Source organism: Dromiciops gliroides, chromosome 2 (assembly GCF_019393635.1).
Source record: "Dromiciops gliroides isolate mDroGli1 chromosome 2, mDroGli1.pri, whole genome shotgun sequence".
Classification (NCBI taxonomy): domain Eukaryota; kingdom Metazoa; phylum Chordata; class Mammalia; order Microbiotheria; family Microbiotheriidae; genus Dromiciops; species Dromiciops gliroides.
In genome coordinates this window covers 454,776,973-454,849,061 of record NC_057862.1, presented here as the reverse complement: position 1 = coordinate 454,849,061, position 72,089 = coordinate 454,776,973, and the positions used below count along the sequence as shown (strand labels likewise).

At 38.4% G+C, this 72,089-nt stretch overlaps 1 protein-coding gene across 1 annotated transcript; it reads left to right on the top strand.

The window, feature by feature from the left end:
- The first annotated feature begins 34,873 nt into the window (after nucleotides 1-34,873).
- PFDN4 (prefoldin subunit 4) lies at nucleotides 34,874-52,195 on the top strand. Its single transcript, XM_043986043.1, has 4 exons — nucleotides 34,874-35,125; nucleotides 50,961-51,068; nucleotides 51,386-51,526; nucleotides 51,915-52,195. The coding sequence occupies exons 1-4, from the start codon at nucleotides 35,102-35,104 to the stop codon at nucleotides 52,044-52,046; spliced, it is 405 nt and encodes a 134-aa protein (XP_043841978.1). The 5' UTR covers nucleotides 34,874-35,101; the 3' UTR covers nucleotides 52,047-52,195.
- Nucleotides 52,196-72,089: the final 19,894 nt, after the last annotated feature.

Below are 72,089 nucleotides of genomic sequence, written 5' to 3'. Positions count from 1 at the left end.
CGGAGTATACTCTTAACAGTAGGATGTCTGGATCAAAGAGTAGGGAAATTTTAGTCACTCTAAGATTAATTACAAATTGCTTTCCAGAACAGTTAGACCAATTCACAGCTTCACCAACATGCTACTTCTAATTTCAGAATAACATTTTTTTCCCCTGCACCAAAGACCTAATTCTGTTTAACAGCCAAAGTGAAGCCCACTTGAAAGAAAATGTTCAGCCTGATTCAAATATTCCAGGTAAAGATGATCTTACAATCCAAACATCTCCTACTATGCTATGTAATACTTTTCCTACAGTCTAAAACTCTGGGAAATTCCATCCTAGAATGAGCCCAACAACCCTGAGCTCAAAGAACATTCTGTTTGCCTACTCCTTGTAAACAACCTGCTCTGTCTTTTCATATTATGGTTGATGATTTTTTATTAAGTTTTATTGAGCTTTGATAGTATTTTGCCAGAGTTGTTCTATGAATCAACAGGAATACATCTTGATATGATATTGGCAACTAAAGGATTCCTAGTGGAAAGCACCTGACTGTTTTTGGTGTGTAATTGGAAGGAGTGAGAATATATGTATACATATATTGATATATGAAATAGGTAATAGTAAAATGAATTTCGATAATCTATACTAGAGTAACGGAGCTTTTTTACCCAACAATCCTTTTACTCTGAAGAAAAAAAAAAGAGACCAGATTCACAGAATATTTTAAATTGTCTTTCAGTGGTTGTTAATTCCAGATAGCAGGCATTATCTACATTTTATTACCTGATATTTCCACTGACTGAGTCAAGCCACGCAACCTACTAGACTCTGATTCTTGTGCAATATTAGGTAATGATGTTTTATAGCATGCAGGAGATAATTAGTCAGAATCCAATCTTAGTGTCGATTAGTAGGATATGTTATTTGGGATCTTGAGTGCTTGTGTGACCACATACTGGCTCCTCAAATATCAAGAGTTAAAGATTGCCTCTGATATTGAAAGAGTGATTTTTCTCTAACTTCCCAGCGATTTCTCTAATGTAATCTTCGTGCCTTAATTACAAATGTGGGTTTTTTTTTTAAATGGGAAAATTCTTAGGTTCTCAATATGCGTGGTCTTAACTCAAATCTGGAACATATACAATAGGTTCTTATTTAAAATTCAATCCAATTTAACAAACACATTACATTTCTATAACATGCAAGGTAACATGCAGAAACCAAAAAAGTTCTTGCTTTTAATAAGCTTACAATCGATTGGAAGATGCAACATGTAATGAGCAAGCAAATACAATTATTTACAAAGTAGTACAAAGTCATTATAAGAGAGAGCAAATGCTAGTAACTGGAGGAAGGTGGGGAACATCTGCAAAGACCTTGAATAGGAGGTGGCAACAATTATGTTTCTGTAGCTACAGCTTTTAAGTTTTACAAAACAAATCATAGGCTCACAGATTTAGAGTTAGAAGATATTGGAGACCATCTAGGTCAAATTCCTCATTTTACAAATGAGGAAATCAAGGGCCAGCATGCTTCTTACCCAGAGGGAATAGGAGGCAGAATTTGAAACCAACTCCTCTCAATTCAGTCAGCGATCTGCCCCCAGTGCCCAGACTTTCCTAGGAACAACCCTGTGAAGGGTGAAGTATATTATCTTTATTTGGCTGATTAGGGAAACTGAGACTCAAAGGTTTTAAGTCCCTTGCCTAGGGTCACATAACTTACTAGCAAGTTTTAGGACTATAATTTAAACACAATCTACTTTTCTCTATCATGCATTCTCCATGATTTTTTTTTCTACCCAGAGCTTCAATTTTATCATTGTATAGAGCTCCTTTACACATGGTAACTTGTTTTTTGGATGCAGATTGACAGCTGTTGTGAAATAAATAGTCCTGAGTTCCTTGGAGTCATTGAGTAGCTAAGTGACTTGATGAGGGTTCCGTTGTATACGTCAGAGGCAGGATTGATCTTCCTTACTTGGAGGTCAGCTCTCTATTCACTACCTCTATGTCCATGATCCCATGCTAAAGAATTAAGAGGGAAAGGTTAAAGAACTGTGCTATAATTTTTTCTTTCTTTCTTCCTTCCTTCCTTCCTTCCTTTCTTTCCTTCTTTCTTTCTTTCTCTCTTTCTTTCTTTTTTTGTTTTGGTTTGGGTTTTTTTTTTTTGGTGAGACAGTTGGAGTTAAGTGACTTGCCCAGGGTCACATGGCTAGTAAGTGTCAAGTGTCTGAGGCTGAATTTGAACTCAGGTCCTCCTGAATCCAGGGCTGGTGCTCTATAGCTGCACCTATTTCTAAAATACTAAATGTCTACCATGTGTTGACATTACTTTTCACTTATCTTCTTAAAACAGCATAGGTAGGAAAGTATTGCATTTATTGTCGGATCTGGAGTCAGAAAGATGAGTTCAAATGAGACCTCAAAAACTTACTAGCTGTATGACCCTAGAAAAGTCACTTGACACCATTTGCCTCAATTTCCTCATCCATAAAATGAGCTGGAGAAGGAAATGGCAAACCACTCCAGTATCTTTGCCAAGAAAACCTCAAATGGAGTTATGAAGAATCAGACACAACCGAAATGACTGAATAACAACAAATCATTACAGGAGCTCCAAAATCTACTAATCTAAATGTGGACTTGCTATCTTTCAGATTTGTTTGCAAAGCAATGTCAGGATTTGACTTTTGGTATTTTTTGAAGAGTTGACATATGTAAGGTACCTTTTAGCTGCTTAATAAGTCAACACAGGGGCAGCTAGGTGATGCAGTGGATAAAGCATGGGTCCTGGATTCAGGAGGACCTAAGTTCAAATCTGGCCTCAGACACTTGACACTTACTAGCTGTGTGACCTTGGACAAGTCACTTACTCATTGCCCCACCAAAAAAGAAATAAATAAGTCAACACACATTTATTGAGGTCCTGCTATGTGCAAGGCACTATAATTGGTCACAGACACTACTCTTCCTTATTAATTCTCCCTTAGTTCCCCAGTAGCTTGTCCTCATGTTCAAATAGTATAAAATTGCTTTTAAAAAGAAAACAAAATAGTATCAGTTAGCATAGGCACCCTATTTATTTTTCCATTTTATTTCATATTTGCTTTTCAAGTCCCTGAGCCTATTTTTGTTTCCCATATAAGTAAGAAAATTTCTGAGAGGAAGATTGACAAATTGTGACCCACAAGCAATTTAATATAACACATCACTTAGTAGAGACCCTCAGGGTCAGGATCTGAAATAAATTAGGTCTGATTTGTTGTTGTGTCTGCTTTCACATGTAGCTTCTATCTGCTATTAATGAAAAGGAAATATAACTTTAGCATTCAGTCCTTTGAAGGAAAGGGGTTAGAGAGAGGCAAGAAAGAACACTGAATTTAGAATCTGGAAGTTCAAGTTCTAATTCAGAAAAAAAATCCCTTGGCTTTTTCCACTGGCAACTGAGTGGCACAATGGAAACAATGCTGGACCTAGCATCAGGAAGACCTGAGTTCAAATATGCCCTCACTCACTTGCTCATTGTATGATCCTGGGCAAATTACTTCGCCTCTGTTTGCTTCAATTTCCTCAACTGTAAAATAGGAATAATATTCAGAGAAATCCCTTTTTGATCAAACCTGAGTTGCTTCAACCACTGATATGTCAGCAATTCCATAATACAGTGTCTTGAATGTTGTAGGTGCTTAATAAATGTTTGTAGAATTAACTTGAATGATATGGGACTGATTTTCCCCTTCCCTCTTTGAAATGAGGCAGAGTTGGTTTGGAGATTCAGGATTCCCAAACTAGCTTCTTTTCTAAATCAGAATTTAATATCATGATAAGGACTTAAGAATCTAGAAGTGCTCTTGGTGAACTTAGAGCTAAGGTCACTAACCTAGTCCTCAGGGCACATTCTGATTTAAGTTTTGGTCTGACTGACCTAGAAGGGATTTATAAACAGAAAGGGTGTTTCTGAATATACCACTGATAAGATAAACCTTTCAATAGTATTAAGGAGGATAGAAAGGAGGGCAAGTATACTAATTGAAGAGATAGCAAGTTCTATCAAATTTAAAGTACCCCAGAGCTCTGTTATAGAAAAGCTCATATTTCTATATAATTCATAGGCCCTTGGAGGGTCTTAGAGATCTTATAGTACCATCTCATGCTGCCAGGCACTGATGCTCTGAATTCAAATCTAGTGCTCTTTTTTTTTTTTTGGTGGGGCAATGAGGGTTAAGTGACTTGCCCAGGGTCACACAGCTAGTCAAGTGTCTGAGGTTGGATTTGAACTCAGATCCTCCTGAATCCCTGGCCAGTGCTTTATCCACTGTGCCACCTAGCAGCCCCTAGTGCTCTTTATACTATGCTAAATTGATTTACTATTGATGCACTCATTCAACAAACATTTGTTAAGCATATGCTGTGTACAAAACATTGTTCTAGGTCATCTACTATTGGTAAGGCATGACATAGTGAGTGATACAAATGTGAATAAGATAAAATATGTTTTCTGCCATCTAGAAGCTAATGATCTTGTAGAGGAGATAAACCAATTATATAATAATAAAAAAAAATAGAAGTCAGACTTTAATAACTACCACAAGAGACATACAAACAAAATACGAAAAGAGAAGGGGAGAGGTCCTTTTTGTTTGGGGGAATCAGAGAAAATTTCATGAAGAAGATTGCCTTAAAATGGACCTTAAAAGGATGGGTAGGATTTCAGTAATAAGAGGTGGAGATTATGTCTCAGGGAGAAGAAAGGCAAAAGGACATATAATATAGTCATTTTGCCTCTCTCCTGACCCACCTGTCCCACAATCCTCCATCTCCTTTTGAAGGTTCTTATCAGTGTAAGAATGCATTCCATACTCTAGCTTGAGGCTTCTAAAAGTGATTCCAGAGACCTTACCTAATCCTTGATTACTGGAGGGATTTCTAAGAATGAGAATTGACACCAGAAAGGACAGGTTTGGCTTTTATTTAGTAGAAGAGAAATTATAAATTTTCTACCCACACTGGGGCCAGGTGACCACAGACACTTAGTTTTACCTGTCACACTACCCTATTTCTGGTATTTTTCTCTCTTACTTCTCTCATTTATAAGGAAATAGAGTAATAGTAATAGAGGTGAAGGTCTTGTCTGAAGTCCCACATATAAGTATGTAAGGGAATCAGGATTCAAATCCAGATGGCCTAGCACTCTTTACACATGTCATTGGACTGTGAGCTCCTTAAGGGGTGAGGGCTATTTTTGCCTTTTTTTTAAATCCCCAGTGCTTGATAGAGTTCTTTTTTTTTTTAATTAAAAAAATTTCAATCTGTCACGGGGCCCAGAGTACCCCAGAAGTTCTCTGGGGGTACATGAAGGAATCTTCTCCTTGAGAAACTAAACCAGAGGACAGATACCAGATACACCAAGAGAGATAAGCGGAACCAGATCAGACTGAGCTAGCTTTGGGACCTCAACCCTTCATTCTGATCTCCCTTACCCCTGGGGAGATAACTTTGGGTGTGGCGTGTGGCTGCAGCCTTTTTGTCTGGAAGAGAGAGATGGCTTGAGAGATCTGCAGCCACCCCTAGCCCAACTCCTCTAGCCAACACCAGTGGGGGATGATCCTCCCTCACTAAAGGAACTTTCAACATGCAGATGGTCACTCCCATCAGTCCCCTATAAAAGTACCTACCAGCCTCCTGCTCGAGGAGATTGGTACCTCAGAGCCACATGCTTTGTGCCTTTCTCCCCAAGAGAAGTCCACGGATTTCTCTTGGTTTCCTTTCCCTTCCCTTCCCTTGCCCCTAAATAAACTACCATCTTATTCCTAACTACTTTTGTGTACTAGAGGGTGTAATTCTTTAAAGAGGAATTCCTAAGAACCCCAACCCCTAACCCAAACCCAGTACTCAATTTTCCCCCATAACAAATCTTAATAGAATTTTCTTTTTTCCAGTTACATGTAAATATAGTTTTCAACATTTGTTTTTATGATTTTGAGTTCCAAATTTTTCTCCTTTCCTTCCTTCCCTCCTGCCTCCCCAAGACAGAAAGCAATCTGATGTAGCTTATATATATATATATATATATATGTATATATATATATGTATGTATGTATGTATGTATATAATCACATTAAACATATTTCTGCATTAGTCATATTGTGAAAGAGGAATCAGAACAAAAGGGAAAAAACCTCAATAAAGAAAAACAAAACAAACAAACAACAACAACAACAAAAAGTGTAGAAATAGTATGGTCTAATCTGCATTCAGATTCCACAGTTCTTTTTCTGGACGTGGAGATCATTTTTCATCATGAGTCCTTTGCAATTGTCTTGGATCACTGTATTGCTGAGAGGAGCTAAGTCTATCATAGTTGTTGATGGAGTTCTTAACCTGTGTGTGTGTGTGTGTGTGTGTGTGTGTGTGTGTGTGTGTGTGTGTGTGAGAGAGAGAGAGAGAGAGAGATAGAGAGAGAGAGAGAGAGAGAGAGAGAGAGAGAGAGAGAGAGAGAGAGAGATGAACCCTTTGACCAGCCTAGTGATGCCTATGGCCTCAATAATGCTTTTCAAGTTCATAAAATAAAATCCATAGGATTACAAAGGAAACAAGTTATATAGAAACAGTTATTTACTTATCGGCCTATCTATCCATCCATCATCTATCTATTGTTTCATCATCTATCTATCCATACCTCCCTCCCACCTGTCCTCTATCCATCCTACCACTTATCTAGCCATCCATCTATCTATCTTTAAAAACAATTTCAGGAGCATCTAGGTGGCGCAGTGGATAAAGCACTGTCCCTGGATTCAGGAGGACCTGCGTTCAAATCCGACCTCAGACACTTGACACTTACTAGCTGTGTGACCCTGGGCAAGTCATTTAACCCTTATTGAAGCAAACAAACAAACAAAAGACCTCAGAGAAAAAAAAATTCATGAGTTCCAGGATAAGAACCTCTTCACTAGATTGTTCATTGGCATCATTCATTTCTTCCCCTTCCAAACATGTTTACCAAACTACATTCCACTAAGTACAAGAGTCTTTAGTTGCAACAATAATGAAATGGCTTACGTTTCCTTGGGCAAATCATTTCATATCTATGGGTCTCAGTTCACTCATTTGTAAAAGCAGGTTACACCAGATGATCTCTGAGGACACTTCCAGATTTAACATTATATGTGTTTCTTGGTAAGAAACAATCTGTCTTTACAGAGCTTGCCCCTAATAGGGAACTGTAATGATACAGAAATAGGTTTAATAAAAAATAATTCATGACATGTGATTTAGAGAAGTGCATCAATCAATTGACAAGCATTTAAAAAACAAATTATGTATTTATACTGTGCTAGGCACTGGGGATCCAAAAGAAAAATAAATGACAGCTCTAGATGAGTGTTCTTTCTATCCATGGAGACATTTTCCAATAGAATTAGATGCAAAAAAAAAAAAAACATAGAAAAAACCCCCACAAAGTTTTGTTTGTTTTGTTGCACTAGCCTTGTATAGAATATGGATGTGAACTGAACTCTGATGGAAACTGGGGATTCTAAAAGGCAAAGGGGAGGAAGAACTGCTTTCAGTTACTGGGTCAGTTTATACAAAGGCAAGAAGATGGGAAATGGGATAGCTTGTGTGAGGCACAACCAGAAGGCCAATTTGAACAGACTGTAGATTGCATGAAGGGGAATAATAGAACAACCAGTGAAAATGCAGAGCTGGTAGATAGTGTGTCTTGTGTGAGGAAAGTGATTGTGGGTATAGGTGTCAGACACCAACTTTACTACTTTATTTCCTCTTGCTGTTTACATTGTTTTAATTAAGTATCTTTGTTAACAGATTTGGGGTTTCTTGCATGGTCTAATAATAGAAAGCATTGAACTGAATAGGGTCTCAAGTTTGATGAGTAACTTTGTTTCTTGAAACAGTAGCACAGAAATGTAGCAAGAGGCTCTACACCCAGATTTCTAAAATTTCAGGGTTTTTTGTAACAAGTGTAAATTCCCCTTCAGACTTTGCTCTTTTTTAGATTTTTGAGTGGCCTGTTTGCTGTGGAATAAAAAAAAAAAAACTCTTTCAAATTTTGAGTAATCATATTTCCAATGAAAAGAATAGGAATTAATTGAGGCCTTAGCATAAACAATGGTCTTGACTCCTAAGCAGAAATTGTCTATGTACCTTTTCTCCGTCTATGCATTTACATGATCAAATGGGAAGAACTTGGGAGTTTAAAACTGGGAGAATCTTTTAAATCAGAGTTGTTGTGTGACTTTTGAACAGATGATCAATGCCTGGTTTATGACCTAGCCTGCAGAGGTGAAAATTTGGGAAGTGTTTTGGATAGTTGCCACAAGTTTGAGTGAAGTTTCTGATTGAATGGATCCAGCCTCATGCCAGGAATCTTGTCAGAAAGAAACGGCAAGTAAAAGGGCATTAACTTGTCGTTGCCCTGCCCTTTATTCCAGAGTGCTTGGGATTCTCTTGCTCAGGAGAAGGCGGGCCTTAGAATCAAGAGTCAAAGGAACAAGAACTAACAAAGCTTTTGCTGCTCTCAGGGCAAGGGTACCCACTCTTTCTCAAGGCATTGTCTAAAAAAAAAAAAAACCCACCAACATCAATACCCTCGTATAGTATTTCAGCTGAGCCAGAAGCTGGAGGCAGTGGAGACTATCCAGCAGCAACTGCTAGATGTACAGAACATTTTCTAATGGACCAGCTTTAAGCAGTGAGTAGTGGAAGAGGGTCTAGCAGAAATGACAAGACTAAGGTCACCAGGGACAATGCAGAGTTGTGTGAATTCCTACAGCATGGGAGAAGTGTAAGTGGCTCTCTCTTGGCATACAACCTGGATACATGTGCCCTTTACTGCTTATGACCTCAATCTGTGTTCACTTTTTCCACTAATGCCACATGTACTTGTAGGAGAGTGTGCTCCAGGTTTTTCAGGAAAATGATTTCCCAGGACTCTTTTTACTATGCATTTCAGTAGATGCCTTGGTATTTAGGAAAATGCATCCTCTACTTGGCAAATGAAAGGTAAAGACATTGATAAAAGTTTGTGAAATATAATTTTAGGACTTTAGATCCACAGAGTACCTTCCCCAGGGCTGTAGGTATAAGTTGGGGGATGGAGTGTCCCAGAGGAGTGCTTTACATATAAATTATGGAAGCTAGACAATCTTTAAATATGTTATAACTCTTACATTCATTTTGCTGTCACTTTCGGCTTAGCTAACTTGGATGGAAAGAATAAGCATTTATTAAGTGCCTACTGTGAGCCAGGCCCTGTGCTAATGTTTTACAAATATTATCTCATTTGATCCTCTCAACAACCCTGTGAGGTAAGTGCTATTATTATCCCCATTCCACAGTTGAGGACACTGAAGCACATAGAGATTAAATGACTTGCTTGGGGTCACACAGCTAATAAGTGTCTGAATCTGGATCTGAACTTAGGTCCTCCTGACTCTAGGCATTACCTTATTCATTGTGCCACTTAGCTACCTCTGCTAGACCAGTTTGTCAAAGGTAACCTTGGTAAGGAAGTGTATTTTTGTTATATGTCATATAGAATTGATTATTTTAATAGTCTACTCTTATATAATGCAAATGCCCCCCTCCCCCTCCCCCTTCCCCAAAGAGCCCCCTATCACCCTGGAGGGTATATCTCATTAAACTAGGAAAACTCTAAGAAAACTAAGAAACACTCTTAGTTTCATAAATAAATTATCCCTAATCTTTCACAAAACTCCAACCATCATCTAGTTCTGTTGAATCAATTTGTTACATGGTCATACATTAAAACTTGAATAGAAGCCAATGAGATCTAACTTATGAGTGTGTTTGTTTCATATGTAAACTGTTTGAATTGGTTCATTGGCTCTGGACTCTGAGAAATGAATAGTATTATCCTGAATATACTATGACTCGGACCAAAGAATTTTAGAGCTAAAAGGACATAGAACACAGCTCAGTCCAACTTCTCATGACCCCGTTTGGGGTTTTCTCAGTAAAGATACTGAAGTGGTTTACCATTTCCTTCTTCAGTTAATTTTACAGATGAGGAAACTGAGACAAATAGGGTTGGGTGACTTGCCCAGGGTTACACAGGTAGTAAATGTCTGAGGCCAGATTTGAACTCACTGAATTTGAGTCTTCCTGGTTTCAAGTCCAGTCTCCATCTAATGCTCCACCTAGCTCTATTTATGTCACAATAATTTTTAGACACCCCCCCTGCTCCAACTCCAGAATTAAAGTCTCCTTTGCAATGAAGAAAAACTATTCAAGCAAAAATACTTAACAGTGACTGCAAGTGATAGTGTCTAAAACTTTCCACCTGGTAGTCCCCTGCCTCTCTCCTGAGAGGTATATCTCACCTTCTGTTCTCTGAAATCATTATTTATATTTCAGTTACTCAGTTTGGGTTATTTTTAGTTATTTTTCTATTTCAGTGTCATTATTATAGTACATATTGTTACTAGCACTCCCTCTGCTGGTCCCCAGCTCCCCCGGAATTGCAAAATGAGGATTTTTTATGAATGCTTGCAATTCTTCAATTTCTCTGTGTGACTCAGCCTTTTTACAACCCACCTTTATTGTAAGGTCTTTCTAATGTCCAACTTAACATTTCTTGCTTTTCAATTGAAGCTAATCTCCTTCTATCCTATATTCAATGAGAATTCATTCATTTATATATCCTTTATTTATTTACTCTATTCATTCAATCAACAAGAAATTACTAGGTGTACTAAGAACCAGGCACTATGCTAAGTGCTGGGGGTATAAAACTGAAAATGAAAAAAAAAAAGCCTCCTTGGGAAAGCTTACATTCTCTTGGGGAAAAAAAAATTGTACACATATAAGTAAATGCAAAATATATACAAAGCACACAGAAAGTAATTTCATCCTGGCAGTGAGAACAGTAGCAATGGGGAAGATCAATAGGAGGTGGCATTTAAGCTGCTCTTTGAGAGAAACTAGAGATTCTGTGAGGTGGAGGTGAAGGAAGGGTACAATCTAGCCATGGGAGGTGGGCACAGAGAGATGCCAATGGACCCTTATGTAGGCAACAGAAAGGTCAGTTGGGTTCCTCTGTATTGCAAAGAATGTGATATGCATTAAGTCTGCAAAGGTAGGTTAGGCTAGAGTCAAATGCAAAAGGCTTTACATGTCAAATAGAGGAATTGATACTTTGGCCTATGGAAAATAGTGAGCCATTGGAATGCCTTTTCTTTTTTTCTTTTTAAAATAAAAGTATTTTTATTATTTTCCAGTCACATGTAGAGATAGTTTTCAACATTTGTTTTTATAAGATTTCAAATTTCAATTTTTTCTCCCTCCCTCACCTCCCTCACCTCCCTCTCCCCCTCCCCAGGACAGCAGATAATCTGATATAGGTTATATATGCACAATAACATTAAACATATTTCTGCATTAGTCATGTTATAAGAGAAGAATCAGAGCAAAAAGGAAAAACCTCAAAAAAGAAAAACAACAGCACCAAAAACGAAATAATATGGTTCAATCAGCATCCATATTCCACAGTTCTTTTTCTTCCCCCTGGATTTGGAGAGCCTTTTCCATCATGAGTCCTTTAGAACCTTCTTGTACCATTGTATTGGTGAGAAAAATCCAGTCCATCACAGTCCATCAACACATAATGTTGATGATACTATGTACAATGTTATTCTGGTTTTGCTCATCTCACTCATCATCAGTTCATGCAAGTCCTTCCAGGTTTCTCTGAACTCCTCCTGCTCATCGTTTCTTACAGCACAATAGAATTCCATTACATTCATATACCACAACTTGTTTAGCCATTCCCCAATTGATGGACAGCCCATCAATTTCCAATTCCTTGCCACCACAAAAAGAGCAGCTATAAATAGTTTTGTACATGGGGGTCCTTTTTCCTTTTTTAGGATCTCTTTGGGAAAAAGACCCAAAAGTGTTATTGCTGGGTCAAAGGGTATGCACAGCTTTATGGCCCTTTGGGCATAATTCCAGATTGCTCTCTAGAATGGTTGGATCAGTTCACAGCTCTACCAACAATGCATTAGTGTTCCATTTTTCCACAACTTCTCCAATATTTATTATTTTCCTTTTTTTGTCATATTAGCCAATCTGATATGTGTGAGGTTGTACCTCAGAGTTGTTTTAATTTGCATTTCTCTAATCAATAGTGATTTAGAGCATTTTTTCATATGGCAATAGATAGCTTTGATTTCTTCATCAGAAAACTGCCTGTTCATATACTTTGACCATTTCTCAATTGGGGAATGAATGACTTGGATTCTTATAAATTTGATTTAGTGGAATGTCTTTTCCTTTTCTTTCTTTTTTCTTCTCTTCTCTTCTCCTTTCTTTCCTTCTTTTTTTGCAATTGGTGTTAAGTGACTAATTCAGAGTCATGCAGCTGGTAAGTGTCGGAGGCTGAATTTGAACTCAGGTGTTCCTGACTCCAGAGCCTGTGCTCTATCCATTGTGCACCTAGCTGCCCCACTGGAATTTCTCAAGGAGAGTAATGACATTGTTATATCTGGGATTTTTTCAGCTGTGTGAACAGGTATTGAAGAGGAAAGAGTAGAGACGGGGAAAACAATGAGACTATGATAGTTACCTACATGAGAGGTGGTGAGAGCTTGAAGTAAAATGGTATTTTCATGAATTAAAAGAAGGGTTCAGAGAGCAGAAATGGTATGGAGGTAGAAATGACAACACTTAGTAACTGAGTACATGTGCTATAAGGGAACTTGGGAAAGAGAAAATGACTCTGAGGTAAAATGGAGAGAGTAGAAGGGGTGGTGATTTATAGAAATTGGGAAGTTAGGGAGAGGGAAGCATTTTGGAGGAAAGACAGTGAGTTGTTTTGGACATGTTGAGTTTGGGATGCCTATGGGATGAACAAGTGGGAAATCTGCAATATGCATTTGGTGATTTAGGACTGGAGCCCTGGAGAGAGATTAAGGACACACACACACACACACACACACACACTCATACATATGTGGGTCATCTCCATAGGGATGATACCCATGGGTGCCGATGGGATAACTAAGAAAGATCTCAGAGAGGGAGAAGAGAAGAGCACGGGGATATAGCCACATAATAATCATAATAATGAGACAATGGACATCTACGGAGTGTTATCTTATTGAGTCTAAATTTCTCCTTATTTTAATATTGTGAATTTACCTCAGCAAAAAAAGATATACACATCTTGAGGGTGGGAAAGAAGAGGGGAAGAGGGACTGTATTATTTTTGGTAACCAGAATTAATGTTTTGAAGTGTATATTTTATCAGCCTCCTAAAATAATCAGAGGAGGAATTTATATCTAGGATTCATTAACCTTACAATGTTAAAAAAATCTCAACTTTTATCAGAAACCCCATCTCTTTAGTAAAATGTTCCTTTGGAAGTAAGAAGTCTCCTGGCATAGTCAATTCAGAAGCAGTTAGCAGATGCAGATGTTTTTGTTTTTGGATTAGAGGGCCTTCCTAACATCACTGAAAGCTTTGGCAGTGGGTACGATAGGTCAATGGTGATGGTGAATCAGTTTTGTATAAGAATTTAGATAAATGAAATCTAGGATTTGAGGAACTGAAGTGATAAAGAATGGAGACAGATTATCCTTTCTGTTCATATATTTTTTTTTTTAAGAAATGGCAGCTATGATACAAGGGCTGTGCTAAGAGCCAGTGACACAAAGAAAAACCCAAACCAGTCCCTATTCTCAAGGCCCTCATTGTCTGATGGGGGTTACAACAAGTAATCAACAATTTCCGAACAAGATACAGGATGAATTGTGGAAAATTTCAAAGGGAAGGCACTGAGATTAAAGAAGACTAGAAAAGACTTCTTGAAGAAGGTAAAACTTAGCTGAGACTTGAAGGAAACCAGGGAAGTCAGGAGGTAGAGATAAGGTGGGAGAGAGTGAAAGTGCTTGGAGGCAGGAGATGGATTATCCTTTGAGGAACAGCAAGGAAACCAGTATTATTGGACTGAAGAATCGTACGTGGAGAGGAGTAAGGTGTAAGGAAGCTAGAAAGGTATGAAGGGACCAGCTTCTAAAGGCTTTTAAAAGCCAGAGGATTGAATATTTAATCCTGGAGGCAATAGGGAGTGATTAGAGTTGACTGAAGGGAGACTGTGTGGAGGGTAGGGGGGGCATTACCTAGTAAGACCTGCATTCTAGGAAGATCAATTTGACAACTGAGTGGAAGATGGACTGGAGTGCGGGGGATACAGGAGGCAGAGAGATCAACTAGCAAGGACAAGCAGAGGACAAGGGCACATTCTGGTTTCTTTCTTTCCTCCTTTCCTCCCTTCATCTCTCCCCTCAACTCTCCTACTCTCCTCTCTCTCCTGTCTCTCTTCTCTCTGTCTGTCTCTCTGTCTCTCCTCCTCCCTCTCTCCTTACCTCTCCTCTTTCTTCCTCCCTTCCCTCCACCCCCATCTTTCTGTGAGAGTTGAGTTCAATTAATCCATGCTATTTCATTTTGAACAATTTGTCCTGGTGTGTCATACCTTTCCCTTTTACTTACATAACACATGTAACCAGCTCATCTTGCCAACATACAAATATCATCCTCTTGTCTGAGCTTGTGAAAGAAGTGAATTGATTTCAAAACCCTCAATTCACAAATACATCCCTTCATTTAATTTTCTTGCAAGAAGAGAGACTGACTCAGGCTATTTCTTGCATAAAAGTATGTCTAACATTACTAAGTTATTTAAACCTGTAATCAGCTTTTCTGAAGTCTCCTGGATGGAAATATAAGGAACATTTTAATATAAATTACTTGTCAATTAAACTAAATGAATGGTCCAAATTTGAATATAAGCTCCTTTAGGGCAGGAACTGTATTTTTATTTTTATTTATTTATTTTTTAGGTGGCCATGATTGTGTCTTATTATGCAATGATAAGGTTGCTGTACTAAAAGAATAAATTATACGTTGACATTGCCAATCTAATTACTTATCACAATATTCCCAACACTCAGGTTAACAATGGAACATTTATAATCTTTTCATTACAGAATAGTAGTAAGATGAACATTTACATTGATTTTCATGATAGAGAACGATACCTTGGAACCCCAATTGCACACAATGTTATTCCACCAAAAAGAATTCCATTCTTCTCACTAGTAGACCTGTATTACCAAAAAATGGAGCCCATTATTATTATATTTTGAATTTCATCAATTAATAAAATGTGTGGAAATATGTTTTCTATCTCATTATTTAAGTACCCATGTAATATCCTTGATTTTACTTCTTAGTCTGAAAAGCCTAAAATATTTACTATCTCTCCCTTTACAATAACAACAAAAAATCCTATCATTGGTCTAAGATAGCACATTTCTATTACCCATTCATCTTTCAATCTTTTCTAGTCCAAACACATTCTTTCTTCAGAGAAAGCAGAAACAAAACAATAGTTGAGTAGTTCTTTTTCCTCTGTGGGCAGGAACTCTCTTGCTTTTTTCTACCCCCATGTCTTGCTTAGTGTTCTACATATAGCTTATACATGCTTAATTAATGCTTATTGAATTAAAGAGAAATGGAATGAAAACTTATAGGTTTAGTGAGAAGAGATTAGTTTTGGAGTCAAAGAACCTGGTTTGATTATTAGCTATTTGATGCTAGGTGGGTTATTTTTTCTCCTGTGCCCCAATATGCTATTGACTTCATGTTTATCATTTGAAAAGTACTTCTTAAAACTTTAAAATGTTACAGAAACATAAACTGTTATTACTATAATAGTACTTAGAATCAGCTACTCTATGGTCCACAAGAAGGTAACATTCTAAGAGCTATCACTGGGGTTCATTTTGCCCTTTGGTAGAGTACTGGGATATCTTAGGTAAGCTCAGAGCTCTAAATTTTTGTCTTTCCCTACCTCTTGTTACAGGGTAGACTGACTAGCTGTTTGATAGGAGACAGAACATCTAATGCTGCTCTATATTTTGGCCCCATTTGTAACTAAATATAAAGCCTGGTAATATGGGTGGTATAATGTTCCACATAGCCCTCAAGAAGATTACACCAGTTTCTTTCACTTTCCTTGCCAAATAGAACATCTGTATATACCTTTCTATAGCCTCAACGGCTGAGGCAAGGGAGAAATAACCTCACCCAATATTAATATTATATTTTTCTATTTTATTACTCTCTGGTATTTTCCTTGCCAACTATAATTGTGTAGAAGAGTTTAATTAGAACCAGAAAGGGAAATTTACCCAGTCATTCACAGAGTTCTTATTTACATTCTCCTTCATAATTCAGATGTTGTCCAACATCTGTGTAAACGAGCCATGACAAGCACAAGTATTATCCTTTGCTCTTTGATTAGCCATTAAGAGGGTGTAGGAAAGTATCAGGCAATATGAAAAAAATCCAGGGAGATCCCTTCCCCGAGGGCTCTCTGAATCACTGCAAGCAAAGGCATGGAAATTTATATGGGGAAAAAAGTGAGTGATGATGGCCCATCCATGCACATTGTAGCTTTGGTACTCCATGGAAAATGGCTTGCTTATGAGGGCTTTGGATATAGGCTGCATTCTGGGGTTGGACAACACATAGAAGAAGATATGAACCAATGTGGACTAGTAGGTGGTACAATACCCAGAGGGCTGAACCTGAAGTCAATAAGACTTCAGCTCAAATTCTGCAGATACTTATCAGTTGGGAAAATCACCAAACCCCTGTCTGCATCAGTTTCCTCATCTATAAAATGGAGCTAATGATAGCTCCTATCTTTCAGGGTTGGTGTGAGGATAAAATGGCAAAATACTTGAAAAATGCTTTGCATACCTTTAAGCACCATAGAAATATTAGCTAACTATTGTTTTATGAAAGAGACATATAGTCCTGGGGACCATATGGTGCAGTAGAAAGAACAATGGAATTGAAGTTAAAAGACTTGAGTTCAAATCCCTCTGTGACTTTGAGCTAATCTTTCTTCTCCGGACTTCACTTTCCTTACGCGTCTAGTGAGAGTGTTGGATTGGATAATCTCAAAGGTACATCTCTCCCAGCCTCAAACTGTGACATGAGATTACAGTTTGGAGAAGCAAGTGTTAAAGGATGGAGGTGGTTTGGAAATGAATTGACATTTTCTTTTTAAAATGAGTTGAGTTGTTTTGCTTTTCATGTTTCTTTGCCTGGTAAACTTGCTGCCTAGAAACTCTGATTTGTTTTGCTTTAAAGTACAATGTTATCTGAGTTTATGTGTGAAGGTAGGCTTTGAAACTCTAGGATGGTGACATTTCTTAAGCACTAACTTTTTAGAAACTTTTAGACTTTGGAAATAAGGGTTAATAAGATAATATGATATGTTTAATATGAAATAACTAAAACCTAAATTAAAAATTTTAATTAATCAGTTACTGTCCTTTGGAGTTTAAACCATGTGCTCCAAAATAAATTATTAGGCTTCTATTAAAGAACCAGAGAACCTTGGGATTAAAAAGTACATTTAGAAGTTACCTATTCCATCCCCCCCACCCCCCACCCCTGTCCTCAAGGAGGACTGCTATTCATCTCAGAAAAATGAGCATCTCTTTTTAAAGCTCTCCAGAGAAAGTCATTCTAACACCTTTTTCTTATATCTGTTCCTGTGAGCCTGAGAACAAAACTAAAGTGAAAGAATTTGGGTTAAGTATGATAAGAGGAATCTATAACCAGTAAATTAGAGTTTTAAAACTCAGTTTTAATCTATTATCAATGACACAGGCAGTTTTGACTTACCTACCCTTGATTTGGGGTAGTTAGGCACAGTAGATAGAGCACTGGCCCTGAAGTTGGGAGGACCTGAGTTGAAATCTCACCTTACTTACTAGTTGTGTGACCCTGGGCAAGTCACAACCCCAATTGCCATAAACATCCAGGGCCATCTCCAGTTGTCCTGATATACATCTTGCCAGTGGACCCAGATCACTCTGGAGGAGTGAGGTTGGTGACCTTGCGCAGCCCTCCCTCACTTAAATCCAATTCATTGTAAGTCATAACATCACTCCGATGTCATGACCCTTTTAGGGAATGAATGACAAAAAACAACAACAACACTTGATTGATGAATGATGGATATGTATAGCTCTGGAACCCCCACCTCCATCTTTCCCGAGGATAATTGCCTTGTCTTCCTTGCATCAGAACTTGTTAAGAGTGATTATTTCAGAGAAGAGGCTTCTCTTATGATGCTAGAAGGAGTAAGCATAGGAAACATGGCCACTTTATTTATTTTTACTTTTATTTTATTTTCAAAGCCAAGTGGAACACTACTTTATGAACAACAATAATAACTGAAGTGTATAGTGCTTTTGTTGTTGTTTAGTTGTTTCAGTAGTGTCCAATTCATTGTAACCCACTTTGGGGGTTTCTTGGCCAAGATACTGGGGTGTTTTGCCATTTCCTTCTCCAGCTCATTTTATAGATGAGAAAATTGGGCCAAACAGGGTTAAGTGACTTGCTCAGGGTCACATAGCTAGTGTCTGAGGCCAGATTTGAAATCAAGAATTTGAGATTTCCTAATTCCAAACCCAGTGCTCTGTGCCCTATGGCGCCACCTAGTGTTTTAGAGTTTGGCAAATGCTTTATATATATGTATATATCATGTAACTGGAACCTGTGAGGCTGGTTCTGCAGCCATTATTATTCCAAATATACAGATGATATAACTAAGGCTTGGAGAGGTTGTGACATGCTCACAATAACATAACTTAAAAATATCAAAGGTGGGATTTGAAATTAGGTCTTCCTAATTCTAAGTCCAACACGTTTTCCTTCAACACATTGCCTCCCATGCACAATTATTGATGGGTCTAATGTTGGCATTTCACAAATGGATGTGGAAGTAGTTAAATGTATGAACTCAAGGAAGAGTGGATCATTGTAAACTTGGAAGGTTCATAGGGTTCTATGCTTGAACCTCTGCTATTTGATTTTTTTTTTTCATGATTTAGCTAAAGGCATCACTGGTATGTATCAAATTTGTAGACAACACAAACCCAGGAGGGATAGCTAACACACTGGATGGCAGAATCAAAAGTAGAAATGATTTGGATAGCACAGAACATTGAAATCAATCAAATAAGATGATTTTTAAAAGACACACTTTAATAAGGATAAAAATCAAATCTTATACTTAGATTCCAAAACTCAACCTTGCAAGTTTAGCTCCTTTGAAGAAAGATCTTGGGATTTCAATGGGCTTCAAACTCAATATGAATCAATAGTGTGAAATCAGGAGCAGGATATAGCAAATGGGATATCAGGCTGCATTAAGAAAGTCATAGTATCGGGGACTCCGGAAGTGATAGTCTCCTTGTATTCTGTCCTGATCCCTTCTGGGTGTACCAATTCAAGAAAGACATTGAGAAACTGAAGAAGAAATAGAGAAGAGCTACCACAATGGTGAAGGGCCTTAAGTTCATGATGTTGAGGACTATTTGAAGGAATTGGGTTTGTTTAACCAGAAGAAGAGAAAGGCTTAGTGGAGACATGCTGGCTGTCTTCAAGTATTTAAGAAACTGTTACCTAAAAGAGGAATCGGGCTGTTTTGCTTGGTCTTTGAGGGTAGAATTAGGAGCAGGGGGTGGAAGTTGCAAAAAAAACAAATTTAGGCATGTCAGGAAAATATTTTTTTTGATAAAAAACATGTTAAAGTTTTGAGTTCCAAATTCTATCCTTCCTCCCTTCCCTCCCAATCAGATATAAGTTATACATGTATAATTATGTAAAACATTTCCATATTAGTAATTTTGCATAGGAAAACTTGAATAAAAGACAAAATGAAAGAAAGTGAAAATTGCATGCTTCAGTATGTGTTCAATCAACATCAGTTCTTTCTTTGGAGGTGGATAGTATGCTTCATCATTTCATCATGTTCTTTGGGATTATCTTGGGTCACTGTATTGCTGAGAATAATTGTCATTCACAGTTCTTCACTGAACAATATTGCTGTCACTGTGCACACCATTCTCCTGGTTCTGCTCACTTCACTATACATCCATTCACATAAGTCTTTCCAGCCTTTCTGAAATTGTCCTGTTTGTCATTTCTTATAGCACAATAATATTCCATCACCATCATATACCACAGCCTGTTTAGCAATTGATGGGCATCCATTTGATTTTCAATTCCTAGTCACCATAAAAAGAGCTGCTTTAAATATTTTTGTAGAAATAGGTCATTTACTTTTTGGGGGAAATGTCTTTGGGACATAAACCTAGCAGAGGTATTGATGAATCAAAGGGTATGCACAGTTTTATAGCTCTTTGGACATAGTTCCCAATTGCTTTCCAGAATGGTTGGATCCATTCACAACTCCACCAATAGTGGATTAGTGTCTTGAGTTTCCCCTCCAACATCCAATATTAGGAAAGTTTTTGTAACAAGAAGAGGAGCCCCAAAGTGCAATGGGCTACTTTAGTAAGTAGTGGGTTCTTACTCATTGGAGGCCTCAAGGAAAGAGAGGATTACCACTTGTTGGTATGTTGTAGAGAGAGGTTTTTTTTTCCAGCTATTAGGTTAGGCTAGATTTCTGTCTGCCTAAATAATTTTTAACTATGATAACCTGTGAAATCATTAAAGCATGATTTTATCTGAATGCTTCCTCTTTATATTGGAAATAACTTTATCTGGAGCCTGAATCTAACTTTATTGGATCTGAGACTTTTTTTCACCAATAGACATGGACATAACTTATTTTGGAATGTAGTTCTCAACAAAAAGTTTTAAATTTGTAATTTTAATTAGTCCCTTCTTGTCCATGGTAGTTTTCCTCACTGAACCTTTCTCCTCTATTCCCCAATCCAATTATTCACAAAGCACTGATGATTATTCTTTATAAAAATATGTAAGATGCACATAGATTTCTGCTTCTGAGTGAGCTCATTCAGTTTCCCCTATTAGGAACATCCTCCCTCATCCTTTCCATTTTATTTATCTAAGTTCTACTCATTATTTCAAGTTGTACTGTCTCTATGACTGTGACTACCTCCCTTAGCCCACAGACATCTCTCTTTCTTCTGAACCCCTTTAGAACTCATACTCTCTTTCATTTATGTGGAACTTGTATGCTATTCTGCATTGTTATTTGTTGTTTATGCCTATGTCTTGTATAGGAGATTACCCCTTGGCATTGTCAGGACACAACCCATTGAACACATTAGGTATTCAATAAATGTTTATTTTTTATTATGTCAGTGAATCTTGTAGTGCCTCTAGTCTAAAGTCACCTTCTTTGCTCTAGCTCTGATGGCAAGTTTTAACAAATCTGTTGGTCATTTGCTCTTCCTAAATTTGCTAGCATCTGACTAATAATATTAGGTCCCTATCACAGTGGGGATGAAATGAGGAGGCTTGATGGAAGAGATACCATAAGTTTGTGGAATCATAGATATAAGGCATGAGGAGCTCTTAGACAATCTAAGTTTTACCTCTGCCCTCAGTTTTACAAATGAGGAAACTGAAGCCTAGGAAACATAAGCAACTTGCATAGAAGTGAGCATCTGAGGCAAGATTTGAACCCCAGTCCTATGACTGCAGAGTCAATGTTCTTTCCCTTGTACTGTACTGTCTGTTTATTCCTAAGGATGACCAGATGGAATAGCAAGGATGCTATGCTGAGATTATACCAAAGAATTTATCACTGTCATCCAGTGCAGAAGGCTAGGGAGAGTAAAGAAATGGAGGTCAGAGCAATAGTCTAAGAGGGAAGTAGGATTAGCCTGGTGCTAGGTAGGTAAAAGTAGGAGGGGAAAAACAGCTCAAGGTATCCCCAATGATAATTTGTCTCTCCTGATATCACCGCTTCCTGAAGGAGTTTTCTTTTGTGGTGACCCTGTTCATAACAACTACAACTTATTCCCTGTTGTGCTGCATTTTCTCTAATGTAGCCCCCCCCCACCAAAAAAAAAAAAGGATCTGATCGAATAGGACAATAGGAAGAAAAAAAGTAGTAGCACCACCATTTATTTGAATCTTTATTCAAGGATCTATTTTTCTGTCATTTGGTTTATTTTGGAACTAGCTTGATTTTGTGCATGTCCTTTGTCCATGGAGCCATATTAGGGTCTTTGTCCACTTTATTCTATGTCAGTAATTCTCAAAAATAAAGCTATAAATCGGTTGAGCATGTGTATTAAAAGGAAGGGAGAAAACCCAATTCTGAAATGCTTTACAGTCTTCATTGTCACTAAAATAACCATCTGTACAAGTGAAAACAACCGGAAGATAGTTAGACAACAATTTCCATGTAAGATCTGAGGGTTTTCATTGACTGTAAACTCAATAAATCAATGGTTGTGACAAGCCCCAAAGCTAATATAATCTTAGATTGTATTCATGAAAGCATGGTGTTCTGAGTGACAAGAGTGATAATCCTTCTGTCCTCTGCCCTGATCAGAGCACATCTCAAGCTTCATGTTCTGTTCTGGTACCTGTATCTTGGTCTGGACAATGACAAACTGTCTGAGTTCAGAGGATGGCAGGCAAGATGGTGAGAGGATTATAAACCATGCAAGAACATGATCATTTGAAAGATGTCGAACACATTTAGCCTGGAGAAAGCACAAGGAGGACATGATAGTTCTCTTTAAGTATTTGAAAGACTGTCCTCTGGAGGAGGCATTTGGCTTGTTCTGATTTTCCCCAGAGAAAAGGTTTAGGAACAATTGAGGGAAGTTGCAAAGATGTAGGTTTAGACCAGATAAAAGGAAAATCTTCCTAGCAATTAAAGCTACTTAAATGTCGATGGCTGTACCCCTCATTGGGTAGTCAGCTCCACATTGCTACAGAGGTTGAATGTCTACTTGCTATGCATGTTGTAAAGAGTATTTCTGTTCAGGTAGACATTGCACTAGATGAGTTTCCAGGCCTATCTCTTCCAACTCTGAGAGACCATAACTATGACTATGACTTCCATAAGCTATGATTTCTTTTTTGTTGTTGTTTTACCTTTTTTGTTTTTTGATGAGGCAATTGGGGTTGTGATTTGCCCAGGGTCACACAGCTACTAGGTGTTAAGTGTCTGAGGCTAAATTTGAACTCTGGTCCTCCTGACTCCAGGGCCAGTGCTCTATCTACTGTGCCATCTAGCTGCCCCTAAGCTATGATTTCTTTACAAGGTAGCTCAGTGGTCTAGTGGATAGAATGCTGGACTTGGAGTCAGGAAGAATTACATTTGGATCTTGACTCAGATACTTTAAGCTGTGTGACTCTAAGCAAATCTCTCTGTTTCTTCACCTCTAAAATAGGGTCAATAATAGTGCCTACCTTTCAGGTTTTTTAGAAAAATCAAATGAGAATATATATGCAAATACAGTTATCCCTTCCATATCACTGTGGTTGGGGCACACAGATTCCCTGCCACCTGGAAAATCCATGTAAAATTTTTGGCCCTCCCTTTGTACAAAAGAAGAAGTCTGAAATTTTTCTTTTTTTATGGGGTTTTTAGAATTCCTTATTGTAAAATTTGGGTTGATAATATATAATACTGCCCATATATTTTATGCATTTCTGAGTTTCTAAGCTTTTACTTTATCATTTGCTGGCCTTTGTGTGTCATCTGTGGCTTCCCCCCCCCATTCCCATTTAATTCCTTTAAAATTTTTTTTAAATTAAATTAAATTTATTTATTTTGTTGAGGGGCAATGAGGGTTAAGTGACTTGCCCAGGGTCACACAGCTAGTAAGTGTCAAGTCTCTGAGGTAGGATTTGAACTCAGGTCCTTCTGAATCCAGGGCCAGTTCTTTATCCACTGCTCCACCTAGCTGCCCCCACCCCCCATTTAATTTCTTATGACAATCTGCAATATATTGAAACCGCAATGGGGAAAGTTGTGATGTAGAAGGGACAATGGTATGTGTTCATATATACACACATATGTGTACTACTTTTCAAACCTTACATTGCCATGTAAATATTAGCTATTATTATTTTATTCCAGCTCATGAAGCAATTACATTATTTTGTGACAAACAATAAGAAAGATCTTTGCTATTCGTTCAGGTGGACTTTTGCCTTAATATCATGAAACTTACAACTACCTACAAATATTGTCATTTTATTTTTTCCTCATTTTTCTTAGACTGCATTTATATTTTTAAGAAAAACCATTCTGCTTAGAGACTGATTTCTTCATAAGTTGCATATATATGACCCAAATGCTGAATCCAAAGAACAGTCAGTTCAAGTTTTAGCTCTAACATCTCATTGACCATGTGACTAATATGTGAGAACCAAGGTGCAAACCCCCTGTTGAGAAAGCATGAGATGATGCTAGGTCATCCTAGCATCCCAGAAGTTCATGGACTGCCTGTAAGTCATGTCAATCAAAGGAGTTGAATGCTACCAGCCAATTAGCTTGGAGCTGTGTGTGGGAACCACCAGGCTTCCAGTTCCACAGAGGGTTTCTGGGGGAACTGGCTGGGAGTCTGACTCTTACTTGGGAAGACTGAACTGCTAGGTGAAGGCAGGTTTTCTCTCTCTCTCTCTCTCTCTCTCTCTCTCTCTCTCTCTCTCTCTCTCTCTCTCTCCCTTGTAGATCTGGGTTAGGGCTTTTCCATTCTTTCAGAAACATGTGCTTGCGCTCTCTCTTTATCAACTTCTAATGTACTTTAACAAATGCTTAAAAGCCTAAACTGTTCCTGAATTTGTAAGTAAACCTTAGCTAGTTCTCCCCCAACATGGTGGGGGGGGGGGCAGGTAAGGACACACACATTAGATTTTCCTCATCACAAATGGTAAATAACTCAGACCTCCCTTAAAGCGGTATTGTGAGGAAAGCCCTTTTCAATCTGTAAAATACTCTGGAAACATGAGCTATGTTCATTATTACTGTGTTATATTGGCTGTGGCTTCTATTAAAAGCAATTCTTTTATAATAATTTCAAAAATGCTTTGAGGATGTTGTGCTTTGGAAATTAGAGAAAGCTCAGAGTAAGTTAAGGTCTAATTTTAAAAAGAACTTCCAGTTCAATTAAATTCTCAACAGACACTTTATTAAGTGTCTTTGAAAGGCCAAACACTCTGCCATGTACCATATATGCAAATATGTGCATACATATATACATATATGAATATGTATGCACATACACACATTAAGATAGGAACTGCATCCATGAATCCATTTATTTATGGAACTCTTGGATGAGGAAATTTCTTCTCTCAATGATGATCAGCACCTTTTTTTCAACTTATATTCTTAGAGCTGCCTGCACCACTGGGAGATGAAGTGACTTGTCCCAAGTCGCACACCCTTTGCGTGTCAGAGGTAGCACCTGGACCCAAATCTTTAATCTAGGTGGCAAAGTGGCTAGGAAACTGGACCAGGAGTCAGATAGATCTGAGTTCAAATAGCCTCTGGTACTTCTGGGAATGAATTCTGCTTTTTCCTACCTTAGTTTCCTCACCTGTAAAAAAGATATAATAAAGAATAACACTACCTTTCAAGGATGTTGTATCAAATGAAATGAGACATGTAAAGTACTTTTGTAATCATTAAAATACTATGTAAGTAAGAACTGCTATTATTACACTTGGCTTCGAGTCCAGCTCTCTAACCACTTTTTAATTTTAGGCTGGTCCCATGGTTTTATCAGTTAGGGAACTCCTGGTGAGGAACTTCCACAAAAGTAGATTGGTGCCTTCTCTACAACCTATAGTCTTAGAGAGTTGCCTGGGGCCTTGAAAGGTTAAGTACCTCGTACTAGTTTTATAAAGATGAAAAAAATCATGCAGCCCTTCCCCTCAAGGAACTTTCAGTACAATTGGAAAATATAGCAAATGCAAAGAGAAGTCTAATCCAAGGTTGAATGTGACAGAGGTAAAGGAGAGATTTGGACTAATTGCTCTAGGAAAATTTGACAAGAGGGAGATCACTTTCACCTGGGAGGATCAGGAGAGGTGTCAGGGGCTACCTGAGCTGGACCTTGAAGGAAGGGAAGTCTTTCCAAAGTTAGAGGTGAAGAAGTATGTAGCAGACATAGTAGTCTATATAGAAGCCTGAGGACATGGAGTGGGGGGGGGGAGGGGAAAGGGGAAGTAGACAGATGTGGGATGGGATTGGAGAAATAGCTAATAACTCATTTTGGCTGAGATTTTGCCAATGTTTATTTAGAGGAATGGAATGGAATTGTAGAAGTTAGGGTTAAACAAGGCTGGAAAGACAGCTTACAGCCTAATTGTTAAGAACCTTGAATATGCAATTAGGGAATTTATATTTTATCCTAAGGATAATGAAAAGCTGCTGAAGATTGCTGAGAAGGGGCGTGGCTTGGTCAGAACTGTGTCTCAGGACACCAAGATCCATTCTGTGGTTACACTTTGGAAGGTTTTCTGCTTGTTGCTTTATTAAAACTGAAGCAAGGGGCAGCTAGATGGTGCAGTGGATAAAGCACCGGCCCTGGATTCAGGAGTACCTGAGTTTAAATCTGGCCTCAGACACTTGGCACTTACCAGCTGTGTGACCCTAGGCAAGCCACTTAATCCCCATTCCCACCAAAACAACAACAACAACAACAAAAAAAAAACAACTGAAGCAAGAACTCAGAAAAGCAAATAATGATACTATAGGTTCTGCTTTGTCCTACCAGGTTTACAAATGCAATAGGAATAAAATGGAAACACTGGATCCTAGGAATATAATGGCCCCTGGTGGAAATATTGGGTATTGCTGTATTTGTAGAAAATTCATAGGAAAGTGATATTTAGAATTTTTACTTCATAGAAATGAGCTTAGAACATAAAGGACCCATTGATGGAATAGTTGTCGACTGATTATTTATAAATAAACCCAAATGTCAACTGGTATTTGAATCAACTATCCACCATAGTACCTAGGACAGGGCTGTGTAACTAGAATGAAGCTGCTTTGCAGCATGGTATAGAGGAATGAGCACTACATTTGGAATTAGAGAACCTGTGTTTAAATATTATTTCTGTTACTAACTACCTGTGTGACTTTGAACAATTCACTTTGCTTTATTGGGCCTCATTTTCCTTATTTGGTGAGATGGAGTTCAGATTAAATGTTTTCTAAAGTATTTCCTAGTTTCATATATCATGACCTAAATTTCTAGTAGGGAAGGTCAGATGTATGAAAAAAATTCATGAAGTATTTGTAATATTCCACTAAGATCTTACAATCTAGTTTGTGAAATGAGGCATGATGACCTAGAACAAAAAGCAAATAAAGCAATGTATAGAAGAATATAATCATTCTGTGACTCCATTCCAGAATTATAGAATGTTAGAAGTCAATAGGGACTTACAGATTATCTAACTCTCATTTTACAAAAGAAAGGTCAAGAAAGATTAAGTAATCCACCCAAAGTCATATAAAAGAGCTGGGACTTCAACTCAAAATTTTCTTACTCACACTCCAAGGCTATTTCAAGTGCTAAATTGTGTAGTATGGATAATATGTACAATAGATTTATATAGAAGATACCAGGAAAAGCTTCAAAGAAGAAGTATGATTTGACCTGTGTTTAGAAAGATGAGTAGGAGGACAGTCAGAAAGGAAGGTGGGCAGGGAACAACAGGGACAAAGACATGATAGTCTTTAGCATTGTGTGTAGGAGGGACAGAAAGGACACTGCTCAAGAACAAAATTTTACAGCAAAATCCAAATGTAAAAAAGTCATATGGTGTCTATTTGTAATTTAATTTTTAATTCAATATGGTTGAGGATTTTTTTATTGAGGATAATAAATTGTCTTATAAGAACAAGAATTGCAATCCAGGTCTTCTTGACTTCAAGTGTAGTACACTGAGGAAATAATTGAAAATATAAAAAAAAATATTCTAGAGATAGAGGTTATGTATGTACTATGAATTAAATCTATCAAATAATACCGAAGAGTTGATAACACACTCTTTAAAAGGGATTTTCCCCCTTTTTAGCTATTTGAGCTAGCTAGTTTAATTTATTAGAATAAATAAAACCAAGATTACAAGTCTGATTCTTATATAGATCAGTTATTTTACACAGAGAAAACAATGTTCTTCAATCATCTTAACAGAGAGCCAGTCACCTTGGGAATGATTACCTTTCATCAAAAAGGATAGTTGAGGGGCAGCTAGGTGGCACAGTGGATAGAGCACTGGCTCTGGAGTCAGGAGTACCTGAGTTCAAATCTGGCCTCAGACACTTAACACTTACTAGCTGTGTGACTCTGGGCAAGTCACCTAACCCCAATTGACTCACTAAAAAAAAAAAAAAGGATAGTTGAGACTGTCTTTTGCCTTTCTTTGTATCTCTGACTCTTAGCACAGTGCCTGACACATAGTAGGTGCTTAGTAAATGGTTGTTGACTTGATGTATAAAATGTGTCTCCAGGGAGAGGTCTCAATGATATAATACAAGTTTATTCTTTTTCCCCCTCCAAAAACCAACCAAATAAGAAGCCTTTAGCAATCTGGAAGAGTCCATGAGTTTGTGCATGTGTATTTTGCATAGACAAAGGTTCTAGAATGATTTTGAGAGAAAGAATAAATTTGAAACAACCTTTATTGGAAATCTATTGAAAGAAAATAAATCCTCAAGACTCCCCTAACCCCCTCTAAAAAGTCAACCACTGAAACTCATATATACTCAAGCCTCTGATAACTTTGTAGCTGTGCTTTTTAAATTGCTCTCTGTATATATCAAATTGTACAAAGTAACTCATGCCTCTTTGAACTAAATCATCTAAGAAGGAGATTCTCCTTCCCTGTAGCTCTCCATTAGCACACCAACCTCTTTCCACTGAGATTTTAGTCTTTAGCCTTGGAACAAGAGTAGATGCCTAAGGATTCACAAAGCACCCACACACTTTTGAGTTGTGAAATAGTAGGATGAGCTTATTATCTTTCAGTGACAGAAACCAAACTGGAGAATGTCTGGGCAATTTTGTAACTTACATGCTAACTCCATTTGGGGAAACCCACTTTATTTTTCATTCAACATAGTTACCTATATCCCAGGTTGCTATTCCAGGAAGCTCTGGTATTCCTATAGTGTTATCAAAATTATTATTGGGATAGTACCTTGGAATTTTCCTGACTTTACAGATCTTCTCATTGTTATTTAGATACAACCCAAATGGATATGGTAACAGGATGGAATGGTCACTGGGTGAACCTCAGAACATCATACAATCCATTGCCCTATATTCACTCTAGACAGAATATATATGATTGATTAATCTGAGATTGAAAATCCTTATAGGAAATTCCAAAACCTCATCTCTACCATTCAGGGAACAACAACTGCTTCTGGAACTCTTGGCCCCCACACAGTAAGGGGGTCAAACAATTGGCCAGAAGGAGATTACAGGGTTCTCTTTGCTAGCACTGAGGGAGTACTTTGTTGTTTTACCCATACTTCCATCCAGGTTACAGTCTTGGGTGGTTGCCCCAGGCCAGGGAGGAGCACAAACACACTGGAGCTTGTGACCACAGTGGAGTGTGACACTGTTCATAGTTCCAGGGCAGAAAAGCAAGCCTATGGTTGCTTGCAGACCAGAACACAGGCCAAGAGAGTAGTAAACATACCTCTCCTTAAATCATACTACCTTGGAAGAAGTAAAAAATTACAAATTCCTAGAAATATCTCTGAAAACAGATACACAAATCCCCTGAAGCTTGGGACAGTGTGCCCCCACCTTGGAAGCAGTGCCTTACTTTAACAAAGAGTTAAAAGTCAAGAAATAGGCTGGGAAAATGAGCAAACAGAAAACAATGTTGATGATGGAAAGTTTCTATGGTGACAAGGAAGATCAAAATACACCCTCAGAAGAAGATAACAAAGACAAAGCTCCTACATCCAAAGCTTCCAAGAAAAATATGATTTGGTTTTAGGCCATAGAAGTGCTCAAAAAAGATTTTGAAAATAAAGTTATAGAGGTAGAGGAAAAAATGGAAAGATAAATGAAAGAGATGTAAGAAAATAATGAAAAAAGTCAACAGCTTGGTAAAGGAGATACAAAAAATACTGAAGAAAATAACACCTTAAAAAACAAACTAGGCCAAATGGAAAAAGGAGGTACAAAATCTCTCTGAAGAAAATAACTCCTTAAAAATTAGGATTGAGCATACAGAAGCTAATGACTTTATGTGAAATCAAGAAACAAAAAAAACAAAACCAAAACAATGAAAAAAATAGAAGGCAATGTGAAATATCTCATTGAAAAAACAACTGACCTGGGAAATAGATTTAGGAGAGATAATTTGAAAATTACTGGACTATCTGAAAGTCACAATCAGAAAAAGAGCCTAGACACCATCTTCCAAGAAATTGTCAGGGAAAATTGCCTTGATATTCTAGAACTAGAAGGTAAAATAGAAATACAGCTAGCAATAGTAACTGTGAAAAAATTTTGAATTGAGTTTTTTCTGACAAAGGCCTCATTTCTCAAACACATAGGAAACTGAGTCAAATTTATTAAAATAAGACCCATTCCCTAATTGATAAATGATGAAAAGATAGGAAATTTTCAGATGAAATAATCAAGCTATCTATAGCTATATTAGAAAAATGTTCTAACTCACTTTTGATTAGAAAGATTCAAATCAAAACAATATTGGGTACTACCTCATACCTATCAGATTGGATAATAGGACATCAAAGGAAAATGACAAATGTTATAGGGGACATGGGAAAAATAAGACATGAATGCACTGTTGGTGGAGTTGTAGAATGATACAAACATTCTGTAGAGCAATTTGAAACTATGGCCAAAGGGCTATAAACCATGCATACTCTTTGACCTAGTAATATCACTACTAGGTCAGTATCGAAAAAGATATAAAAACAAAAAGTTAAAGGACCTATATGTACAAAAAATATTTATGATAGCCCTTTTCTGGTTTAAAGAATTTGAAATTGAGGAGATGCCCATCAATTGGGGAATGGCTAAACACATTGTGGAATGAGATTATGCTGGAAAACTATTGTGCTATAAGAAATGATGAGCAGGATGCTCTCAAAAAAACCTGGAAAGAATTACATGAGCTGATGCAAAATGAAACATACTATATACAAAGTTAACACCAATATTGCAAGATAACAGCTGTGAATGACTTCGTTATTCCCAGCAATAAAATGATCTAAGGCAACTCTGGAGGACTTAGGATAAAAAAAATGCAATCCATATCCAGAGAAAGAACTGATGGTATCTGAATAGATTGGAACATAATTTTTTAGTTTATTTTTTCTGTTTTCTTTCACAACCTGACTAATATGGAAATGTTTTATGCACATGTATAATTTATATTGAATTACTTGCATTCTTTAGCAGGGGTGAAGAGGGAGGAATAGAATTAGGACAACAAAAGATTTAAAAATGGATGTTAAAGTTGTTTTTATATTTAATTGGGGAAAAATAAAATTCTAAATAAATGGAAAAAAACAATGATTGGACCGATTCATATCTCCAATAATAATATGTTAGTGTGATGTTATTTCAACTAATTTTTATTTTACTTTATTGAATTCTCTACATAAACCATTATGTCATCTGCAAAAAGCAATAATTGCATTTCTTCTTAGCTTCTGCTGATTCTCCAAAATTCTTTTTCTTGTCTTATTACTATAGCTCTTATCACTAGAACTGTATCAAATACCAGTGATGACTATGAATATCTTTGCTTTATCTTGTTCTTATTGAGAAGGCTTCTAGTATTTCTCCATTACAGATTTTTGGTTTTAAATAATACTATCTACAACATTAAGGAAAAGCCCATTTTTTTCTATATATTTTAGTGATTCTAATCTGGTAAATAAATGAAGTGATATATTCCTATTTTTTTGTCCTCCTTTCTTCACCAAGCCCAGACTTTGATCTCTCTATTTCTTATATTTTCTTTCTCTTTTTAATACTCACTTTCTTGTAAACCTTCTAAAGCTGAAGTTTGTTTTGCTGATTACTATTCCATCCCCACTCCTATTCTCCTTATATTTTTCCTTTTTTCCTATCACCATCTGTTTCTCTGTTGATTTTACTGTAATTCTATATAAAAATTCTCTCTGTGTGTGTGTGTATGAACATGCACATGCAAGTGCACACTACTGTGTATGCTTTCATTTTTAATTCTCTTTCTATCCGGTTGAGATAAAAGTGAGGTAATAAGAGGTTCATTTCCTTCACCCCATTCTCCATGAGTGTATTTTTTCCTCATGCACCTATTTATATGAAATAATAAGGTCTTCCCCCTGCTTTCTTATTTATTCCATACTGTATTCCTCTCCCCCCTTTCTTTCCTTTTAAAAAACCAACAAAGCAGAAACAAATCCAGATTCAGATCTTGTGTGTGTGTGTGTGTGTGTGTGTGTGTATGTGTTTAACTTCATTTTGTTACTCTTGAAGACACTAGGATTCTGAAGGAAAACATCTATTGTCCCCATGTTAGAATATGTCATTAGGTTATGGAAGATTGATGAAAAACCTTCTCTTCTTTCCTACATCTTTTGCCAGCTAAATCAAGCTAAATTAAGTCCTTTGGAAACCTAATTATTTGCATAGTATGAACTAGCTAACCAATGCTTGATGCATTTTAAGGCCATTTCCTTTGTCTTGAGTAGATATGGAGACTGCTGCTCCTACTTTAATAATCCAGTAGATTCAAGATCTCACCAGAACATTCTCTCATTAACTCAAGTACTGATATATTTTGGCATATCCATTGGGTAGATTAATGTATTCACATTTTGGCATATCCATTGGGTAGATTAATGTATTCTAAGACACTTCTAGTATTTTTTGGAGCAGACTAAGTGTAGTGTCCTAATTAGATAAAAAATTATAGTATACAATTTATTCTATTTTTTCTGAATATATGTCTTCCTTCTCTCAAGTACTACTCTGGTGTGTTACTGTGACATGGAGATGAGTGGTTACTCAAAGGCAAACAGATGAGAAAACTGAGGCAGACTGAGTTAAGTGGCTTGCTCAGGGTCACACAGCTAATAACTGTCTGAGGCAGGATTTTCTTTCTCACTCCAAGTTGAGCACTCTGTCCATTGTGCTGCCTAGCACTCTGAGAATAGATCCCAGATGAAGAGTGTGTCTAGTCAATAATAGCAGCTCATGTTTATAGAACCTCTTAAGTCTTGCAAAAACATGTTGGTCACAACCCTGTTTTAGTGCCAGAGAGGGAAACCAACACTGAGAGAGATGACTGACCTGGGCAAGGACACTCCAATTGTTTGTATCCCAAGTGAGTAGACTTCAACTGCCTTCTAGTGGTGGTGTTTAGCTGGTCTAGAATATAATAATAAGATGAGATCACAGATTTAGAGGTGAAAGAGACCTTAGAGTTCATCAAGTCCCATTTTACAGATGAGGAAACTAAGACCTAGAGTGAATAAAATGCCCAAATTTCACATAATAGTTAGGCAGCAGAGCCAAGATTTAAATTTGGACCTTTGGGTCCAAATCTAGCATTCTTTTCAGGGTACCATGAAATAAAATATTCAATGTGTTATATAAATCTTAAAATACCATTAAATTCAGATATTAATGATTATTATTATGATGATAACAAAAATAACAGGATAGTTCCTTTTCCCACTTTCAAGGATTTTGTGATCAATGATCAATCTATTAATCAAACAATGAGCATTTATTAAGTACCTGCTATTTGCCAGAATTTTTTCTTCTATGTTTAGGTATTTGGTAGACTATAAACAAGTGAACAAAATGATTGCTCTTGTAACTGAATACAATTTGGGTCTTGTAAGCTAATCCCTAGACTCACTGAAATAATTTTTGGGGACCACTCCAGGAGAGTATAGTACAGAATGTCTGCTTCATTTTTTTCCCTCTGTAGTTTTGATTTCTTCTGGTTGGCCTCTATATTTTGAGAGGTTTTCATTCCACTTGTTTTGAAGTTATGAGTCTGCAGACATCTATTAATAATATTGTTCTTAAAATTTTAAAGCATTCAAAGCACATTCCTCACAGCAACCAGGTTGTGGTTGGCCACACAAAAACAGAAATGCAATACTTACTTCCCTCAAGGAATGTACATTTTATAGGAGAAGACAACATGTACAAATATACAACATGTAGGTATGCATGTATACATAGAAATATCTACAAAATATACATTAGCTAATTTAGAGGCGAGGCACTAGTAGCTGGGGAGATAAGAAAACGATTTATAGAGGAGGAAGAAAGTGTTTGAGGTAAGCTTTGAAGGAAAGTTGAGATTGGAAAAGAAAAAAGGAGGAAGTGCATTCCTGGCGTGAGGAGAATAGGCTAAGCAAAGGTTCGGGAGACAGATTGTGCAGTGCGGAAAAACAGCAGAAGGGCCTGTTTGGCTGCATTGTAGATTACTTAAAGGAGAGTAATGTGTAACAAGGAGAGGTTAGAGGCAGATTGAGAAGGGATGAGTTTACATTTTATTTTAGAAGTAGTAATAGCGAGTCACTGGAGTTAATTGAGCGCGAGTGTCATATTGTCATAGAACCGTGCTTGAGGACAATCCCTTTGTTCGCAATGTGGGGGCGGATTGGAGTGGGGGCGAAACTTTAGGCAAGCATTAATTAGCTATTAAGAGGCTATAGCAGTAGTGTAGGTGAGAGATGCGAGAGTGGTGACCAGGACTATAGCAATTCTCAGTAACTTCTTTAGCTTAAAATGCTAGCGTGAACCAGCCAGTGGGTCAAGCAGCATTTATTTAAGCATTGTCAGATGCTGCGCTTAGCATGGGACAATTCGCCTTCCTGGGAATCGGGGCTAAAAAACTGCAGATCTCCTAAGGAGGATTCTACTGACACGTCACAACCTCTTTCCTCCCATTGGGCAGCTCGGTTTGGTCCCCTCCCCACTCTCTTCCGCGCTCCAGGAGCAGCCTGCAGCCTCTCCACCACACCCCTTTTAAGTAAAGGATGGGGGGGACGAGGGTGGCCTGTTCCTTTAAGAGGAAGATACCAAGTGCTGTCTTGTTTATACATTCTCCCTGGGTTCTCTGATGCTAAAAAGCGGGCAGAATAGATCAGAGAGAAGAGAATAGAGTAGACTTTCCCCTCGGGCGAGGGAATCCCCAACAGAAAGAGGCCGAGGAGTGGCTACATGGGAGCCCGGCCTGATTTGTCCCCCCGCCCGGAGATGGTCTAGTCCCAAGATGGCCGCCACCATGAAGAAGGCGGTGAGTGTGGCTCTCCGTAGGTCTGGGGCTTTGGGCCGGGGCGTCGGGACCGTGGATGACCCAAGATCTGGGGACCGCGGGGGGCTGGGGCCGGCGAGGGTATGCGGAGGGTCTGGGCTCCTGGAGGGCTTCGGCCTACTGGATGTGGCCCTTGCGGCCGGCGCCAGGAGCGGCCTCATTCCTCTCCCCCTCTCCCGTGGGACCTGGGGGGCCCCGGCGTTAGGCGTTAAGGCCAGGGCTTCTCCTCGGGCTAGTGCGGGGCCTCGCGTCTGGAAGCGCCGAGGGGCATAATTAGGGATCGGGAAAGGGCTCTTTGACTCCATCTTTTCTCCTCATCCTTGGACTCCGGGGTCCGCTGATTACCCAGTCCGGCCCCGGGGGAAGGGGCACCTTCACTTGGGGGAGAAGGGAGAGCCGAGGGCGCATGTGCAGTGGTGGTACCTGACTATCTCTCCTCAGCTCCCAGGGGGTCTAGGGAGTGGAGTGGGGACACATCCTTGGGATGTATGGCAAGTTCTCTTTGGAGAGCTGGAGAGACGGGGTGGGGGGGACGGGGGCGGGGGGGGGGGAGCTTGGCTTAAGTCACCCCGGTCCCAGTACCGTCCAGACTCCTAGATTTTAGAGTTGAAAGGGTCCTTAGGACATAGAATGTCAGCTAGAAGGACCAAAGCGGTTATCTGGGCTAGGAGTTCTTAACTTTTTTGTGTGTCTTGGACCTTTTTGGCTGTCTGGTGGGACCAGTGGACCCTTTCTCAGATTAATGTTTCTAAGTAATAGTGGTGATGATTAAAACAATTAACATTTATTTAGCACCTTAAGGTTTGCAAAGTGCTTAACAAATATTGTCTTATTTGATCCTCACTACAACCTTAGGAGGTAGGTACTGTACTATTGGTATTGTAATTTTTCAGGTGACACGGAGGTAGACACAGACTATGTGACTTGTCTAGGGTCACACAGTTTGTGTCTGAAATCTGATTGGAATTCAGGTCTTCCGACTCCAGGGCCAGTGTTCACATAGGATTACAGAAGAGACTAATTGTATCTATTGTCTATCTGTTCACTAGATCCTGTGATAAGAAACCCTGATAGTTTCACCTGCTCATTTTATAAATAAAGAAAACTTGAGACCCAGAGTCTGGAAGTGAATTGTCCAAGGTCACTGATTAAGTAGGAAAGTCAGTATTCACAGCCACTGGTCTGTGAATTTAGGCATAGATTGTCCTTACCCAGTAGGAGCTGTGGATTCCCAAAGGAAGGCTGAGTATTTAAAAGGAAAAAAATATGTAGAGAACATTGCCAACAACTTTGAAGTCTAATCTCAGTCTGGTAGAGATTACGTTCCCTTTTGGGGAGGTTGGGATTGTTAAATCCTCACCTGCTCTGGGCTTTCATTTCATAGTAAAAGTGAGATTCATTCCAGTGAAAGGTATGGGGAAGAACGATGGACTTGCATTTGATAGGCTGGGTTTGAATTCTGAGTCTGAAACCTAATCAGATGATAAGCATAAAGTATCTGCAGGTGCTTGGGATAAAAAGACAAAAACGAATTGCCTGCATACTTGAAGGGCTTGTGGTTTATCTGGAAAGAGAGTATGTACAGATACACCAGTCGGCAAGCACTTAGTAAGCACCCACTCTGCCCTGGCAGTTGGGAGGATCAGGAAGCACTGCCTTTAGAATGTGGTTTTGTGCTGTTTCTTGAAGGAAATGAGGGAAGGACTGCATTAGATGGAAGATGTGGTACCAGGTGTGGAACAGAGAAGGCTGGTTGGTTGGACGGATGGCAGCATGAAGGAGGAAGAGTAATGTCTAATTAGGTTGGAAGGAAGGGATTTGTCTGAGTTGTGAAGAACTTACTAAACAAATAAGTTTATATTTTATTCTAGGAGCAAGAGGAAGCATTCACTGGACTTTGTTGAGTAGGGGAGTGACATGGTCAGATCTACACTTAAGGAAAATTACTTTGTCAGTTGGTGGAGATGGAGTAAGAGGCTTGAGACAGGGAGACCAATTAGGAGACCCAACTTTGTAGATAGGAAATTGAATACAATGGATGAAGAATACTAAGATGGTCAGTTAGAGTGTGTTAAAGGAAGGAATGTACAATAAAGCTGTAAAGGTTATATGAAGCCAGGCTGTGAAGGGCTATAATTGCCCGACAGTGAGAGGAAAGTGGAGGCACCTATTGTAGATCATCTTTTCAAGCATTTTAGACACAAAGGGCAGAAGAGTTATGGGGAAATAGCATGGACATAGGATTGGAGGCTCCACTGAAGGTTTTTTGATGATGGAGGAGACATGGGCATGCATGTTTGTAGGCAGTAGGGAAGGAGCCAATAGACAAGGACAGATTGAAGATTTGTAATAGAGTAGGAATAACAGAGCAGTCTTTTGGAGGAGACTGACTGAATGGAATGTTATCACTTTGGCAGGCGGAGGAGTTAGTCTTTGTAAGGATCGTGGTCACCTCCTCGTTGTAGCACAAGGGTGAAGGAGATAGTGGCAGAAGACATTTGAGTGATATGAAATGGAGATTAGAGAGTTCACAGCAGATGGCCTCGATTTGGTCTGTAAAATATGAGGCAAGGTTCTCAGCTGAGAGGGTGGGGGGAAGAAGGAGCTAAGACAGATTTGGGAATTGAAAAGGTTTGGAAGATCCGCTGTGGGAAGTGGGATATTGAGTTGATAAAGTTTAGTAGAATTGCCTAGCATTGGTGAGGGCCTAGTTGAGATTGTATAACCTAAATTTGTAGAAGATGTATTCAATATGGTCATGAGTGGGAGAGTTCAAGACTGAGGATTGGTCAGGGAGTTTGGGACTCCAGAAGAGAATAGTACAGTTGAACTGTTCACCAAGGGGTCAAGATGAGGAAAACAGGAAGAGTGGCAAATGCAGGGGAGATGATCCAGAGAGAACTGAAGGACTAAGGGATTGGAGGTCATGGAATGGACAAAAAGTAGGGTTTGGTAAGAGGGAGAATTGGAAAGCCAATAGATTTTGGTCAAATAACAGGATTTTGTAATTCTTGAACATGGAGACAGTACATTGGTGGGTAATGGTAGTATTGAGACTGTGACCATGTATGTATGCCTGAGGTAGGATGAAAATCCTGGTGAGTAGGTTGAAAAATTTGATGGAGAGCATAAGGGTATTTGAAGGTGAATCAGTATGTATATTGAAGTATGAGGTCAGGAAATGCAGAAGAGAGGAAAATTGTGAACCAGGTATCTAACTCCTTGAGAAAGGAAGTGAAGTGACCTGCAGATCTACAGACAACAGCTACCAGGCTTTTGATTGGGTGTTAGATCTAAATTTCATGACCTCAAAAGAGGTGAGATTACTGAATAATAGAAGTAGGGGGAGAACCAAGGGGAATGAGGTGCAGCCAGTATTGGAAAGGGTGGCCAGGAAGTGTCGTCATCAGTGGAGAGCCAGGTTTCAGTGATAGCTAGAAAATGGAAGATGTGGGAGAGGAAAAGATTTAGGATGCAAAGAAGTTTCTAGCCTGTGTAGTAAATAACAGAGGAAGGGGGCAGCTAGGTGGCGCAGTGGATAGAGCACCGGCCCTGGAGTCAGGAGTACCTGAGTTCAAATCCAGCCTCAGACACTTAACACTTACTAGCTGTGTGACCCTGGGCAAGTCACCTAACTCCAATTGACTCACTAAAAAACAAACAAACAAAAAAAACAGAGGAGGGATTTGAATCTATGCCCTCTGACTCCAAAGGCAAACACCCTTTCTACTCTACTCACTGCCTGTCATATTAGATTGGGGGTGGGGGGCGTGGGGGAGGGATCATAAAGGGGGAAGGGGATGATTGATTGCTAAGATAGTCAGAGTAGATAGGAGGCAGTAGGGTCAAGAATAAAAGTTGCAGTTGGCCCTAATGAGGACAAGGACCTCTTCATCAGAGACAGGAGTAAAGGAAGCAAGAATGGAGAGATGATGTTAAAGTGGTTTTGTGATGTAAAGTAGGGAATGATGATGCTCAGTCAAATAAATATAAAATGCGGTTCTTGAGAGAGTGTGGAAAGGAAAAAAGGTTTGGAACAGCTACTTTGAGAAATGATTTAGAATCGGCAGTGAAGGGGTAAAAGGATTGATGACCATGAGGCTGAATAGATTATTTAATCTCTCGTCTCATTTACCTCTTGGTAAAATGCAGATATTATTTGCAGTATCCATTTCACAGTGTTGGGGAAGGGGAGAGGAAACTTTTTATATTAAAGGTATTGACTTCAGTGGCATGATATGCAGCCTCATATGAGAGGTAACATGGTGTAGTATGAAGTATTCTACACTTGTAGTGAGGAAGACCTGGTTTCCAATCCTGCTACTGACACTTGCTGTGTTGTCAGTAGGCACTTGGCCTGTCTTAGCCTCAGTTACCTCATCTGTAAAAATGGGATAGTAATACTGCTAGAACCTACATCACAGGGGCTGAAATAAGGTAATAGATATTAAACACTTTGTAAACTTTAAAGCTGGGCAGCAAAGTGGTACAGTTATGGAGTACTGGACCAGGAGTGGGGATGACCTGAATTTAAATTTGGCTTCAGGCACTCACTAGCTATGTGACCCTGGGCAAGTCACTTAACCCTGTTTGTTTCAGTTTCCTCATCTGTAAAATGAGTTGGAGAAGGAAATGGCAAAGCACTCCAGTATCTTTGCTAAGAAAACCCCAAATGGGGTCATGAAGATTCGGACATAACTGAAAAAATGACCGAACAATAACTTTTAAAGCAGTATGGAGTTGTCAGTATTGCCTATGCCTCTCCCAATTCCATGCATTTTCGCTGATCATCTCATACCTATAATGGAATGTTTTCCCTTTTCATCTCTCCCTCCTGGCTTCACTGACTTCCTTCAAATCTCAACTGAAATCCCACCTTCTGCTAGAAGCTGTTCCTCATACCTCACCTCCCCCCCCCCCCTTAAAGTTAGTGCTTTCCCTCTGTGATTGTCTCCAATTTATCTTGTATATATTTTGTTTGTCCCTTGGAACTGGAGAGACAAAATACAATAAGAGACTTCTTTCTAAATGTACACGAGGAGGCTGGGGTGAGGGTGGAAATCTTGTAGAGTAAACACTGAAGAGGCACCCTGCCTAAAGGTGAATTGGTGCTTTTTGGGGGGGTGGGACTACATTACAATATGAGAAGGTACATAAAAGGGAGGCAGTGGATCAGGGGAATGGAGAAAAATCTGTGATGCATTGGGGTCAAGTGATGAGGGAAAGGTGACTTCTGTGGTCTCAAAAAGAAAAAAGTGTACAGGCGAGTGGGTGAAGTGGAGGTAGGGGAAGAAAAAATGGGGATGGGGCAGTGGAAGGAGGTCTTAGTTTGGAGGTGGGAAGTGGTTCCACTGATGAATTTGATGGATAAAGAGAGATGTTTGGCAAAGGGAGGTGAGGACTTTAGACCAAATGAGGCCTGGGGAATTTGGTGTTTGAAAAGTCTACTAGTACTATATTGGGAGGGGGAAAGGAGAGTTAGAATCCCTGGAAACAACTGGCACCTGAAGGAGTAGAAGAGCATGGACATAGGGTGAACATTTCCGGGCAAATGTTGGAAAAAATGTCTACAAGGGAGGGTGGAGATCGGTGGTGAGCTACAAAATGAGGATATAGTGGAGAAGGGGCCCTACCGTGGGTCATTGTCTTTCTGACCCCTGACTCCCATTATTTATGGGAGTGAGATACTATGGAAAAAAGGAATCTAAGCCCCATGAGGCAGTGGCTAAAAGTGCCTAGAGGAGAGAACCTAGAATGGATACCTTGGTGGCTCTGATTGCATGAAGAATACAGAGAAAAGAGAGATACCAGATAATTATAAGGGTCATGAGAGAATGAGGGTCTAGAATAAAAAGAAAAAGAAGAGAGGTGGATAATGAAAAAGTGAGAGAAATCTCTTTTGGAAAAGGGTACAAAAATGAAATAAAAAAAAAATACAACCCACTAATGAACAGGGTTAGTTGAAGGGGAGGTGAGGAAGGGAGAATCTTGGAAAGAAAAAGAAGGGGAAGAACTATATAATCATGTAAAAGCAGGAAAGAATAAAAAAAAAATCAACTAACAAACAAAACCGTAAAGGGAAAGTGATAACAAAGAAGAGGGGATTGGAGTTGAGAATTAGAAAGCCAGTGGGAACAGGGCCGCCTTAAAAAAAGATCAAGTAACTGAAGGAACATAATACTGTGTTTATAGCAGAAGGGGAAAAAATTATATCTTGAGTAGAAAACAAACAATTTTACAGGCAGATGGAAGAAAATATAAAACTAAGTCTTTTAACTTTTAAGTATGATTAGATTAAACAATCCAATAAAACATTCAAAAGAGCATCAGATTCAATCTGTCATTATTTATCAAACACCTACTATGTGTCAAACACTACTAAGTGCTGCTGATAAAAAGAAGAGGTAAATGACAATCCTTACTCCCAAGGAGTTTACAATCTAATGGAGACAAGATTCAAACAATGCAGGTTATAACAGGGAGAAGGCACTGGAATTAAGAGAGGATTGGAAAAGCTTCCTGTAGAAGGTGGGATTTTAGTTAGGACTTAAAAGGAAACAAAAACCCTACAATCTGTTGCTTATAAGAAAAGACATTTAAAAAACAAAAGACATACAAAAAAATAAAACCATGGGGGTGAATTTTTAAAAAAATTTTTACTAAGGATCAAGTGAATCTAGAAAAACTGGAGTTGCCATTATGCTATCAGGCAAAGCAAAAAAATTCAAAAGATAAAAAGATAAACAAAGAAACTATATTATGCTGAAAGGAACCATAGGCAACAAACCAATATTTGTGATAAACATATGCTCCAGGTGCCATAACATCCAAATGCATAAAGGAAACATCTGAACTCCAAGAAGATATAGATAAGTAATAGCACAGTGACTAGAGACTTAAGTACTCTCCATCAGTTTTGGAAGAGTCTAAGAGAAAGACAAAGACCCGATTTTTAGAGAAACATCTTCTAAATGGGACAGCAAAAGATCAATATATATGTGCATACCTATATATTTATATGTATATAACACATGTATAGGTATACACACATGTAAGTGTATAGAATACATGTGTAAATATAAATACACATTTATGTACACACACATATACTCTCTGTACCACAAGGAATTTTTACAAAAATTGACCATGTATTAGGGCACTGTTGCAAATAAATTTAAAAAGGCAGAAAGTTATGAGACTATAATACAAGTAGTATAGAAATTGGTTCGGGGATGACAAACAAAAGATAAAAACCCAAATGGAGGCTGGACGATCTTAAATAATGATTGGGTCAAAGAACAAATCACAGAAACAATAACTATGTAAAAGATGATGATAATGTATATCAGTATATATAATGTATATCAGTATATCAGAATTTCTTCAGGGGAAAAATCATATCCTTCCAATTATAGTTTAACAAAATAGACAAAGAGAGAATTAATGAACTGGATATGTATTTTAAAAAATAAGAAAATCAAAAACGACGACAACGAGGCGATATTAAAAAGTTATATGGGAAATAGATAAACTTGGAAACAAAAGAACCCATAGAATTGATAGAAAAGACTAAAAACTGGTTCTTTGAAAAGACTAATAAAGTTGATAATCCCTTGGCTAATCTGATTGAAAATAAGAGAGTAGATATCTTTCACTTTCATTCTTTTTCTTTTATACAAGTTTTATACAAAATGACTAATATGGAAATGTTTTACATGTTTGCAAATGCATAACCTTTATCTCATTGCTTACCATCTCAGGGAGGGGGGAGGAGAAGGAAAGAGGGAAGAATAGAATTTGAAGCTCAAAACATTTTAAAAATGTTAAAAAAAAATTAACATGTGAGGGAAAAATAAAATATAAAAAAAAATAAGAGAGCAGAAAGTCAGATCAATAAAATAGAAAATGAGCAAGGTGAAATCACAACAAAACCAGAAGAAATACAAATAAGAACATATTATGCAACACTTTATGCTAACAAAACTGAGAATACAAAGAAATAGAGGAATACTTTCAAAAATATAAAATACCTAAACTATCAGAAGACCAGATAGAGATCTTAACATGGACTCAGAACAGGAAATAGATCTAGCTGTAAAGTGATGGTCAAAGGGGGAAAAAAACAACCCAACAACTCTTGGTCCTGATGGATTTATGAGAATTCTATTTTACTTTACAATTAGGACTCATACTTCAGAAATTATTCTCAAAAATTGACAAAGAATGAACCCTACTAGAATCTTTTTATGACACAATGTAGTCCTAATACTTAAACTAGGGAAAGAGAAAACCCAGAAAGTAAATTGTGGGCCAATATCATTAATAAACATTGACTCAAAAATTGTAAACAATTGTCAACAATCTATCAAACAGATGACAGCAGTTTATCCAAGAAATTATTCATTATGATCAAGTAGGATTTATGCCGGGGATACAAGGATGGTTCAACATAAGGAAAACAATTGTTATAATGTATAAAATTAACAACCAGATCGTCATCGGCATCATCATCATCATTTCAACCGTTTCAGGGAAGAAACCTTGGAAAGTTAAAAAAAAAAAAAGATTCTTTTACCTTTTAGAATCATGAAAATCATCTATCTAAAACTAAAAGCCCACATCATATGTAAAGGGGATACACAGAACCTATTCCAGTAAATATGGGAACAAAGCAAGGATGCCCCCTCTCCCCACTTCTATTTCATAAAGTTCTGGAAATGCTAGCAATAGCAAGAAGACAAGAAAGGAATTAAAGAAATAAAGATAGATAAAGAGGAGATAATTTGTTTGCTGCTGGTGGTTTACTTGGAAAATTCCAAGAAACCAGCAAAAGTACAAATTGATTTGCAGATTTGCAAACTATAAAATAAATCCTCAAAAAATTGACATCATTTCTATATAATAACAAAACATAGGAAGCAAAAATAGAGAAATCCCATACCAGATAATTACAAAATGTATAAACTACCTAGAGATCTACCTCCTAAAGCAGACATAAAAGATTTTAAAGATTCTGTTACTAAGGCCTTCGTTAGGAAATAAAGGAACAATGTTAACTGGAGGAATATTCAGTCCTCATGACTAGGCTGTGCCAGCATAATAAAAATGACAGTCCTATGAAAATGAATTTATGCTTTCAGTGCTATACCAATCCAATTTCTGAGGGGATACTTCATAGAACTTGGTAAAATAAGAAAAAATTCATTTGTAAAAACAAAATAACTAGAATATTAAGGGAAATGATGAAAAGAAATAAGAACAAAGTGGGAATACCACTTCCAGATCTCAAAGTATATTTAAAGCAAGAGTTACATTGTCTGGTGTTGGTTAAAGAATTAGAAACAAATTAGACCAGGAGATTCAGAAACAGTAGAACTCAGTAACCCAGTGTTTGATCAAGTGGAATCATAATAAATTACCTGGGAAAAATTCAATATTTGATAAAAACTGCTGGGCAAACTGGAAAAGTAGTCTCAGAAATTAGGCTTGGACTCCACAATACATTCTAAATGGACATGTGACCTTAATATTAAATACCATACTATTAATAAAATTAGAAGAGAAACAGATCATATACCTCTCACAGATATGGGTAAAAGATATATTCTTAACCAAGAGAGGTAATTACAAAAAACAAAAAAATTAAAATAAAAAAAAAACTGAAAAGCTTTGCACAGATAACATCTAGGATTAGAAGGGAAGTGGTGGGATGGAAAAAATTCTTTGGATCACATTTCTCTGATAAGGATTTGATATCCAATATCTATAAACAATTATTAAAAATATTACAGCTGGGGCAGCTAGGTGGTGCAGTGGATAGAGTACTGGCCCTGGATTCAGGAGGACCTGCGTTCAAATCTGGCCTCAGACACCTGACACTTACTAGCTGTGTGACCCTGGGCAAGTCACTTAACCCCAATTGCCTCACCAAAAGAAAAATAATGTTACAGTCATTCCCTAATAGATAAATGGTCAAAGATTATGAACAAACAGTTGTCAAAAAAAGAACTGCAAAGTACGACCATATGAAAAAATGCTCCAAATCATTATATTGTGAAAAAAGTCCAAATCAAATCAACCCTGAGGTTTCATATCACATCCTGCAAATTGGCAAAAATTACAAAAAATGTTAAGAGGATGGGTTGTGAAAAGATAGACACATTGCTGTATTGGTGGAGTTGTGAAATGGTACCATGGTTTTTGAAAGCAATTTGGAATTAGGCAAATAAAATGACTAAAATGTCTATATTCTTTGAACCAGAGACTCCATTACTGGACTTATGCTCCAAACAATCCCTCGATAAGAAAAAAAAAATTTCCACATGCTCAAATATTTATAGCAGCTTTTTTTGGTGACATCTAAGAATTGGAAACCAAGTAGATGCCCACCAATTGGGAAATGGCTAAACAAATTATGGTTTATGAATGTAATGGAATATTACTATGCTAAAAGAAATAATTCATGTGTTGAATATAGAAGGATATATATGAGCTTATGCAGAGTAAAGGAAGCAGAATCAAGAAAACAACATACACAGTGACTATAACAATGTTTATTGAAAGAACAATGACACCCCAAAATTAAAGGTATATTAAACGGGCAGCTAGGTGGCGCAGTGGTTAGAGCACCGGCCCTAGATTCAGGAGGACCTGAGTTCAAATCCGGCCTCAGACACTTAACACTTACTAGCTGTGTGACCCTGGGCAAGTCACTTAACCCCAATTGCCTCACTAAAAAAAAAAAAATATATATATATATATATATTAAACAAAATTACAAAGATCAAGCAAAACTTAAAAGAGCCTCACATGAAAAAATACTCCCAGTCTACCCCTTCGTAGTGGTGGGAGGTCCACAGGTGTTACACATTGCACATCTTTTGGTTCTTTTCCAATGTACCCATCAATTGTGTTGACTTTTCCTCCCTCTCTAAAAAATGGCTACTTGTCATGAGATAGCTCTTGGAAGGGGCAAGGGAAGGATACATGGGATACTATGGTGATGTAAAAGACAGAAAATGATAAAAACTTATTCTTTTAAGCAATGTGTTATAAATGGTGGTTAGATAAGCCTATCGTATGTAGTGTTAACTATGCTATTAGTTCTTGAACAGGGAACTCTGTAGGGGAAAGGAAAAATGTTTTTTACCCCTTATTGCAGAACCTGTTGTAGTCTTACAGTTAAAAGTTTGTCTTTGCTACCATCTGTAAAAACAGATCTCTATCAACCAAATGTTCTCCAGTTTTGCTTGACATAAATAACTTTTGCTTCTATCAGAGCTGATCGTTAAACACAAGTGATTCAATTTACTTTGGTAATTATTTTTTACACATTTTTCTGCGTCAGGTTTTTTCCTTTTTTTGTGCCCCAAGCCTGTTGTACTCTTAAAGTGGTATACATCCTTTTTTGTGACTTTTTTCTGAAGATCTGCTTTAACTTTCAAGTGCTCCAAAACGACTATTCTTCTCCCGCCCTGCCCCCCCCCCCAAAAAAAAAAAGGGAAAGAGAGAGAGGTTTGTATGGAGCTTTTTGCTAAGTGTTTGGAGGCCAGCAATATGTGTGAATTAATTCACTCAAAAATGTAAACCTGCTGAACTCTATAAGGAGGTATTTGCATTTTTAAACATTATGTTTGTTAACCTAAATGAATTTTTGGAATTTCAGACTAAATAATAAAGTGAATTTAAACATTTCGGCTTGTATGTGGAAAATGAGTATGGTTGGACTAGGTTCCTTTTAAATAAGCTGACCTGCTTCTCTTCCATAGAGCATCCCTGCCTGAGAATCTGAGTCTGCCATGAGTTCCTTGCCGTGTTATTTCTTTTAGGCCCTATGGGTTTTCTAAAAGTTTCATCTTCCTCCTCCCCACCTACTGTAAACTGACCCCCCTTCCCCTGCCTCCCTTCCTCCTTTCAGATATAGGCAGCTAGGCCATTAGTATATATGTGTCAAGTAAGTTAGGGGCTGCCAATAATCTAATTTCTTGTGACAAGTGTGCCAACCTTCTTAAACATTTTGAACATTAGTAAAAAGCACTGATTCATTAATTTCACTGATACCTTATAGATAATGAAAAAGCTTTACAATTTGTAAACAGTTTTAATTGTGAAAAGAAACCCTTAATTTGTAATGGCTTTTCAGGAAAAAAATTTTTTTTGCATGTTACTTGTTAGAAATTTTCCCTTGGTAATCGGTAATTCAATTCAACAAGTATTTATTAAGTACCTACTTAATATACTCTGGGTATAGATAAAAAGAAATAATTCCTTCTCTCAGGTTCCCTCTATTATAATGGAAGGGATGAAACTTGTAAGAAGATAGGAATACTAGGTACCTTGAGAATGCTAACAACTGGCAGATTAAGAAAGGGTTCAGTTAGGACATGAAGCCTAGCCAGATCTTTAAGGATCTAGCAGTTCTAAGAAGTGGAAGTAAGGAAAAAATATTTTCCAAGCTTTGGGGATAAACTAGACCTCCACAGAAACATGAGATGGAATACCAAGTTCAGAGAGCTTGGAAAATATTGAGTAGGACAATTTGATTGGATTGTACAATATAGGAAAGAGAGTAATATAAAATATTTAGGTATCAAACATCTGTTTGTCACAGAGAACCATAGATTTAGACTTGGAAAAGAACTTAGAGATGAGGAAGGTTAATACCCCACCCCCTCATTTTATAGGCAAGAAAATAGACCCAGAGAGAGTCAGTAATTGGTCAAACAAAGGTTCTACACAGGTAGGATGTAGCAAAACCAGAATTTACATCTAGGTTCTCTTGCTCCAAATCTAGCATTCTTTCAGTTACATGTTTACTCTTGGAATATACTTTTATTCCCATTATTATATCTTAGAATATTAAAGTTTTTTTTCATAAGTATCATACAGATTTTATTAGTGTTATTCTGCAGTCACGTGCAATTAAGAGTATAATTGACAAGAACAAATTAATTGTTTTTCTCTGAAGATTTGTATTTTTGTGCAGAATACTCCCCTAGTCTGTCTCCCTCCCTGTCCTCACTAGACCAAATATGGGGCACACCCCATATTTCTCACTGTCACTTTTAACCCCTCCCCTGACACCAGCACTTATCAACAACTTCTATTGAGATTCATTCCAGTATTTTACTTTATCCAGTTCTTTTAGGAGTGGTCTACCAATTCCTAAGTCATCCTCTGATGCTCAAGTTTTACCACCTGGTTCACAGTCTTTTTCTTGCTCAACCTTTGCCCTCATACCTCCAGTCTTCATTGTACAGGTTACTGTCTTCTGACTTCCCAGTGCATCAAGCCTCCTCAATTCCCATGATTCATACACTTTCATTTCTTTCAGCCATGAACAAAGAAGATAATAGCCTTGATCTCAAATTACTATTAACCTCTGTAATTCTGTAATTCCCTTTTCTTATCACAGCTTCTTATCCTTACATTTCTTTTTCTGTTAAACTTATCCTTCTGCTTTTCTGCGTGTGACCACTAGTTACTTTGCCCCTCCTGCTCTCCTATTTCATCACCCCTTCTCGAACATCACTTTTCTCCCTCTGTGCTCTTAACTCTGTAAGTTAGCTGTGTTGTTTTCTGCCTTTGAATGCTTTCCTGCTTCCCCTTTATCTAACCATTGTGGCTCATGCCTTACTAAAATCCTACCCTGGGTTGTTGTCACCAGCCAACTTCTCTGTCCCTCATAAGCTTCATGAGTCACACAACTCTGCTGACTGAACTTATTACAAATTTATTTTTTCTAGTCTTAGTGGGGCTCCAGTGCTACATGGAAATTCTTTATTCTTACCTGATTGACTTTTTTTTCTACTCCTTATTTAGATTTTCCAAATCTTTTTTCCCCTTCTATACTACCTTTACCTTCTCTCACATCCTGCTTTATTAAATACAATCAACAGGCATTTGCTAAGAGCTTACTGATCACCAGGCATTGTGCTAAGTGCTGGGGATACAGAGAAAAACCCAAACAAAACTAAAAGGAAAAATTTAGTCCGTGAATCATGAACTGCTTCTTCCCCCTTAGCTCTTATCCTGCACTTGAGAATCCCATTATCTCATTCTCTATTCTCTCCTTGTTCTCAGTCTGGCAAATGTGGTTCTTCTTGTAAAGGCCAATCCTCTACCATTCCCCTTGTTCCTTCCATTCTTTATGAAGTTTGCCCCTTCATCCCTGTTCTCTCATCTTTAGTGTCTGCCTCCTTAACCCTTGTGGTCTACAAATGTATATAGATCTTCCATCTTTACCCAAGCAATAAAACAGAACTCCTTCACTTGACCCTCACATCCTCTCAAGCTATTATGCTATGGTCTTTCTCCACTAACCACCAAATTATTCCGGGGAAAAACAATCTGTCTACATTCTTTGCCTACACTTCCTCACCTCCTACTCACTTTTCAACCTCCTGCAGCATGGTTGCAACTTCACCACTTGACTGAAACTGCCTTTTTCAAAGTTACCAGCAATCTCTTAGTTGTAAAGTCAGTGGCTCATATTCAGGTCTCATCCTTCTTGGCATGTCTATGGTATACCCCCCTTTTTAAAAAAAACCAAAAAACAAAAACCCCAAAAATACTTTTATCTGATTCTTTTCCTACTAGTCTAATCCTTCTCAGCTTTCTCTCCTGAATCATCAGCCATAGATGCCCTTGTAGGCTAACTGTAGGTATCTCTCCCATCCAGGCTCAGTCCAATATGCTCTTCTTTTCTTTGTACTCATTCTTAAATGGTGATATCATTAGTTATGTAGATGATGCCCAAATTTGTATTCCCTACACTGTTCTCCCAATTTCAGGCCTGTATCACCAACTGTTTGCTGAATATGTCTACTTGGGTGTTGCATCTGCACATTGCAAACTCAGCATGTCCAAAATGGAACTCTTTCTCCTTTCCTCCATATCCATACTTCCAAAATTTCCTGTTTGTTGAGGGTACCAGCATCCTTTTAGTCACCCAGTTCCAAAGTCTCAAGTCATTCTCGACTTTTCCCTTTCCCTCAACCCTCTTTTTCATTTAGTTGCTAGTTGTTGTCAGTTCTACCTTCACTATGTCTCTTCTCTCCCCCACTACATTAATGTAGGGCCTTGTTAACTCTCACATCTGGTCTTTTGCAATAACTGCCTGGTGGATTGCTTGTTTCCAGCCTGTCCCATCTCTGATCCACAGAACTGTTCAAAACAACCTTCCAAATGCACAGGCATGACCATGTCACTCCACTGCTCAAGAATTCTAAGTAGTTCCTTATTGCCTCTAGGATAAAATCTAGTACAGACTTGACTTAGCAGCTTGACATTTTAAACCCTCCACAGGCTGATTCCAGGCTGTCTTCCCAGACTTATTTCACTTATTCCCTATTCCCCTTTATGTTCCTGTCAAATAGTCTGACTTAATGGTTTTTGAACTTGAGGTTCTATTTTGTGATTCTGCATCTTTGCATTTTTACACAGGATGTCCCTCCCACCCTCCAGCCTCCTAGAATGCTTTAAATCCTTCAAGGCTCAGTACAAGTATTTGTGGGAAGCTTTTCCTGGTCCTTGTAGTTGTTTATACTTTATTCTGTCTCAAAATTGTCTTGTCCTTTCTTATTTGTGTATCTCTTCTGCCCCTTAGAATGTAAACTTCTTGAAGGCAGAACTTTTATCTGCTTCTTAGTTCCTTGAATTATAGAAGTCACTTCAATACTGAATTGAATTCTTTCCTATCAAATATGGGTGGGAGGAAATAGATAATGTAAAACTTATAGAATAAGAATAATAGTTTATGGTACTTTGCTGATTAAATTAAGTTGTTTTATGGAAAAAATAAAAATGTGTTTTTCAGGCTGCAGAAGATGTCAATGTTACTTTTGAAGACCAACAAAAGATTAACAAATTTGCACGGAATACTAGTAGAATCACAGAACTGAAGGAAGAAATAGACATTAAAAAGGTATTAGGAAAATATTAAACTTCATAGTTGGAAAAAATGTGATTTTAGTGATGTATTATAGTTTTTAATACTGTTAATTCAGAAACTAAATGTAGAAATCTAGAGAGAATTGTGGTAATGATATCTTGAGTAAAGTTTCACTTTTAAAATCATCTTAAAAGTTGATCATTTAGGATTTTATTTTTATATTTAACTTTTAATTACCTTTTATAAATTGAAACCCCCTTTTCTAAAAATAAAAGTTGCTTGCTTCTTGTATTTGTAATAGTTAATTTAAAAATTCTCCTTTTCAATGGCATTTTCTCTTGAATTTATAGAAACAGCTTCAAAATTTAGAGGATGCTTGCGATGATATAATGATGATGGATGAAGATTCTTTAATGATTCCCTATCAAATTGGTGATGTTTTTATTAGCCACTCTCAAGATGAAACTCAAGAAATGTTGGAAGAAGCTAAGGTATGTAAGGAATTTGTGTGTGTGTGTGTGTGTGTGTGTGTGTGTTTGCACTATAATTCTAGACATTTTTGGGGACCAGGGGTGTTCCAAACTTATGATTTCATTGGTGTAGGAAACTAATAATTGATTTTAAAAAATTAAAATTGACCGTTATACCTTTACTTCTAAAATAGTTAAGCATACAACCATGATTTATATCAAGGCTCTTGGTTCAGAAAATGGTGATATATATGAATCTAATTACCAAATTGATGTGCCATTCATTTGCTTCTGATAAGTCTTAACTTTTTAGGTCTTTTAAGTATTATTTCTGCTATAGTTCTTCAGAAATCACCTAAGAATAACTTTAATGGAATTGCTACTAACCAGTTATCTTCTCCTTTTCCAGAAAAATTTGCAAGATGAAATTGATGCATTAGAATCCAGAGTTGAATCAATCCAACGGGTGTTAGCCGATTTGAAAGTTCAATTATATGCAAAATTTGGGAGCAACATAAACCTTGAAGCAGATGACAGTTAAAAGTTTTCTAAATATAAATTTTTTATTTGTTTAATAAACTTGAATATTGGTAACAATGATTTCCATTCTTCATATGATGTTGAAATCAAATCAACATTTTTTCTTTTAAAAAATTTCACTTTTATTTAATGAAAACTTGCCTATTTTCACATGTCTTGCTTATTTATTTTATATTTTTTAAAGAAAAAGCAGTATACATCTGTGTATTTTGCATAATAATTTCAAGATTAGGGTCCTTGTGTCCTGTTTATTAAAGACAGTTAAGCAATCTTTGTATGTTTCTATATTATCATTCAGAATTTTTAATTTCATATTTTCATTTACAGGGTTAATTGCAATTGTATGTTTTTATTTCTATTGAGAATGCTTTGTGTTGGTATCCCCACTACATGGGTAACAATAATGAAAAGCACATCTGAGAAATTAATTGTAAAAAGTGGGATTAAAATGTATGGTTTTCAGTTGCATTAGCCATGCTTCTCAGTGAAAGCATTTTCAAAAAGGCCTAATCCGTGCACTTATTCTGCTTTTGATTCATAGAAATTATTTGATTTGTTTGATTATAGAAAATAACTTAATTTGGCATCCTCTTTGATTAGGTACTGTCTTTTAGTAAAAGATGAGTAAATAAAGTAAAGTTAGAAAATAGAAGCACAATGCAGATGGAAGGACTTTAGAATATAGACTGTCAGGGCAGTAAGAGACCTAACAGATTATCTACTCCAAACCCTTCATTTTTACAGATGAGAAAACTAAGGCCCATAGAGTGTTATTGACTTAGTAACTTAAAAACCAAGTTTACCCTAATAATAAGAATGTGTATTTGAGTTCCTTCTAAACTTACTGTGTAGGGTCTATATTGCCATTCTAATATTTCTTACATGTTACATGTGGCATTTATTTATTTATTTGCTTTTGGTGAGGCAGTTGGGGTTAAGTGACTTGCCCAGGGTCACACAGCTAGTGTTAAGTGTCTGAGGCCAGATTTGAACTAAGGTCCTCCTGAATCCAGGGCTGGTGCTCTATCCACTGTGCTCCCTAGCTGCCCCCACATATGGTATTTAGTAAATGTTAATGAAATATATATATAACCTTCTAGTATTTCCAAATAGAAATAAACTAGTTTTAAGAACATCAAAAAGCACATTTTTCTTTTCAGGAAATCAGAAAGGAACTCAATTATTTTGATAATTTCATTGTATTAACTTTCCAGCAGATGGCACTGATATGCCAAAGTATTAATTTAAATACTTTGATATATAATAGGAAGATTTTAAATATTCACTTGCTACCAAAGGACAGTTTGCAGGGCTAAAAATACATATGTTATTGTGTTACATAGTAGCATTTAGAATTTTTTTGGGGGGGGGTGTTCCAAATTTATGATTTCATTGGTGTAGGGAAATACTAATAAGGGAACTTTGGCTACCAATGCAGAATAGCAATTGGTTGCAATTTATGATATTGGAGAATTGCCTAGAGCCCTGAGAGGTTAAGTGACTTGCCCCAAATTTCCTAGCCTTTGTGTTCAAAAGGCAGAAGTAGAGCCCAAGACTTCTGGACTGCAAGCATCTCCGCTACATCAGGGAAAGCTGCCTCTTGAGGAATTTAATCAGGATTTATCAGAGAAATCAAAAAACTAATGCTTGTGTGTAGTCTCTTTGAAACAACTGAGAAACATACAAATAGAAAAATGTTGATAAAATAAAAAGAAAAATCTTTTAAAGTTTAAAGGAGTTGTACACTACCAAAATAGCAATGGATGTTCTAAGGATCAGGGATTTAACAACTAAATTGTGAGGAGTATGTCGAAATTCCCCAGTGTGGAGAGAGAACTGGCCTGTCTTATTAGTTTACAATTTTAAGAACCAAATTCTCGAGAAGCGAAAATTATATAATTAGGTTATATAATTATACTTTGTCAGTTGTTTTTTCCTTGCATGTGTTTGGTCAATGTTCTATTGGCAGGTTGGTAGGTTCCCCGCGCCCCCCCCCCCCCGAAGATGACAGTACTTCTGTCAACTTCCTAATTCGAGAAATTGTTTTTATTAATCTAGCCCCAGGAGATCATCTTTTTCATCAGCTACCCCAGACTTCAGCTCACTAGTGCCCCTTCAGGTTTTGAGTTACCATCCCTTTTTCCTTGCCAGAATTATCACACTAGAGTAAAATTGTTACAGGATTTCTTCTGTTACCAATTTCTTAGGTTAAAGAGAATTTATTCTGAAGGACAATTGGGAAATGTGTAAAGTGAGTGGGGAAGTTGGCAATCTAGGAATAGGGTAAAAACGCCTACATGATATCTGTCATTTGGGCAAATCATCTGTTAAGGAACCAGTTTGCTCTTCTGTAGGATGACCTTGAACTAGGTGAGCTTTTCAGGTCCCTTCTAGCTCTAATGTTTATGTGATACTAAGCACTTGTTGTTCCAGACTTTTGATTTCATTTGTGTCAAGAACTCCCAATATGGAAACTCCCTCCACTAATGCAGATCTTCAGTTGGTCGTTAACTTAAAATCCTAGAGAGCTGCCTGTGGCACTGAGGAGTTAAGTGAATTGTCCTGTAATGTAGGCTGTATGTGTCAGAGGTGGGTTTGAACCCAAGCATTCCTAACTCCAAGGCCAACCCTCTACCTACTTCTTTGAGTTTACCAGTTGAAAATCTACACAAAACTGGAGTCAGCTTTCTCATATGTGTGTGTGTGTGTGTGTGTACACACACATACATATACATGCATGTATCAAGTATGTATAGATATACATACATATTTATCAGAGGTATATATATTTTTATGGATGAAGAAATTAAGACCTAGAGAGCTTGAGTGACCTACCTTAGAAACCAAGATTATACATTACTAGTAAGAATGTATATTTGAGTTCCTTCTCATAAATATCTATATATGTGTTTGTGTATATTCTCATAAAATATGTATGTATGCGATGTGGGCTGAATTTAGGGAGATCAAATTGATCATGAGTTATTCCAAAAGAATTACAAGACTCAGTGACTCAGTTTCCCAGGTTTTATTGCAATACTGTGAGTGAACAGGGAGAGAATCAGAAAAGTGGAAAGGTATCTCTCAAATAAGGAAAGATAGAAAGTTATATTTATAAAGTGGATAAATTGATTATCAGTCTCATTATAATAATCTCTACCTTAGGGAGGTACAGGGGCAGGTTTACCCTAATTTGGAGTTCCTGGGGTCCTAAACCAACCCCTGAGGCGGGTACCTTTTTCCATGGAGGTGTGTTTTGGGGGTTTACATGTCATAAGGTGAATTTTGGGACAAATTTGGCCTTTTCTGCCCATGTCTCTTTTTGATTCCCATGGCTAGTTTCAAAACATCTTCATTTATCATTTATTCCTAGTTTGATTTTCTATAGCCTGTTGATGTATCATTGTTATAGTCTAAGGTCTTCATGGCCTGCCTCCCTATGTTCCTGTCATGGGTACTGATTTATGTGGATAAGAGAACTTAGCATCCTGACTTGTAAGTTACTCATTAGCTGGGGCCTGAATCTCTCTTAGAGCTCATATCTGAATTAGAGCTTGGGTCATAGATTTTTCTGTTAACCCCTTTTTTTCCTCCTACATCATATGTATATCTCAGAGATGATTTCCCCAAATGGTAGACGTAATGTCCTTTTTTAATCCTGCTATTGTATATTGCCACTTTCCCCATACATAGCTTTCATATATATATGTGTGTGTGTGTGTGTGTGTGTGTGTGTGTGTGTGTGTATGTGTGTGTTTGTACATACACATATGGATGACTATATGTGTGTATAGGAATCCTGACTCCAACTGTGTGTAAAATTTTCAAATGGTAAGTTTAAATCTATAGCATACATGTCTATAAGTATGTGTGTGTGTGTGTATATATATGTAAATGTGTATTTTTGGAAAGTTATATTGTGAAGACTTCATGAGCTTTAGGTGAGCTATCAAGTTGGAACAGCTTCAAATATAAGCCTAGTGATGGATTGTGTGACAGGGCAAGCCTGTCCAGTTTTGGAGCAGCTCATCACCAGTTTAGCTGCAGGGTGATAAAATATTTAGCCACAGCAATTCTTTTTTTTCTTCCTTTTTTTTCAGGGCAATGAGGGTTAAGTGACTTGCCCAGAGTTAAAAAGCTAATAAGCGTCAAATGTCTGAGACCAGATTTGAACTCAGGCCCTCCAGAATCCAGGGCTGGTGCTCTATCCACTGCGCAACCTAGCTGCCCCCCCCCCAGCAATTCTTAATATGCAATTGTCAAAGATGAAACAAGGAGATGGGTATATTCAGTTTTGGTGGGGTATTTCTGGGAAACAAAAGCAGTGGGAAGATGAAGGCACAACATTCCAAGTTTATGGCAGTGTCAATATAGGAAAGATATGAAAGTAAAAACAACTTGGCAACTGCTTGGGTTAAGTGTTATTGAGGAGTCAAGGATGATGCATCTATTGTGAGACTGGTTAATGTAAAGTTGCTATCTAGCTATACTGTCTAAAAATCTAATGAGCATTCGCCAGTGAATTAGAAGCTTTAGCAAGAGTTTAGACTTTTAAGCATTTATTAAGGAGCATAAGAATTTGGTGAGGAGAGAGAAAGAGGCCTAGATGCCTACATCTATCTATTTTAGGGAGCCAGCATTTCTAGCTCCACTCCCCAAGAGGTCCTGATGAAAGAGGGAGCCTCGCCCCTTCTTTGTCCCACAAGCCTCCTGTCTAAACTGGAAACATCAAATGTCACTTCCTGATGCCAAGGAACTGTCCTTCCAAGCCACATGGCTTCCCCTCAGATGCCTTCTCCTCATGGAGGAGTTTTCCTATGTTAACTCCAGCAGGTGGCGTCACTCCAATTGTCACAGTTCCCCCCCGTGCTTCAAGTGAAGAAACATGGTTTCCTCACATGAAGCAATAACATTACAGATGCTTATGACTAAGTAAAGGGAATGAAAAGAGAAAAAGAAATTGAGTGACGCATTGACAAAGGCTAAAGGGGGCAGTCCCCTATTAGCAGGTAGACATCACAAACAGAAGAAAATCTAAAGGGGGCATTCCCCTTTAGTAAGTGGACATTATAAACAGTGTATACAATGTGGAAAAGGAAAACAGGGAAATGTCCATTTAAGTCTTTGGAAGTCTTTTCTCAGATGATTCTTGGGATGTCCTCTGGGTGTAGTTGTGGAATAGAAGTCTTTTCAAGGGTTGATGCTGGTAATCAGCCAGGAAAATTTCCTACAAAATTTAGCTTAACACAACTTTAAAATAGCTTTGTCAATAATCAAATCAAACAATGAGTTCTCTGAAACATGTCTAAGGGAATTCAGAATCTTAGTTGTTACACATGAAACATATAAACAAAAAAATTGAAACATTCTCTAAAACATAATACTACTACACTCCTCTAAAACTTAGTATTAATACAATAACTGGGAAGATGGTGGTGCCCTCAACAGTATTAGGGAATATAGGAAGGAGGGTTAGGTTGGAGGAAATGTGGCATATTCTGAGTTTCAGATGGCTGTGAGTTTGAGATACCCAGTAAGCAATTGCTAAGGTGACAGCAGAGTTCAGGAATCAAGCTAGGGTTTAATAAATGGACCTGAGAATCATCTGCATAGAAATAAGATGATTGAATCCATGAGAATGGATGATATTGCCAAGAGAGAGTATAAAGGGAGAAGAAAAGAGTATGGGGAACCCTGGGGGACACCCACAATTAGCTGGTAGGACATGGATAAAGATCAAGCAAAAGCATCAAGCATTTTCAGGTGGATAGGAGAATCAGGAGAGTGCAGTGTCACAAAAACCTAGAGAGAAAAATGTCAAGGAGAAAAGGGTGATCTACAATGTCAAAGGTGCAGAGCTCAAGAAGGAGTGAGAAAAGACCAGTAGATTTGGCAATTAAGAGACCACTGGTAACCGGTGAGAGCAGCTTCAGTTGAATGATGAAGTGAGAAGCCAAGCTGCAGAGGGTTAAAAGAGGGAGAGAAAAGGAAATGAGCCCTGATTGTAGATGGCTTCCTCAAGGAAAGGGAGGAGAGCCATAGCATAATTTCTAGCAGGGATGAACATGTCAAGTGATTTTTTTTTTAAGGATAGTGGAGACAAGTGAGTGTAAGCAGCAGGGAAGCAGCTAGCCTGGAGACAGGGAGAGATGGAAGAATAATGAGAAGGGGCAATGTGCTAGAGAGGATGGAATGGGTTGAGGGTGTGTAGAGGGGTTTGCCTTGGCAAGAAGGCCCACCTCTTTCTGGGAGGCAGGGGTGAGGGAGCAGAGAGTGGGAGAGGACTTTCCTAAAATTAATATTTTTTTTTTTTTTTTTTTTTTTTTTTTTTTTTAGTGAGGCAATTGGGGTTAAGCGACTTGCTCAGGGTCACACAGCTAGTAAGTGTTAAGTGTCTGAGGCCGGATTTGAGCTCAGGTACTCCTGACTCCAGGGCTGGTGCTCTATCCACTGCGCCACCTAGCTGTCCCACATGGATACTCTTTTACTGCATAATCATGCGTTTGGAAACATTTATTGCCAAATCTATGAAATAAAATGGTGGGAGAACTCAATTTTCTATAGCCTATCCACCTATACTCCAGACTGGAAACTCGGGCCCTGCCCAGGGAAGGGTCGAATTCCCAGTTCAGCAGGAGAGCCACAGTTAAGGTCATGGTCATGGTCACAGTTGGGGGGAGGGGGGAAGGCTGCCAGAGCCAGAGCCAGAACCCCAGGGAAGGAGCTCCTTCCCACCCTTACTCACACTCTTCCTTCAGCAGACTCTGGTGGCCACTCCATAAAGGAGGACCTCCCTGTGGGAGGTTCCAAATGTGGGCCTGGCCTCAGAGCAGATGAAGCCTGAGGCAGAGCTTTGGCCTTGACATAAGGGGAAAAATTTGGATTTTCTGGCACCCTGAGGTCCAGGTCTACTTACTGTTCTTCCCAGATGAAGTTCCACATCCCATCTCCATATCTTTGTACTGGCTGTCCCCCTTTCCTGTAAGGCTCTCTCCTTACTTCTGCCTCTGCAATGGTTGGCTTTCTTCAGGATTCTACTCAAGCAGCCACTTTCAGAGGGAAGGCTTTTCTTCTTCCAACCTCTCCCTTCTCTGATGACTAAAGCCTTCTCCTTCTAGTATGGCTCATATAGTGTATACTTTCTACATATCTTGTATATAGTATGCACATGTCGTTTCTCCTCCATTAGACTATAAACTGTTTGGGGGCAGGGACTACTTCACTTTGTTTTTGGACCCATAGTGCATAGGACAGTGCCTAGCACATAAGAAACAAAGTTGTTCCCTCGTAGGTTGCTTTGAAAGACAATCTCAGAAGGGTGCTGACAAGAAATGTGTAGGGAGAGACTGATGTGGGCTACAGTGTCCAGGAAGTCTTCCTGAGGATGTGGACCTCTAGCTGGAGCCCTGCGTGTGGTCCAGGGTTGGAGGAGGCTCAGCAAGAGAGGAAAGAGGCAGAGAACCCAGGTGTCCAGGCTCCTGGATTACTCTAGTCTGAAGCACCTGGACAGCTCTTTAGCTTTTCCCATTGTCTGTTTCATTGCCTATGGATGGGCCTACCCTGACCCAAATAGCTGCAGCCCTTCTTCCTGTTCCCATACTCTCTGTGCCCCCAAAACCCCAGCAGAAGCACCGCCTGCCTTAGCCACGGGCACTGTGCACCCCACCCCACCCTATTGCCTCAGGCACCTTGATGTCTGCTCATAAACCCCTTCCTCTGTCATTGCCTTTGGGGACCCTTGTTCACCTGTTCTGGGGAACCAGCTTTACAGACTCAGACTTGTTTCAAAGGCAGGTAGGTAGCTACTGAGTGGCAGAAGAATATTCCTGTGGGGTTATGCCCTTCCAAAAAGGACCTCTGTCTATACCTTGTACCCTTACAAGCAGCAAACTTGACAAGGCTGAAACCAACCCATGACCACATTTAGTTTTGGGAGAGCCCTCCCAAAAGTTAGTGTATTTTCCACTTACATCAAGCCCAAAGAAGCCTCTGTGGCTTCTACTGCTTGTTTCCAGTTTGGCTTTCTAGAACCCAGAAGACCCAGGGCCCAGAGTGATGGGGTAGGAGGAAATTATGGGGGAAGAGGATCAGTGCCTCCTGGATGGGGTGATGCTGCCTCCAATTGCATTTGTCCAACCTTGCATTCCACATCATAGATTATTTTTTTCAAAATGACCAAGGTAGTCACACTTCGTACCTTAAGTATAATTATTAATTTTAATTAATATATTAAGTATAATATATTAAGCAATTGCCAGTGATGAAGAATGTGTGCCACTGATTTTTTTTTAACCTTTTAGCTATTTTTTGTGTTTCTTCTGTGGTTAAAAAGGCACAATGATCCAGAACCTTTCATCTTCTTTGTATCTTGTATATACCTTTTTTATCTACATGTTGTTTCCCTATTAGAATGCAAACTCCTTGAGGAGAGGGGCTGTTCTTCCTTTTATGTTCTAGCCCTTAGTACAAATGGATTGAATGATAACCTTGGCATTTGGGCCCACTAAAATGGTATAACTGGGAGGCAGCTAGGTGGCGCAGTGGATAAAACACCAGCCCTGGATTCAGGAGGACCTGAGTTCAAATCCGGCCTCAGACACTTGACACTTACTAGCTGTGTGACCCTGGGCAAGTCACTTAACCCCCATTGCCCTGCAAAAAGAAATTAAAAACAATGGTATAACTGTTTTCATCAAATGAAAGTAGACTTAAAAGAAAAAAGATTTTCATATATATGTGTATATACATATATAATGTACATGTACATTTATATATGTACTTATATGTGCCTATGTATGTATGTATATACAATACATGCATGCATGCATACATACACACATAGGGTACTTTATTATTTACCTGATTTGGGATTCTAGAGGAAAGAATAATGAAATGCTTGGAATTCTACCATTTCAAAGGTTTCAAAGGCATATCATGTAATGAGTGAAGCTTTTTTGTATCCTTGATACATAATTCATGTCTTAGTTTCCCAAGGCCTTTAAAATAAGTCTAAATGTGTTTATACTAGTTTCATCAAATATCACATCAAGTATGTGTGTCCATGAAAGTTTTAAGTGCTATATTTACCAAAGAGACTAAGCAATGGCAAGAGACACTGGGGAAAAGACTTGAAAAATAAATTTAGATACATCCATAGAATCTGAATAGTTCTTAGTAAATAACTTGGGTTTGTTTAGACCTTCATCAAAGACTGCAAAGACAGAAAGATGAGGGAAGTCAGAGGCAATTTTGGAAATAGGAAACAAACTGTAAATGTTATATAGGACACAGTTGAATACTTACCCATCTTCCTGCGGTGTGCTTAATGAGAGCTGATCTGTGAGCTATGCAAGACAATGGCTAAGTGTAAAATATGGTTTTTCAGTGGCTCTACCATACAGCAGAGACTCTGCAAACATAATAATATACCTTCCTATCCAATTACAAATGATGGCATAAGGATCTCAAAAAGCAAAGTCCTATGAGAACTGTGAACATGAAAGAAGCCTGAAAGCCACAGTCTATCAATATGATAGAAAGAATTATCTATGTGGTATGGCTGCTCTGATGGTTTTAGCTACCTTAATTATCAGGATTATAATCTTGCCCTGGTACCAGATTGTGATGTCTGCAGAGCTGGGACACCAGTATTCTAATTGCTATATCCCAAGAGAAACATAGTGGAACTGAATTAGAATTATACACGTTCAAAGTTGTTAGGGACTTAAGCAGCCATCGAGGCCAAACCTGACCTAAACAAAAATTCCCTGTATGGTATCCCCTGAAAGTGGTCAGGTAGGCCCTGCTTAGCAACCTTCACTGAAGGGAAGCCCACCTCCTCTTGAGGTAGCCCATTCTATTTTGGTTATCTCAACAGTGAGAACATTTTTTCTTATAGCAAACTTTAATTTGCCTTTTTTTTTTTTTTTTGCGGGGCAATGTGGGTTAAGTGACTTGTCCAGGGTCACACAGCTAGTAAGTGTCAAGTGTCTGAGGCCAGATTTGAACTCAGGTACTCCTGAATCCAGCACCGGTGCTTTATCCACTGCACCACCTAGCTGCCCCCAATTTGCTTCTTTACGGCATCATTCTTTATTTTGACTGCTAGGGCCAAGTATAATAAGTCCATTTTTTTTCCTAGTTGGAAGACTTTCAAATTCTCAAAAAAAACCAAAAACAAACCCAAATTGCCACTTACCACCAACTGTCATTACTTCTCTCCTTCCTCTTTGATCTTTCTTTCTTCTCCTCCCAAGTCTTCTTTTATCCAAGTTAAAAATCACCATATCCTTCAGTCCATCTTTGTGACCTCATGGTCCTTCATCTATTTGGTCACCCTTCTCCAGAAGGTGCATTAATGTCCAAGGTTTTCACCCAGATTTTGCCTGAATCCAAGTCCAACAAACACCCTTTCCTTTTTAATTGTTTGTCCCAACTCCATCTCGGGTTTTCTTGGTAAAGATACTAGAATGGTTTCCCATTTTCTTCTCCAGCTAATTTTTTGTTTTTTGGCTGGGCAATGGGGGTTAAGTGACTTGCCCAGGGTCACACCGCTAGCAAGTGTCAAGTGTCTGAGGCCAGATTTGAACTCAGGTCCTCCTGAATCCAAGGCTGGTGCTTTGTCCACTGTGCCACCTAGCTGCCCTTCCAGCTCATTTTTACAGATGAGATAACTGAAGCAAACAGGGTTAAGTCATTTGCCCAGGGTCACACAGCTAATAAGTGGTTAAGGCCAGATATGAACTTGGGAAGATGAATCTTCCTCACTCTAGGCCCAATACTCTATCCATAGTGCAACCTAGCTGCCCATATCTTTCCTTTTACACTGTATTATCTCTCACCCTGTGCTCTATATTCGTCCTATACCTTAGAGATAGTTAGGTACTGTGATTGGAGTACTAGGTTTGGAGTCAAGAAGATTTGAGTTCAAATCCAGCCTCAGATAATTACCACCTATGTGACCATGGGCAGGTCACTTTACTTCTGTCTACCTGTTTTCTCATTTATAAAATTGATATCAGAATAGCACATATCTTTCATAGATAATATTTGTAAAATTCTTTTTTCTTTTTGCAGGGCCATAGGGGTTAAGTGACTTGCCCAGGGTCACACAGCTAGTAAGTGTCAAGTGTCTGAGGCTGGATTTGAACTCAGGTTCTCCTGAATCCAGGGCTGGTGCTTTATCCACTGTATCACCTAGCTGGCCCCTGTAAAGTGCTTTGTAAACATTAAAGATCTATAGAAATGTTACCTGTTATTATTCCTGCTTTACAATTTTCAAAGAATATCCACATGCACTGTCTTATTTAATAGCCACAGCAATCAAGTGAGGTGGGCTCGATTATAGGGAAGCTATTATCCCTACTTTACATTGAGGAAACCAGCTTGGAGAGGTTAACCGATTTACGTATGGTAACCTAGGTATTATCTTGTTCAAAATATTGTGTGTACAGGGCCAAGACTAGAATGTTGATTGTCCTGATTCCTATTCCAATGCTTTCCTCATTACACCGTGAAACTCAAAGTCAGATATTATGGGTAGAGGGGGGCTAAATGGGGAAGAAGGGGCAGCTATGGTCTGAGGCTTGGCAGTGAGAGTGGGGCAAGGGAGACAGCTGCCAGCTATTCTCTAAATATCTTTAAAAGCCTCAGAGTATGGGGTCTCAGGGCTGGTGTTGATTATGTTAGACTCAGAAGTTGGAAAGATGGTAGATGAAGGACTATGGACAGAGAACTTGTATTTGCATTGAGGGCTTTGGAGTACTTGATTGTAGTGGGGACCCAAGGACAAAACCTACATTTCTGTCCTCTGTAGCTTACATTTTGATGAGATTTGTGGATATGTGATAAGTTCACAAAAACCAAACCAAACCAAAACTCTATATATGTGAAGTAAATACAAAGTAATTGTATGGAGGGAGCATTATGAGCTGGGGGAAACAGGAAAGGCCTTGACTGTGAGGTGACCCTGAGGTGAGCCTTAAAGTGAGCTGTCGATTCATTGAGATAGAAATGAGAAGAGAGAGCATTCTAGGTATAGGATTCAGCCTGGAAAAACATATGAGAGTCAGTGATCATTTCCCCAGTTGTTTTCCAGGGAGAATTGGGAAAGGTCTATGTGTTCTGGAGATAGCAATCCCTGGCATGTAGAATGTAGCTCTGTGTGAATGTACACCTGAGCTGGCCCATTTAGCCCAGACCCAAGGCAAGAGGGCTGGGCCTGCGTTGGATAAGATGGAGCCTTTGATGGAGGAGAATCCATAGCCCTTTGCTGGAGAACTACCATAATTATATGAAGCAGTTAGGGGAATTGGAGAGAGTTTTGATCCTGGGGCCAGAAAGACAAGTTCAAATTCAGGCTCAGACACTTACTAGCTGTGTGACTTTGGGCCATTCACTTAGCCTCTGTTTAGCTCAGTTTCATCAACTGTAAAATAGGGATCATACTAGTACCTACACAACAGAGTTGTTTTGAGAATCAGATGAGAGAATATTTGTAAAGCCCTTAGTACCGTGCCTGACACCAAGCAGGTGCTATTTGAATGCTCATTCCCTTTCCCTTGCTTTGAATCATAATTGTGTGAAATATCTGTGTATTCTCTCTTTTTCTTCTTTTTTGGTGGGGCAGTGAGGGTTAAGTGATTTGTCCAGGGTCACACAGCTAGTAAATGTTGAATGTCTGAATCTGGATTTGAACTCAGGTCCTCCTGAATCCAGGGCCGGTGCTTTATCCACTGTGCCACCTAGCCTGCCCCCTATATCTGTGTATTCTTATAGGATACTGGATGCTGTAATATCAGTTTGGAGTGTCAGGCAATGGGGTGATGCTCCTGCCAGATGAATTCAGGTATTTTAAAGCTATTTAAGGGGCCAGAAGGAAGTGTCTTGATACAGATCCTGAAAGGAAGGATTAGCAAACTCTAAAACTGTCTAATGGATTCATTTTTTTAAAAAAATTGGATGAAAGACTAAAATTCAGTTCAATTCAACAAGTATTTATTGAGTGTCTAAGTTGGTAAGTACTTTGCTAGGCATAGGGGGTAGAAAGACACGACAGAATTATTCCCTGCTTTCAAAGAGCTTATATTCAACTGAACACCAACTGAGAGTAAGCATTTAACCTAACTTTTGGAGGAGGGAAGGCAGGGTATGTAAAAAAGATAAGCAATTGAATATGGATTCTATGTAGCTAAGAGCCCACCTGGGACTACTTAGCAAATGTCCTGGTGCTAACAATACTTGGCAAGCCAAGGCATGTGTTTGATGGGCAGGCTTATCTACTCATTATCTACTCATATCTTATCTCATTGTAGATAAGTATTAGAAGGGTAGTTTGGAGACACAAAGGTGGAAATGGTTACCAGTGGTCAGATGGAGATCTTAAATCCTCAGAGTATGGCCATACTATTCTGATGTGAGCCAATATTTTCTGTGTCTAGGAATAGGGCACTGATCTCATTGGTGTAGGTGAGAGATGTCAAACTCAGCCACATGGAGCCTAAAAATCTCCAATGAAAAAAAAAAAGAAAAAAGAAAACCTCCCATGGTCCTGAGCAGATTAAAACATGATTGGGAAATATTTAAGAAAATAAGTAGAAATACAATACTACATACATAATGTTAATTTGTGGTTTTCTAGGTCAATATACAGCTTGTAGGGATCTGTTTCTGTTTGACTCCACTGGAATAGGTAATATTGTTTAAATTAGACAATGCTCATTACTTAGACAAAGGTTAGAATTTAGGCTTGAAATGATGGGTCCTCTAAAGTCATGATGTTTCTGTGACAATAGGAACCAGAATTCAAAATCATTCAAAGACAAAAGCTGGTAATACCTAAGTACATGCAAGGGGCCTCTGCAGCACCCAGCAATTTGTGGAAAGGTTTGCACAAAGGAGCAGTCTCAGGAAAAAGATGGAGACCTTTGGACCAGAAAGTTTGTGAGAAAGGTATCAGCATATTTCTTTATGTAGCCCCATGAGATATTTCCTTTTTTGAGACCAAAGAACCAGATATGTGTCATTCTGAAGCCCCTCTCCTATTCCCTAAGAAAAGTGGGGAAAGAAAAGAACAGATGATGTGGCTATTATAGAGTCCAATGAGAAAGAAGAAGTATCTTTGTTGTCAGATACTGGGCCCAGTTATGTGTGAAGAAGTACCCTTAAGCTGGTATTGGCTATTCTGGGGGTTGAAAACTGGCCTGGGTGTGGAAAAGATCATGAACTAGAGAACCAGTCTTTGTGTTGAGTTCCACAGAATAGGGAATGGGTCTCCAAACTTTTTTCATTATATACACATTTACTTGTTTAAAAATAATATGCATTGCTACTGTATACAATACATATTATATATTTATATAGATATATCATAAACTATACCTGATAATAGACATTTAAAGTAGATGAGATAAAGATGAAATAATATTTGACCCTAGGCCTAATAGCTGGTGGAGCCACTTAAGCTCCACATGGTCAGGCATGTGCTTTAGGAAAACACCTTTGACAGTTGAATTGAGAATAGATTTCAGTGCAGAGAAGTTTGAGGCAAGGAGACCAACCAGAAGGCTTTGGCAATAGTCCAGGTGAGAGGAGATAAAGGCCTAAACCAGGTTGGTAACTGTGAGATTAAAGAGAAGGAAATAGTTGCCAGAGACATTGTGGAGATAGAAACAAGATTTGGCAACTGATTAGATCTCTGGGCTGAGGGAGAGTTTGAAGTTGAGGATGACAACAAGCTTTTGAATCTGGGTGACTACAAAGTTGGTGATGTCCTCACGAATAACAGAGTAGTGTGGAAAAAGGGTGTTGAATTTGAAGGGAAAGAAAATGTTCATTGATGTGGAATACAAATTCCTACCTCCTCCTGCTGTATGACTTACTTTGTTCCATCCCCCAAACGAAAAGGGAGTGAGGACAGGGCTCCAACACCTGCTGAGGGATAGCTGCCACAGGCATGAGGTGATTGAGAGAAATTATTATCAATAACCAATGATTTGGGGGCATCCAGAGTTCTCTCCTTTTTCTATCATCCTCATTTCAAAGTTCAGTCTTGGTCAGACCCCACCCAATCCTACTCAGGTTTGGATGGGGATAAATTCCTTGAATAGGTTGCCCAAGGCTGGTAATTTAGAAGTAAATGATGTAATCAAAGTTTATTAGAATAGGTTCAGCCCCTCATTGTAATTTTCATTCACTCATTAATTGTTAACCAATCAGGGCTGATTGCCACCCTCAGGAACATCCCTCTTCCAAGGACATATGAGCTGAGGGTCTGCCTCTGTGACTATCTTTGGCATGCCAGACCTATTTTATTAAAATGCTATCATTATTAATAAAATGACTAATTGTCCAGAAATTATGTCTTAAACTTTTTAAAGGTTACATGATGTGAGAAATAGGGTATGCCAATTTTGTGGCTTCAGTGGAATTTTGCCTACATGTCTGTTGCTGGTTCATGGGTAGTGATTAGATTACAACATTCCTGAAGGGATGATGCCTGGTGGAGCCAAAGGTAGCAGGGATGAAGGGTATTGAGCAATAATTGGTTAAAGGGGTGGGGTAGTTGTGTTGGAGATAAGCCCATGACAGGCTATCATAATTGTCAGATAAAATCCATTTGGGGCCATGCCCTAGATAACTTAGAATGATTATCCCAACTTTGGAGACTATGACCCTGGAGTCCCCATCTCTAGGACCCAGTTTCCCCTTTTGTAAAATTAAGGATTTAAAAAAAATAATCCATAATATTCTTCCTAGGCCTAATGTCAAACCTTTAAGGTTGAAAGGGATGGGGAAAAGGAAAGGGTGGTGACTTCAAAGCCTCTTTCAATTCCCCTCCTTAAATGATAAATACTTGACCTTATTGTCTAGTTATCAAGGATGATTTGTTTTAATAGAAAGCCAAGAAAGCCAGAAAACTGGCCAAATAACTGGGGAATTGGTAATTAATCCATCTACCTCCTCCTAGTAGCTAAGGGTTTCTGTCTCCCTACCGTTGGAGGGAGAGCGGTGGTTGTGGTGGTTATTAAGAGTGAGTTAGGGCAGAAAGCTGGGAAACAATTTTTGAGGCCAGTGCTTCTGATAAAGGCCTCATCTCTAAAATATATAGGGAATTAAATCAAATTTACAAGAATCCAAGTCATTCCCCAATTGAGAAATGGTCAAAGGATATGAACAGGCAGTTTTCTGATGAAGAAACCAAAGCTATCTATTCCCATATGAAAAAATGCTCTAAATCACTATTGATTAGAGAGATGCAAATTAAAACAACTCTGAGGTACCACCTGACACCTATCAGATTGGCTAAAATGACAAAAAAGGAAGATAATAAATGTTGGAGAAGCTGTGGGAAAATTGGAACACTAATGCATTGTTGGTTGAGCTGTGAACTGATCCAACCATTCTGGAGAGCAATTTGGAATTATGCCCAAAGGGCGACAAACCTGTGCATACTCTTTGACCCAGCAATACCACTTTTAGGTCTTTTTCCCAAAGAAATCATGGAAGGGGGAAAGGGACCCGCATGTACAAAAATATTTATAGCTGCTCTTTATGTGGTAGCAAGGAATTGGAAGTTGAGGGGGTACCCATCAATTGGGGAATGGCTGGACAAATTGTGGTATATGAATACAATGGAATACTATTGTGCTGTAAGAAATGATGAGCAGGAGGAGTTCAGAGAAACCTGGAGGGTCTTGCATGAACTGATGATGAGCGAGATGAGAAGAACCAGAAGAACATTGTACGCAGTATCATCAACATTGAGTGTTGACCTACTGTGATGGACTATATTCTTCTCACCAATGCAATGGTACAGAAGAGTTCCAGGGAACTCATGATAGAAGAGGATCTCCAAATCCAAGAAAAAAAAAAAAGAACTGTGGAGTATAGATGCTGATTGAACCATACTATTTCTTTTGTTTTGGGTGCTGTTTTTTTTTTCTATTTTGAGGTTTTGCATCACTGCTCTGATTTTTTCTCTTGTAACAGGATTAATGCAGAAATAGGATTGATGTTATTATGTGTATATATATATATGTGTGTGTGTGTATATATATCTATCTATATGTATATGTATATCTATATGTATATGTATATATCTATATCTATCTATCTATCTATCTATCTATCTATCTATCTATCTATCTATCTATCTATCTATCTATCTATAACCTATATCAGATTACCTGCTGTCTAGGGGAGGGGGGAGGGAGGGGAGGGAGGGAGAAAAATCCGAAATTGTAAAGCTTGTATAAACAAAAGTTGAGAACTATCTTTACATGTAACGGAAAAAATAAAATACCTTATACATAAAAAAAAAAAGAGTGAGTTAGGAGCATATGAATGTATACTAAGGCTACTTTCACAAAATACCTCCATAGGGACAGACTGCTTGGTTGAATAGCTCTTTTACCTGACCCTGAATTGATGTCTAGTGTTCTTTTTTAATAATGACATTTTGGTGTGGCTAAAACAATTGTCATTGATCAGAGAGATAGTAGAAATTATTATTCAGTGTGAAACCTTTCTATTGCCAGTGTTTGTTTATGTGAAGTAAGAATTCAGAATCTATCATTTGCTGACCTAGTATATATATATTTTTTTCATCATCAGCACAAACTATCAAATTAGAAAGGTGTGGGGACCAATTTTAAATAAGCGGCTCGCCGCAATATTGGGGCAAGGAAGGAGACCAGCATCTTCCCTCAAAATAGAACAAGATTTATTTTAACAAGAACGAACTTTAAAAAAAACCAAACAAACACAAACAGGATCAGTAGGATCAAGGGAAAGGAAATAAAATGTGGAAAGGGAAATTATAATACCTGAAAAAATACCACCGCCCAGGAATCAGCTGAAAATACGCAGCAGAATGCCTGTTGCTTTCCAGCTTCCACCTAGAATGCCCAATTCTTCTTCCCCAAACCTAGAAACACCCCACATAGCCCTAGCCAATAGCCGCTCTGACAGTCACATGACTGCCCTCACTAGGCTTCCAATAATTATAATTTTTCCAGGCCCATGTAGGCCTCGGCGAGTAGTGATGACATGAGGTGCCAGAGCCCAGGCAATGGCTACAACCAGTGGGTGGAGCACCGTGTGGTTTTTGGAGTCCCAGGCCAGTGTGAGTCGAGGCATAAAAACCTCAAATAACAATTAATTATTTTGTTTTGTTGGGGCTTGGGGGTTTTCTTGGCAAAGATAATGGAGTTGTTTGCCATTTACTTCTCTAGCTCATTTTACAGATCAAGTACTGAGGCAAACAGGGCTAAGTGACTTGCTCAGGGTCACACAGCTAGTAAGTGTCTGAGACTGGATTTGTACTTAGGAAGATGAGTCTTCCTGACTCCAGTCTTGGCAGTCTATCTGCTCTGCTCTAGTTGAGTCTATATATCCAGTAAACTAGTCTCTTGCTTACTGTATTGTGACCATCTCCACTACTGCTGATTCCAGCATATGCCTTTCCTTGATGTTAAATATGCTTAGGCTAATGTCAGTATTAATGTATCTGTATGCTTTTTTATACTACAGGCATGGAGAATGAGCCTGTGATTTCATTGTTATAGGGAACTTTCATGTAAGGAAACTCTCTACCAATGTAATCTGTTTCCTCTACCTCTGCAATTTAGAGACTCAGAGAGATGCCTAGGGCACTAAAAGTGAATTGACTTTTCCAGGATTTCACAACCAGTATGTGTTAGAGGGAGAACCTGAGCCCAAGTTTTCTTGGCTTTAAAGCAAGATTTTTATTTACCACACCATAAATGCCATAGGACAATGCCTGGAGCAGCAAAACCCACAGAAGAATGTGCTGAAATCATCTTCTAACCAAGAACGGCTTGGAAGGTCAGAAGGAGGGAGCTTCTGTGCTGAGACAGGAGTGGAGCCCAACCCCACAGTCACCCTGACACAGATCCAGTCTCAGGAAGGTCTCACCAGAGAAGGAGACCCCCCAGAGCCTCTGAATCAGCTGAATTGCCAGTGTCATCTGGAATTAAGCTCAAAATCTGGTGAGAGGGCTGAGCCCTGAGCAGGGGGGAGATTACAGACATCTATGCTGTTACTGAGGCAGAACTTGTTTTTTTCACCCCTGCTGGGAACCAGGAGGTAGGCTTGAGTAGCAGTGGCCCAGGTGGGGGAGGGGCACAGGCTCCTGGGAGCTGACAACCACAACACACAAAGCTGGTTGATTAGCAAGTTGGTCTGGGTCATCTATGGACCAGGGAACAGGCCACACAAGTGAAGAACCTGATCCTCCTTAACTCATACCACTTGGAACTTATGTACTACGCCATGATGCTTCTTGAATGAGATAATAAAGTTAAAGCTGTTGGTAAGCCTTTAAGTGCTATCAAAATACCAGATAGTATGATTATTAGAAGTTCAATTTTTGCTAATCATAATTTGGGGGACATTTTTCTATGGCCTTGTGTGTCAGGCCAAGGATTATGGAATTTATTTTTGGAGGCAATTATAATTTGCCTTTAAAAACAATTCTGAATATAATGATGCCCCCACAACAATACAGAATGTATCCATATATAAAGTAACAATTAAAAAAAAAGAATTTCATGTGATGTTGCTAATCTCTATTATGTATAGCTTTTTTTGAAAGGGAGTGAATAGTAAATTTCACATACTACTTTCTTTTTACTTTTCTTTTTCTTTTTTTGTTTTTGTTTTTTTGTGAAGCAATTGGGGTTAAGTGACTCGCTCACTGTCACACAGCTAAGTGTCAAGTGTCTGAGGTCAAATTTGAACTCAGGTCCTCTTGAATCCAGGACTGGTACTCTATCCGTTGTACCACCTAGCTGCCCCCACATACTATTTTCAAAGCTGTCTTTTTTCCTCTAAATAATTCTGTTTAAGGCTTGCAAATCTCTTTCCTTATGTTTTCATTTAATTTTTAAATTACTTTTTAAAATTATCAAGCATTTTAAAAAGCCGATTCTCTTCTATGTATTTTAAAAACAATGCTTCATGACCCTTATTATTACCATTAATTCAACTAACCTGGCTGTCTTGCAGCTCCTCATATGTAACA

Bases quoted from the DNA above. Each gene is read 5' to 3' on its own strand.
- PFDN4 (XM_043986043.1), top strand. From the start codon at position 35,102: ATGGCCGCCACCATGAAGAAGGCG. The intron at 51,069-51,385 runs GTATTAGGAAAA...TTGAATTTATAG, and splicing joins AAGAAATAGACATTAAAAAG to AAACAGCTTCAAAATTTAGA. The intron at 51,527-51,914 runs GTATGTAAGGAA...CTCCTTTTCCAG, and splicing joins AAATGTTGGAAGAAGCTAAG to AAAAATTTGCAAGATGAAAT.